Consider the following 72089-nt stretch of genomic DNA (forward strand, 5'->3'; position numbering starts at 1 on the left):
CTTACACCTATTGGAGTGAGGAAGAATTTGTTGAGATTCCGAGTGGAATGATACTTGGGCGCAAGAGATGTCATGGGATTTAGAGTGAAACTAAGAGTATGATCGTTATCGCGGTCTTTTGCTAGATGAGCATTTTGATTCAGAACGAGATAAATAGAAAGGTATGAGTATACTAGTGATTATGAAGTTTGGAAGTACTTAACAGGTGTGTAATGCTAAGTGACTATGAAGCGTTGTGTAAAACGTTTGGACGTTGGTGTCTCACCGACAAGATCCAATGAAAGGGAAGTGTGCAAGTTGTAAAGACTCAAGGTGAATTATCGAGCTATGACAATGTTAATGAGTTTGAGTGCAAACTCGGAAAAGGACACTATTATGTAGTAACGACGGTTTATGCTTAAATATGGTTGTCGGCTATCTATTGACAAATTGAGGACTTGATCACCCTTAATCTCTTGTTGATAGTAGACGGAATCATATAGATAGGATGAGCTTGTTTGTTACCTTAATGGTTTAGGATATGATGGATGCTAAGCCGTGAGAATAATCACTCACCATGTTGTATGAATTTATGAAGAAGTGAATATGAAAAGTGCAACATATTGGACGGTGACTTAAGACGGGTAATCAGAATCGCGCAACGAAAGTGTGATGTGGAGTAATGTTATGAGTATTACTCGTGGACAGTGAGGAATTAATATGTCAGGAGCCTACATAGAGGATGTGTATTAATCTATATGTTGGATTTATAATCTAGTGGATGAAAGGATGTCATTTCGGAGAATTAGTACTCTTTTAAAATAATTGTCGAGATGATGAGTATTTTATTGTGGATGTACTTAGTTAACGAGTATGTATTCAGCGAAGTTAAGGCGATGAGTGTATAGTATATGATGCTATAATAATTTGTACTGTTGTAAGGTATTATTGTAGATTTCCAGATATAATGAGGAATTATACTTTATGAAAGACGAAGTTGATTTAATTCTTGGAGAAGGGCGGACTTCAGTTTGAGCTATTTTATAAGCAATGGTATATTAAGGATGATGAGTGTGATTATAATTACTTGTGTGTACTCATGCTGATGGTTGAAATTCAATGGTATAGGAATGTTATTATCGAGCTCTTGGAGGAAGCAGTTGGTGAAAAGTGTAAGTGTTATTTCATCGCTCCGATGGAAAAGTGTGTCTAAGGTTGGTACGTTCAGTAGATGGAATGCTTTACTGCAGTGCTGATTGGGTGTGGTAATACCATGGTTGTGTAATTATATTACTCAGTTATTTGGACTTATTGTATGAGTTGCACCTTGACACTCCATTGTCGTTAACCTTTGGGAGATATGGCGATTGGTACACCTTGGGATGGTCAAATGCGACGTAAGAGCTGAGATTGAATACATGAGGCATTCTTATGGTGGTTATGACAGATGAATTTTGAGGTTCGACTAGGAAAGTATTAACTGAGAGCGGGAGAGTCAGATGAAGGACTCCTATCCGGGACTTTTCACTTGAAGTATGTTTTCGAGGACGAAAACTCTTTTAGTGGGGGAGAGTTGTAACACCCCATATTTTCTAATTTTAATTTAATTGGAAATTTAAATTATTTATTAGAAATTATTTTGGTATTTGGCTGAATTATTGTAGGATTATGGATTTAAGGGCCATTGGGCCGGATGGTGAGGTTAGTAGTATGGGGGTGCTAAGTGAGTAAGCCCATTACTAACCATTTTATGTTTTCATAAAATAAGGGAAATATGGAAAAAAGAGTCAGTACGTGAAAAATGAAAAGTTGGAGAGAAAGGAAGAACACGTGAAAGAACAAGAGAAGAGAAGAGGAGCAAGGAGGAGGAAAACCCCAAAGCTCAAGGAGAATCAAGAAACTAATTCCAGGTAAGGGGTGATTACTCTAATTATATGGTATTATAATTTTGATGATGATAGGATTGAAATAAGGGATTAGAATCTCTATTTGGGATGTTAGGTTTTGTGAAATTCCAACACTGACATGTATGATTTGATGAATTGACTGCGATTGATGATGTAGTATTGTTACATGGTGTTGTGGTATGTTGTTTGTGCATTAAAATCATGTATTTGGAGTATTTTGATGTTATTGATGATTAATTTCGAAATGGTATGAGTTGGTATGTGTTTGGGATGCATAAAAGTCTTAAAAATCACTTTTTTCAGCTACTGGGTTCGTGGGAACCGGTTCCCATGTGGGAGGAACCGGGTTCCAGTGTTTTTAGACGTTAAAAATGTCATTTTTGGGTCCAGGAACCGGTTCCCATGTGGGACGAACCGGGTTCCAGTACAAAATTCCAGCAGCACGTTTTGAAAACTGTTCTAACTTTAAAAGCCTCTAATTTTCAAACCGTAAGTCCGTTTTAGACGCCGTTTTGGACGTTGTTTCTTAAATTAGATACTCTACGATATAAAGTAAAGAAAACAACAATAACTTGATTTTATTTTGAAAACCTTGATTTATTTTGTTTATGACGTGTTTTGTACATTGTGTGCATGATTTGGTTAATGTGACAATGTGGTGATGTTGTAATGATATAACTAGGATTGATGTTATATGTGGTGTGAATTGTATATGATGAATAGGTGATATGGACGTATGGTCCGAGTTTTGTACCGTGTTTATATTATTTATTGGGTGATGTTTTACATGTATGCGTGTGATATAATTGTATGAATGCTAAAACTATGCATGCTTATCGGTGATGAATTGGTGATGATAATGAGACGATGTGATACATCGGATTGGTGATGTTGTAAGCATGTTATATGTTGCATTCATTCGCATACATTTTTGGTGATGGATCCCGGTGATGAAATGGATCAAATTGGTGGGCATAATTCCCATTGTGTGGAATTTGTGCTGGTTAAAACTGTATCTCGGTGATGAAAAAGATCAGTTGGATGGGTGTATCCCATGTATGGTACCACATGCATAAGAGTCTGCATGGTCTTTGTATAAATTGTGACATGTCAGGATGAAATCCGGTGTTATGATTGTGTGGTGTTATTGGTGCATATTTTTGACTTGTGCTTGTGAATGGTATGAATTGATAAATCTGAATATGCTAAGTAGGGTGGATAATTGCTTATGAAATTCTATATCGGACGAGTTATAATGCTATTTAATTATGATGTAGTCTCACCCTTACTTTAATGATTTCAGATTGAAGTAGCGGCCTAAGCGATCGGTGAGGATGACTCGTAGAGGTTATCCAGTTATGTTGGGTCGTGTCGGTCATGCTCTGATCTTGTAACACTGGGGGACGATAGTCTTAGAGTTTACTAGTGATACACTATTTTGCCATTATTGTATAATGTACCGTTGATTTTATCGGAAATGTTTTATAACATTGTTGAATGAGTTTCCGCTGTGCTGAACATGTATTTTGATATTTTTGGATTATTCTTAATAAAGCATGACAAATGACTTGGGGTTTTCTTTATATTATTAATTGTAACATCCTTGTTGTATGATTACTCTGATTATTTATGTTTTTCGTTGGGGGTTTTTAGAAGGGTGTTACAGTGGGTATCTGTACTTATTGCTTTCGTGTTTGAGCGGCGCGCGAGAGATCGTCGACGCGAGAAAACGGATGTTCTCGCGACTTTGCGTTAGAGATAACCTTAGTTGTGAATTGTCTCGTAGGTTCTTCAGAGATGAACACTTACGTGAGAGATACGTGATAACATAGACGAATATCGTGGGTTGAGTATAACTGGTCGAAAAGTTTAAGTTTGTAAGAAGTAGATCATATGCAAAGCTTGATAAGTCTTATCTTTCCGAAGAATGAATTCTTTTCTGTTCATGTATTTTACTTTTCCGTTCTTATACTTTTGTCATTCAAACCCAAGTTCGAAACCGTAGAAACTGTTGAATGGCATTCTCACCATCTCTGTGGACACGTTAAATCCCGGAGTAATATTTCCAAATCTTTTGTTGCTTGCCGCTATGCCTGCTTCAACAACATCCATGTAGCATTTTGTTAACCACGGGCTATGTCGGAGGAAGGTTTGAGTACTCGAGGATTTACTGTCTGTTAATTTGGAAGGGATTCCTTGTTTCTATGTTTCACGCTTGTTACGTCCTACACCGACATCATCTAAGAATTTTGTTGGCCTAAATAACACTCCCTCTGTTTTAAAATGAGTGTCGTTTTAGAGAAAAAGTTTGTTTCAAAATGAATGTCATTCTCACTTTTCAATGTAGAAATGATTATTATTTTTCTAATTGTGTCCCTCAATTATTACATTATACACTACTTTCAAGATTTTATAAGGTTAATTTTGTAAAAGTACAATGTCTTTTGACAATATTATTACATTTCTTAATCTGTGTGCAAAAACCTTAAACAACACTCATTTTGAAACAGAGGGGGTAGGTAGAGCAAAATATTTTTTTGTGTAACCAAGTAGTTATGATGTTCCTTTACAATGTGATTGGTTTAGGGGAAATAAAGAAGAAGGAAGTTGATTGAAGAGACACATTAAACTTCTTCAGTTTGGTTTAAAGAGAAACATGAAAGAGAGAAGTCCAAAATGTGGACCCACATTTGTTTCATTTCTCGGTAGATGAGTGGAAAAAGAGAGCATTTCTTCAATTTTACTTCTTTGCCCATGTCTTCTTCATTAGCTTGGTTGCTTATATTAAAAATTACAGATAAATTGAAAATGGGATGCTCTCCAATTGCTTACCTTCACTTACAACCATAGTTTTCATGAATTTTCTGGTTTTTTTTGAATTTATTTGAATGGCTTTTCAGGCAATTCTTTGTATGAACATAATACTTGAATTTTGTGTATATGTATGTGGAGAATTGTAATTGGTTGGGATAACATTGTTGAGCTTGGTTTGCTACATGTTAATGGTGATGTGTTGGATTGGTGAATGTTATGAACGTGTTTCATATGTGATTGATGATGTGATATATGTATGTTTGTGCAGAATGGTGAAGTAATTCATATGTGATGAATAATGTGATATATGCTTGTATGATTAAGATTTGGAGATGGTATTAATTGCATATATTTGTTGGTATTTGCACATGTGTTCATTCGGTGTGAAAGAGACAATGTTCGTTAGTTTCATGGAAACTAGTGACTTGTCCCAAACCTTGGAGATGAGTTTGAAGCTTAGGGGACGTGCTTATTTTGGTGGTTATCTGTCTTAGAGATGGACACGATGACACCACTAAGGACATCAATTGGTACCACAAGCATATTGTATTTAGTCACATTGGAGTCACATGTGTTGATGTGAAATCTTATTTTGGTGTGTTTGTGTGATAATTGTGTGAATGATATTTTGGTGGTAATGGTGATTGATTTCTTCGTTATCTTGAATTATTGAGCTATATTGTACATGTAAACATGTGAATTGTATTTAAAAAGTTTTGAATACATGAATGTATGAAGTGTGATGAATTCAATTCATATATGTTGTTATACATTACTTATTATTATATATTTCTATAATGATATGAATTCTCACCCTTCTGTTGGAATGATGTTTTGTATAACATTGCTCAAGTAGCAAGGAGTAGTGGTGCTTCACTTGCAAGGATTAGTCGTGGAGCTAGTTCCTTATTTATCATTATTATAGGTAGTGAGTCATGCTCTAGTCATGTAACACGGAGAAACATTTGAACTCATGTTTACTTTGGGAGATGTTTAATATACTCTCTTTTATATTTTTGGTGTATTTTGAGATTAAGTGATGATTGGCCTTTGGTGCTTATTCTTTAATGCATGATTTCTATTTTGAGATTTCAATTATTGGTATCGTTTTGAGATAATTAATTATTCTATTGTGATTTAGTTAAAGGCATCGGTGGTTTAGCTGGCCTTGGTGTCAACCGATCACACGTGCCCCGCCGAGGAGATGAAGGGGAGAACGCCTTTTATTTTCCCCACTAATTGGGTCAAGTCCTTTTGGCCTTCCTGGACTCAGAAGTGGATTGGACCATGCTTAGCCATTGGGCCAGTCCAGAACAAAACTGATCTTACCGATTAATCAGAACATACTAGAATTTAATATTTAACTATTCTATTGATTTTGTTGTGTTGTTGATGTTATTGTTGTTGTTAGATTTAATGTTTAAAAATTTTATGCAAATTGTTTATATTGTTAAAGTTGTTGTTGATGTGATTTAATATTTAAAGATTTTATTGATATTATTTTTGTTCTTGTTATCAGTCGATGTTGATAATAATGAAGAAGATTTAGAATTTGTTAATAAATTTGATATTTTGCAGATTAAAACGAAAAAATATATTTAAATATTTTGCAGATTTAAAAAAAAAATTAAGTTTTTTTGAAAATAATTTCAAGTTTAAGTACATTTTTTAAATTTTATATCTCAAAAAGTCATTAAAAAAGATGGAATATTTAAAAATAATATTAAGCAAAAAATATTTAAAATAATTTTTTAATTTAATTTATTTAAATATTTTTAACAAAAAATATATTAATATATTTATAGTGAAAGTATAAGCTGGAAGTTTCAAAAATCAATATCCCACAATAATATTTTTTATATTTAAATATAAATAAATTGTTAAAGCTTAGAAATCAATAAATTAATTTTTTTAATATAATAGTTTTAAATGAAACCCCCTCCTCTCCTCCTATATATTAATAAAGAGATTTTTTTCATTATATGTCCTTTGTAAAATAATTGTGTCACTTCCTAATACAATTTTCAAATTCTTAATTTTATTAAAGATTTTCAAGAAAACAAATCCTCATAATTAATAAGATAGATTTCAAAGGTCAACTATTGATATTTCAAATAAAAATTAAACGATACTTATTTTTAGGGATGTATATTAAAAAATACTTTTGAAAACATAATATAAATTATTGATAAATTTAATATAAACATATATTTCTTAATTCCGTTGGTTTTGTGAATGGAGATTTATTGACCAAATTAATAACTATTTAATAATTATACTAGAAATTCCAATTAAAATTTCTACCTGATTAAGGTTAAATGGAAATATAAAATGTTTCCTAGTCAAAATATATTAATTGCTAAAAACTATAAAAAAATATATTGTAACCTTTATAGTCAAAGTATATTTATTTCTCTTTTATAATAAATATAAAATAATATTTTTTTAAAAAAATTGTTAATATTAGACTTTGAAAATAATAAAATGAATACAGACAAATTTCCTTTTCAATGAAAGATTAATTGTATTGAATGTTACATTAAAATAATGTAAATAATTTAATTATTTTATAATAGCACTTTATGTAAAAGCAAAGCATTAGTGTCAGGCGATTTGGCGACTGAACTTAAAATTAAAGAGGGGGCGTCAATTGGATTGGTGCCTGATAGAGTTGTCAAAATAAATTAACCCATATGGACTGACACGGCAAGCCTGGAAAATTCTAGTGCTCGGGACTTAAAATTCTACTGCCCGGCTAGCCCATATAGGTAGTGGGTACCCATTAGACCCGCATAGCTATAAATTTTTTAAAAAACGATATTGATATTTTTATCTTACTAAAAAATAACACATTGGTTTTACTCACTTCCCTAAATTTTAACTCTATTCTATTCAATCTTTCTCTTTTACACATTATACATTAATATAATCAATACTATTTACCGTATTCTATTAGTTTATCTCTTATGTTAAATATTCGAGTAACATGTATTGTATTTAAAAACACATTATAGTATTTATAAAAGATAATATAGTACTTAAAAAAGTATTATGTTTAAAATAATATAATTTTAATTTTATTTATAATAAATATTGTGGGTTTTTATTTTAAATTTTTTTAATAAAAAATTAGTTTAGGGTCGAGTAGCCCGAAGCCCGTCTAGGGCTAGGCTCGGGTAGTAATTCTCGAGCCAATATTACAACAAGGCTTTTTGTCCCAACCCTAAAAAGTCCAAGGCCCACCATGACCGACCTGTTCAGGGTCAGGTATCTCATTTTGACATCTCTAGCACTTGGTGCTGCCAACACAATTGGCGCTAGTGTGTAATTTTTTATAGGTGAAGTGAATTCAATTGACACCAATGTGTGTTGTGATTTTTTTTAATAATGATTGATAGTTTGTATTAAAGTCATAATCGGAATTATTAATATTAAATTCAGGATACATTTATACACGAAATCCAAAAAATCACTAACAATGTTGACCGGGTTGGTCATACCGGCCATCAGTTCCACACACCTAGGTATCTTAACTCATGGCCCTAGCGCACGTTGTTGATTCACCCCAGGTGTTTGAGGATTTGATGTCCCAAGAACATCAACATCAACACATTCTCTAATAATTTCTTGCATTTTTAAGAAGTGTTGTGTATGGAATAACGCGCTGCCGTAAATGAGTTTGTGACCCATGCCCGAGTAGTTGAGGTGTGCTCGCGTTATGGCTGTGCGGTCGGGACGATTGAAGGGTGACATTGGTGTGAACGATTCATTTGAGAAAGGTTGAAATGGTTGTTGTGGTGTTTGATAGTCTTATTGCATGTTTGAGTTTTGTGATGTTTGGGCTTCTTTGCTATGGTGTGAGGAAGGGTTAGTGTTATATGATCACTGTGTGTTTTCGCTAATGACAGCTACAGTATGATGATGTGTTAGGGGCATATAGATGTTGGGTGTCTTGATAATGATCATCTTATTGGCGATGGTATGAGGCATGCTCTTGGTATCGAGTTGTGTGTCTGGCATGTTAGGGTTGTATGTGTGTTTGTTTGTGGGTCGACAACTTTGTTGGATAAGGGGTTGTGAGTAATGGGTCTGGTAATTTTGTGTGGGGGGGTATATGTTGAAGCTTCTTGTGTGTAAGTGACTTGGCGTGGGTCGTATAGATACATATATTGGGAGATAAACCCAAATCCAACTGATTTGTACCAAGCCATATAATTATGAATTGGTCTTTCTTCTGTTGGCACCACCACTTAATACATGGTCATGATGGTGCTTCCGTTTACAATACAAAGAACCAGCAAAGTCCTCCCAATAGACGAAGTTCCACTGGTCGTTAACTCTTCGTAGATACCATTGTTTGAGGTTTGTCGGGGGGGAGGTCTGGGATGTTTTGAAGCATCCCAAATTATAGTTTCACACGATCACTATGGTGCATCTCCACAATGGTGAACTTGATGATCAGTGTGCATGCAGTCCAAACAATTGCATCTTCTTCTCTGATTTTATGTTGATGTTCAAAGTTTAGATATGGACACCAAATAAATTGAAGAGGAAAAATTGATTAAGTTATAATGAACTAGGTAATATTAAAAATAAAAGGTTAGGAATTGATTCATTAGTGGAAATACATCTTCTAATCTAAGATGATCCAAGAGATTGCGATACTGAGTGATACAATATCTAGGACGTCTGTCGTAAGTCATACCGCGAGCTGACCATCTAAACAAAAAATAGAAATAATGATTGCTAAAGTAAGTAAATAGAATTAATGTTGTTAAATTACTTTTGTCATATGGGAATATGAAGCTGTTGCGAATGATGGGTGCTAGGGACGGAAGTGTGGACCAACCTCATGCTTGGAGTAAAACAACGCATCCAGAAAATGTAGACGTGTCTTTCGATGCGTTTTTACACAACGAACTATACAGATAAGTCAAACAGGCGGACCCCCAACTATATGTTCCTATTTTATTTATGTGTCTTAATGAGGGTAAATACATAACATGCATACTAGAACCACTACCTTTGGGAAATAAGAATAAACCAATTTAAAGCATACTATAACACCTAGTTTTTATTATTTGATCTTGTTCGGTAAAATTTTCATGTAAACTTAATCTGCCATAATATTCCTTAAGGCGCAAAAGTAAGATTCAATGGCCTCTTGGGTTATGATCTAACAATTCAGCACCCAATAGTTCATTGCAAATTATATTTGCGAAGTTGGTTTTTTCCATTGATCGCCTTACCATTATTAGACAACCCTAATAACATGTACACATCTTCTATCGTGACGGTACATTCACATGTTAAAAAGAAGAAAATGCTTGTCTGTGGTCGCCATTTTTCTATTAAAGCTAGTATAAATTTAGCATCAACCGACTAAGACTGGATTTTGATAACATGTCCGAAATCGGCAAGCTCAATATAAGGTGTAATCAACTCGTCGAAGGCAACATATTCATGGACACAAGTACGAAACCTAGCAGAATCCTACCAAAAAATATTTTCTTTCATAAAAAAATATGTCTTACAGAAAATATAGCCTATAGTAGCAATTTAGACTCTTACATAAGTCACAATGTTGGCGACGATTCCTCTGTGCATTTCACCTATAATCAGTAGAGCCATTTTGAAAGTAAGATTATATGAGAGAATGGAAGAAGTATTGATTGCTAATGAAAATACACCCAGTTAATGTCTAATTTATAGGGCATGGAAGCCATGCAAACATTAAATGAGGTGCCAAGTTAATTGCCGACCTCATTTGATGAGACATATGTCTTTGATGTATATGGGTTTAATTTTCGTAACATCGAAACTGTCCCATTTGCAATCAATAGAAATGCAAATTTCTTACATTTGAAAAATAGAAACCTATCTAGGATCTTGTCCCATATCATAATTACATACCAAAATCCAGTTTTTATCGAAAACAATCTTGCTAAACTTTTTCCGCTAAAGGTGCGAGACGACGAAGATGTTGAAAATGTGTTTGTTAGTCACGGACATTGTGGATTCAACTATTTTGAGTTACATATTCTGGATTCTGATTTCTACCTTTTCAAGTCAAACATCACGAGAAAAATGGTGAAATGTTTCAAGGATGGGACTACATTTAATGCTCAAGTTCCCCATTTCTCTTTGGAAAAACATATGTGATACACGCCCTCTAACGCACGGACAAACATTCCTGAAGGCGACCATGACTGCTAAAAGACCCCCTTGTATCCAAAGGACCCGACGAGTCTTGGGGACACCTGTTCCATGCTGGCCAAAGGCCCAATAAGTTAAGGCCCACTTATCCTATTCACTTCGTTGATCCTGAGGTATAAATATCTTCACAAGGGGGTTTTTGAACCCTAAATTGACTTGGTATTTATAGTGCTAACCATACAAGAACTCCCCTCTTTGGTCCATCGTACTCAAGCCTAGCAACGCCAGTTAAAGATAAATGTCTCCAATTCATGAGGCATCAAGATTTCAACCTTTAGTATAAGGTGTCGCATCATTAAATCACTTAGGAAGCTTGAATCCACTGAAATTTCCACAATCTTTTTCATTTCTAATTCCACAGCAGAACAATAGTGTTATTTGATATATATATATATATATATATATATATATATATATATATATATATATATATATGAATATTAAAAGTATAATTGCGTATACATTGTTTATATTTCATTATTAAAATAACACATTCAATATTAAATATATAAATAATTATAGTATATGATCTTATCCTCACTAATTAACATTAATAGATTCACTTTTCCCAAGGTAAACAAGTCATGCGTAGAAGCGTTTCATTCGTTTCTCGATTTCATTTCGCAAAATCTTTATGAATTGAGAACCTAAATTATCTTTATCATAAAATTCTCTCAAATTTCACTTTATTGTAAGTTTTATGACATCTATGTAGTTTCTGCATCAATCAAATACAAACTTGTTTTAAGTGTAAATTATTCTCGCTTAATCTCTTTTATTCTTCTTATTTCTTTGTAACTCTCTTATTATTTAGTTTTACCTTTGAATTGTTAATGACTATCTAAACACTTCAATTTCTAGGATCAAACAACTATGAGTAACCGACGAAGAAAGACGAACTTGTTGTTAGATCTGGATAACATTTCATCTGAAGAGTCTTCACCCGGTGAAGGGCTTTCTGAGACTATTCATGTTCCCATAAATTATCTCGAAGAAACTGATGATGATGTTGTTGAATGTTCACCTCGAGCTTTTGCCCAGGTTTATGTCCTTATACTTTTTTCAATTTAAATATTATTATCGTTGACGCGATTTCTTTTAGATTACAACATAAATAATTATCATTAAATTTAGATTATTTATTATTAAATTTATCATTACTTTTTTTAAATTTTAATGGATCTTTAAGATTATATTTCAAGAAATTTATCTTATTTGTTTGCTTTTATATTGCTTCATCATAGGCTGTGGCCAATGCAAGAAGAACTCGTAGGAGGGTTACAATTGACTTGAGTTTGGGTAATATTTTTTACCTTTCATAGTGAAAAATTACATTTGTGGTTCAATTTTATTTTATTAAATTTTTAATATGTCTACTATCATTTTCTTGTTGTAGAAATCATAAGTTGTTATATTTGTGACATTATGAAATTATTATCCCCTTACGAATTTACTAATTTAATTTAGTTATATTTTTTTATCTATTAGTTACCACCATTTACAAACTAATACAAATGATTTTTTCGATGTTATGATATTTTCCTCATCAAAGGGATATATTTTATAATGTGAGAATTTGGTCGAACTCTAGTGGATCGAAGACTTACATATTATAGTCAAAGTGTGTTCTAGTATGTAGGTGTAGAAATGCTAGGGTTGTTAGTATTTCAAATTGGGTATGTTTGTTATGTCCAATTGTTTAAGTTAGCTTGTACCCTAAGTTGGCTTGTAATGGGTATTTGTGGAAAAAAGTCCATTAGTTTAGTATGTTAGGTTTATTATAATTAGCATACTAGTCTTTCATCATTGCATACTATAAAATCCTAATTTAGGGTGAGAGGGTTATTTGTTATTCTTGTAACTTGCAATCTTGATTGAAGAGTAAGAAAAGAATAGCAGTTATAACCAAACCTTATTGTTCTTATTGTTTATCATCTTTTCTACCCTTGTGTGTTTCTTGATCACAAAGAAAGAGTTCATCCTTTGTTCATCGAGGCATCCTTTTCACAACAAATTGGTGCGGTGAGAGTGGAGAAGATGCCTTCAACAAAGTATGATATTGAAAAGTTCATCGGAGTGACCGATTTCGGTCTGTGGCGCTTGAAGATGAAAGCCTTATTGGTTCAATAGGGTTATTTGGAAACGTTGAAGGTATCAAAGGAGACGATGACATCAGGGTTATGGGTGAAACTTGAAAGTTTGTACATGACCAAATCGCTGGTAAATCAACTTTACCTGAAGCAAGCTTTGTATTCATTCAAGATGATTGAAGATGAAGTGTTGGCTGAGCAGTTGGATATGTTCAACAAGCTGATTCTTGATCTTGAAAATATTGATTTGAATATCGATGATGAAGATCAAGCGTTGTTACTATTATGCACTTTGCCTCGAACACATGCTCACTTCAAAGAAACTCTCTTGTATGGAAGGGAGTCCCTGACCTTTGAAGAAGTTCAATCAGCCCTGTATTCTAAGGATTTAAATGAACGAAAGGAGCATAAACCCTTGACGGTTGGTGAAGGTTTGGATGTTAAGGGAAAATTCTTGTGAAAGGATGCTAAGTTCGACAAGAAGAAAGATAAAAGTCAACATAAGTCTTATAGTGGTGAAGCATCTGGTATTTGATGCTATCATTGTAAGAAGGAGGACCACACAAGAAAGGTGTGCCCTGAATGCCTGAAAGATCATGGAGGTAAGGATAATGGAAATGCAGCCATTGTTCAAGATGATTTTGAATCATCTGATGTTCTTCTGGTTACAAGTGGTGACTCTAGTAAGGAGTGGATTATGGATTTAGGTTGCACTTGGCACATGACTCCAAACAAAGACTTGTTTGAGGAATTATGTGATCAAGATGGTGGATCTGTATTGCTGGGAAACAACAAAGCTTCCAAGATTGTAGGTGTTGGATCTATGAGATTCAAGCTTCATGATGAGTCAATAAGGTTGTTGACTGAAGTTAGGTATGTTCATGATTTAAAGAGAAATCTGATTTCTCTTGGTGAATTTGACAAGAAAGGATATGTTTTCCAAGGAGAGAAAAGTATCCTAAGATTCATGAAGGGGTCGAAGGAAGTCTTGAGATGCGTACAAGACATGTATAACCTTGAGGCTGAAGTTGTAAGTGGTTCGACAGATGTTGCATCCACGAAACCTTTGTCGAAGAAGAAAATTTGGCACATGAGATTAGGCCATGTTAGTGAAAGGGGTTTGTTCAAATTAAGGAAACAAAATCTTCTTGGTGGAGACAAAGTCGAAATGCTAAAGTTTTGTAAACCCTATGTACTTGGAAAATCTTGCAGAGTGATGTTCAACAAAGGCAAACAAAGAACACATGGATCCCTTGATTATATCCATGCTGATCTTTGGGGTCTGCAAGGTGTCCATCACATTCAGGAGAGAGTTACTTTCTATCCATACTAGATGATTATTCCAAAAAAATTACGGGTTTTCATCTAGAAAACTAAGGATGAAACTTTTGAGAATTTCAAAAGTTGGAAGACTCTGGTCGAAAATCAGATTGGCAGAAAGGTTAAGAGGTTGAGAACCGATAATGGCCTTGAGTTTTGCAATGAGGCGTTCGAAAGCTTTTGTGCTGCCTCTGGTATTACAAGGCATAGAACTACTGCAGGTACTCCATAACAAAATGGTTTGGATGAAAGGTTTAATCGAACCATTTTGGAAAGAGTTAGATGCATGTTGACTAGTGTTGGATTAAAGAAGGTGTTTTAGGATGAGACTGTTTCGACAGTTAGATATCTGATAAACACATGTCCTTCGACTGCGTTAGATATGAAGACACCTGAAGAAGCTTGGTCAGGACATCCACCTGATCTTGACAGACTTAGATTATTTGGCTGCGTAGCCTATGCTCACATTAGGAAAGACAAGGTCGAACCTAGAGCTCTGAAATGCATGTTCATGGGATACCCTAAAGGAGTCAAATCTTATAGGCTATAGTGCCTAGAGCCAAGTCACAAGAAGAATATCACCAGTCGAGATGTAGTTTTCAATGAAGCTGAAATGACTTTTAAGAAAACTGATGATGTTGGTTGAAGTGCAAGAATATCTAAAGAAGAGCTGAAATAGGTAGAGATTCCTGTTGAGGTGGAGCATGTTGATGCTGAATTGCATATCCTAGATGAAGTCGAAGAAGAAGCAGAAGATGCTGAGGAAGTTGATGAAACCGTCAATGATTATCTATTATTAAGAAATAGGTCAAGAAGAGTCATCAAGTCACCTCAGAGACTTGGGTATGCATATCTTATAGCTTATGCCTTAATATCTGCAAGTGAGGTTCTAGACGAAAAACCTAGAGACTACAAGGAAGTTATGAGGAGTCGAAATAAGACTGAATGACTGAAGGCCATGAATGATGAGATGAAATCTCTTCATGATAATCACACTTGGGAACTGAACAAGAAACCTACTGGGGCAAGGTTAGTCAACTGTAAATGGATTTTCAAAGTTAAGGAAGGAATTGAAGAAGTGCCTTCGAAAAGATACAAGGAAAAGTTAGTCGTAAGGGGTTTCACTCATAAAGAAGGTGTCGACTTCAATGATGTGTTTTCTTCTGTTGTGAAGCATATGTCCATTTGAATGTTGCTTTCCACGGTGGCACAGTTCGATCTTTAATTGGAACAGATGGATGTGAAGATTGCGTTCTTATACGATGATCTAGATGAAATGGTCCTGATGAGGCAACGTGAAGGGTATGTCAAAAAGGGGAAGGAAGATTATGTGTGCAAGCTGAATAGATCCTTATATGGACTAAAACAATCTCCTCGACAATGGAATAGGAGATTCGACAAGTTCATAGCACACATAAGTTTTGTTAGAAGCCAGTTCAACCACCGTGTTTACTTTCAATTTCGACCTGGTAATTCATTTGTTATTTTGTTGCTTTATGTGGATGATATTCTCATAGCAAGAAACAATGTCGAAGATGTAATGAGGATGAAGGCTGAAGTCAATAAGGAGTTCGATATGAAGGATTTGGGAGCCGCTTTCAGGATACTTGGGATTGACATTCGAAGAGGTAGAAAGTAGTCAAAATTAGGCTTAGATCAAGAGGCATACCTACGGAAGATTCTCGAAAAGCTTGGTATGTTGAATTCAAAGCCTGTTGTGACTCTAACAAACCCTCAATTCAAGCTGAGTATTGATCAGTATCCCGTTATTGATGTCGAAAGAGCTTATATGAATAGCATCCCATATGCTAATATAGTAGGTTTTTTGATGTATGCTATGGTTTGTACTAGACCTGACATATCATATGCAATAAGTCTTGTAAGCAGGTACATGACGAATCCTGGAAAGGCTCACTGGCAAGCATTAAAGTAGATTCTAAGATACATAAATGGATCAACAAGGACCTAATTTATGGTGGGGCCTTGGGTGAAGATAGTAAAGCAGTAATCGAAGTATATGTCGACTCTGACTATGCAGGTTATATGGATTCCAAAAAATCTATTTCTGGATATGTTTTCACTATGTTTGGCACTGCAATTAGTTGGAAAGCAACACTTCAGAAGGTTGATTCTTTATCAACCACTAAGGCGGAGTATGTTTCTCTCACTGAAGCTGTGAAAGAAGCATTGTGGCTTGATGGTTTTGCTAAGGAGTTGAAACTTCAAGGTCTAGGTATCACTGTTAAAAGTGATAGTCAAAGTGCTATACACCTGTCAAAGAACTCAGCTTATCATGAGCGAACCAAACACATCAATGTTAGGTTGCATTTCGTCAGAGGAGTAATCGAGCATGGAGAAGTCCAAGTGCTAAAGGTTTCGACAGATCACAATGCTGCTGATATGATCACCAAGTCATTACCGAGTTGCAAGTTTTTCCACTAAATGCAGTTGATAAAGCTGCATGAAGAAAGCTAGTTTGTTCTTTGATGTTATAGAGTTTGATCCAAGGTGTAGATTTGTGAGAATTGGGTCGAACTCTAGTGGGCCGAAGACTTACATACTGTAGTCGAAGTGTGTTCTAGTATGTAGGTGTAGAAATGCTAGGGTTGTTAGTATTTCGAATTGGGCCTGTTTGTTATGTCCTATTGTTTAAGTTAGCTTGTACTCTAAGTTGGCTTGTAATGGGTATTTGTGAAAAAAGCCCATTAGTTTAGTATGTTAGGTTTATTATAAATAGCATACTAGTCGCTTATCATTTCATACTGTAAAATCCTAATTTAGGGTGAGAGAGTTATTTGTTATTCATGTAATCTTGATTGAAGAGTAAGGAAAGAATAGCAGTTATAACCAATCCTTGTTGTTCTTCTTGTTTATCATCTTTTCTACCCTTGTGTGTTTTTTAATCACAAAGAAACAGTTTATCCTTTGTTCATCGAGGCATCTTTTTCACAACATATAAGATTATACTTTAGATGACTAGAAGCTCAACAATCCATGTCCTGGATGCATTGTAAACGAGCCAATCCATTCTCAAAGAGGTTATGCATCAAAAGTGAAGAATTTATTCAGACTGACCGTAATACAAATTACAACCATAATTGTCCTAGACACTCCCATCTTTTATAACGACTTCCCTACAGGAAAACAGAAGAAACTACAGCCCGGCCGTAATTAGAATTAAGAGTGTAATTTACCCATGTGCAAAGACTTATGCATTTCTTATCTCTTCTGTTTCATGCAACATTGACCTTATTCTGACAAATCCAACTCATGCCTCACTTTGAGATTAAGGTTCATACTAGGGAGAAATCAGAATTTAAGGAAAACCCACCTCATGAACAAGATAAACCTACTTCATTCCTTAGTGCATGGAAGACTTCCAACCTAACCTAGTTGTCCTTCCAAACTTCTAATCCTTCCATTAAATATTTAAGCTATGATCTATAATTCCCTTAGATTCTAAGTTTCTAGTTTGTAACAAAGAAATAAGAGAGAGTTATGAAATGATCAAGACTGGAATTTTAGAATAGGGAAGGTGAAGAGACGCCTCGCTTGCATAACTCCAAATCCATGCTCAAAATCATTTTTATGCTTCTTCCCCTTTCGCTCCCTTATATATATATATATATATATATATATATATATATATATATATATATATATATATATATATATATATATATATATATATATATATATATATATACACACACACACACACATATACACAGTTAGGATAAAAGATCAAATTTCCCTTACTAAGCCATGTACATTTCCATCAATGCCATAACCTCATAACTAATATTTCTAAGTTGGTCAATCGATCACAACTAATGGTTCAATGACTTAATGACCTTTCTTAAAACTTTCTAAATCTTACTTTTTCTTCAAGTGTTGCATAATCTTGGTGAAATTCCTAAAATACCTTTCAATAATGTGAAGTTATCAAAACACCCTTACTTCATTATTTAACTCTGAATTCATCCTTTATTGCTAATTAAGGCTTAAGGGGTTAGTTATTTCTACTAAAAATCCAGTTATTCGTAACATGACTTGAAGTGCCATAAAACACTTGTAAAACGACCAAGATACCCTTAAGGATAAAATGTTTATTTTACTTCTCCAATCTTCCAATTCCATGGTCTATAACACATCCTTATTTCTCAACACATTTAACATCCTCAATCACTTGTAAATAAGTTCACGATTAATATCATAACACATCTATTGATTAAAATAGGATAATATATGATGTTAAATTTGAGTTAGGTTGAACACAAATATAATATAATAACCTATCAATTAAACCATGGGCCGATCACCATTAATATCTATGCACCAAGCTCAACAACGCTAGGCATGAGAAGGTGTATTGAAAAAATCTCAAATTTCTACATTGGTAAGAGATACTGCTTAGTATTATAAACAAGTTTGTAAGGAAGAGTTATGTAAAACCGTAATAGTGGTTGCTATCATATTTACTAGGCAGGACCATGTGAGTTTCAAACCCACTTTTTCGACATGTGGACTAAATTCAAGTTCCCGAAGATTATAAAAGATAAATTAATTTAGATATTGATAAATAGATATGTAAATACTTAAGAAGTATATAGATTAAAAAATGTATTTAGTTATTTTTAATATTTAATCATCCTTTTTTTCATTTTAATACTTCATATCAAAATGAAATTAAAAAAAAATGTATAAAATGTCCTTATCTAATCATCATTCATCATTCCTTATTTGTTATCTGTATATTAATAAAAATTGCTCAATATTCCAACTTTGTTTTTACTGGATGGATTTTTTTTCTAAAATCTTCATTAATGATTATTGCAGAATGTCAACCTATGCCAACACCTGTTATGCACTATAGACAGAACATAGAAAATCCAACTATGCCATCAGAGAACATTGTGAATCCAACTATCACAACATCTGTTATGCATTACACAGAGAACATAACTGGACCTATTGGTCAAAATAATATAAATTTGGGAGCCATCATCAATGAAGTTGTAACAAAATTCTTATCTTCTTTCATTTTTTACACTCATTGATTTGTTGGTGTTTATATTGTTTGCTTGAACATTTCTTTACAGGCTGAAAATGACAAACGAACACCAGAAACTAACAAGGAAGTTTCTAAGCCTAAGATTCCAGAAATTGAACCTCCAAAAGAGACTGCACCTCTTAATGAGCCTATCTTAAACTGCCCAATATGTATGGAAGGTTTTGTTGAGGAAATGTCAACAACATGCGGCCATATTTTTTGCAAGACTTGCATCAAAAGAGCAATATCAAGACAGCGAAAATGCCCTACATGCAGAAAAAATCTTGCTTCTAGAGGGCTAAGAAGGGTGTTTCTTCCATCTTCCAATTGAAGGTATGTTCCTAACTTATAACTTGGTATTAAGGAATTTTATTAGGTTGTGACTATGAAAAACTGTTATTCTATTCAAAATTCAAAAATGTCAAGATACATTAAATATTACATGATAGGATTCTAATTCACATATTATTTATAGGGTTAAATACGTTTTTAGTCCCTATAAATATGCGATCCTGCATTTTTAGTCCCTATAAATTTTTCCTTCAATTAATGGTCCTTTTAAAATTTTTGTGCATGCAATTTTAGTTCCTGATATTTTTTAAAATTTTAAAAACTGTTTAGTTACTCTTTAATTTTTAAATTTTTGAATAATTTTTTTAATATATATTTAAAATATTGTAAAATATTTATTTATCAAGTTTTAAAATTTTTAAAAACGAAAAAAATTAAATCTAAATTTTTCAAATTTCAAAAATAATTATAAAAGTAATGAAAATTTCAATTTAGAAATTAAATTTTGAGTTTTTTTTTTCAGGAACTTTTTAAAACATTATGAACATGTATGTAAAATAATCATTCTAAAATACATATTGGTTTGACAGTAGAAACTGAAACTAGGTGCATAATAATTTTATAATGATCATTTATTGAAGAAAAAATTTATAGGGACTAAAAATGCAGGGTCGCATATTTATAGGGACTAAAAACATATTTAACTCTTATTTATAAGGTGAAGGTCCTTATAAATGTAACAAATAATTTTCGTATAATCTTATGTGGTTTCTCTTATGCTATTCAACAGGATCATCCAAGCTATGTTGAATGAAAATTGGAACTTGATTGTGCTACTTTTAGCATTGGTGAAGGATTATGTTATTTAAAATATGTTACTTTGAGCCTATCTGACTATGTTTAATTATTGTCATGTACCATTTCTCATCATTTCTTTGACATGTCATTACTTGTGAATTTTGCTTGGTATAAGTAAATGCTTAATAATCCTGTTGGAAATAAATCATTACTCTTGAAAAATGTTGAGTAACACTCAGCTTTTGAAATGGCATATTACAATTGGTATATTTGAAAATTATTTCTCAGATGGCTATTAAGCACAACTTATAATTTTATTTGACGAAACTAAATTATTTTTACTAGTCATTTAATGATCCAAAAATTATTTTCTTAACAAAGTTAGCTATTATAGGTTTATATTTTGTTTTTGATTTTGTATGAGAAAGACCTATGTTGGGTAAGACGTGAAATTTACATTGTAGGATGTTGGACTTGACATTTTATCAAAATAAACATTCAATCAAACAACTTTTCGAAATTTTATTCTATTTTTGTGTTTTACATTACTATTTATAAGTTTTTTTGTCCAACACACCCAAGAAAGTGTACGTTAACACTCTTTTAGGTCTTAAAAAACCTCATATAGTTGGGTCGGAATTTGTCTCTCAATTTTATCTCTTGAAGAAAAATAAGTAATTGATGAGAATTATAAGCTAATATCTTGATTAAATTTCAACTCCGACAACAAACTTAGCATGATTGGTGCAACACCATGGTCAAAATAACTATATTTTAGAATGGAAAGTCCAGATTATGCTAGGCATATGAATCGTGAGTGATATATTTAACAAAAATAATTTTCAATTTGGATAGGTGAATATGAAAAAGAAGTTTTTCTAGAGTGGCATTGCATTTTGGTATCCTACAAATTTCTTCTTTTTCCAACACTCTATAGGAAAACAACATGTTACGTGGTTATGGATAACTTGATTCATCAACCACCAGGTTACTTCTCACATGTATCTTCTAATCCATTAAGATACCTTCCATGACCTAGTGTATTAGTACTTATCCTATTGGGTTTACCAAGACTTGTTGTCACTTATGTTGGTGAAAAGGAAAAATTACAAATTTACTTTTCAAATATAATGCACCAATATGGTATAAATAACTCGTGTGAGAGACAATGATGATTTAAAATAAGAGATTTAACGAGGTAATACTCTACCTAAATATTTTCAAAGTATTATCTTTTGGATTATCATTTTGAAAAAGGTTTTTGTGTGTGTTAGCTTTGTGTTTTAATGGAAAAGCTCCTTTACTTTTACTTATGTTTACTCACTTACTAAAATAGCATATTACTTCTTTTCTACAAGTTTTTTCAGATACTCTTATTTATGTTAACACTGTTTGAGATCTCTTGATATAAGATTTTAGATTGTTTCCATTTAATTTGCCCTCATTGGTTAGTCAAGTTTATCAAATCATAATACTTAAGTTTGCATCTTTAACCGCTTAATATTTCATTATTGAGTTATCATAGTTGTCACCATTGTGATTTTCATCATCAAAAATAGATGTCACATTATCTGCAGAAAAAAAGGTTCCACAAATCCTTCATTGGTCCACAAGAAGATCAAATAGGAAAAAACCCCTTCTGTCTAGCAAACTAGAGAGTGCTAGCTCTAGTCTCGGCGCTAAAGCATCCAAGGTAAATTTACTTTTGTTACAACCCTTATTTATCTGATATTTCATAATGCTAACATGCCAATTTAAAGGAACACTCCTCTACTAATGTTATGTCTAGCGTTAAATATTAATTGCATGTGTCCATTATTTCTCCTTCAGTCCACCTTGGGGAAGTTACTATCGACAAACCAGCAGTGGTGGTCGAGGAAATAGTTGTTGAACAGGAGAAAGGTACAGTCGAAAGCAATTGTCCGAAGGGATGATCTCTTGACTCAGAAAGTCAAGACTTCAACCATATCCACTTGAACATAGATACTGAGGGAGATACTCTTAAAAATGAAAAACGAGACATTGATGCTTCTGCCCCGAAGGTCTGAAATAGAGTGAAACTTCCCAAGGAGAACACAAGGGCACCCAATTTTCAGAAGATCACACATCAAAAGATATGTTGACTTCTGAAAATGAAGCTCTCAACAACACTATGCCACAGGCTCCTAAACCTCAGCCCTAAATCACAAATGTTGTCACTCCGACTCCTCTAGTCAACTCTTCCTTCAATAATTCTCTTAGTTAAGAGGAATTAAATGAAATGAAGGAGAAAAACCCTGTAGGATATTTGAAGATGATGGTAGGAAGTTGGGTGTTTCAGTTTAGAAATTTCCCAGCTCTTCGACTATCTTTGGCAGTAAACCTTCCAACAAACTTGTCGACGCCTTGATCCCCCGGTTGAAAACTAAGATCCCCAATGTGGAGTTGTTTTGGAAATTGAGGACAACTTTCTCATCATTTATCGGATCATGTCCCTAATGAAAAAACTTAAAACTCTAACCACCCCCAGTGTCGTTGCCGGTTTCGTCTTGGAGTTTGGACCATTGCTTGATTAGATGGCCCAAGATCTTCAGAAAAAGAATGAGGTGGCTAAAAATTTGTAGTCGCAAGCCAACGTTCATTCTAAGGAGTAGGCTTTGGGTATCGAATTCCTATGATTTTGATTTCTAAAGTGGATGCAAGAAATGAAAGAATTGTAGTCCAGGATTAAAGATGATGAAGAGAAAAAAGCTGAAGTCAATAGTGTCAACCTGACAAAATTGGATGAGGAGGCTAAAGTTGGTTTTAGGAATTTCGACAATGCCAGCATCTTAGACATAGAAATTGAAGAACTAACTGGTGTTGCTTCACTAACCGACACCCGAATCACGAAAGTAAATGCCCACTTTGAAAGACTTAAAGCCAATCTTCCATTTAAAACTTGTAACCTTGTTTTCTGCCTTGAGTTTATATTTCAACAAATGTAATTCTTTTGTAAACTTGAATATGCCATTTTTTTGGCACTCCCGACACTTGGAATAACATGTTTTTGGTCTTTTGATTTAAAATAAGACTTCTATTCTCCTTTTATAAGTATTTCTTGCATCATGGGATGATACATTTTCAAGTACTTGCCATTTATTCGTAGGGTTCGATTTTCAGGGGTTAACGCCTCGACTTCGTAAGTTCTAATTACGAATACTTTAATAATTTGAAATGGTCCTCCCAACTTGGTGACCCTTTATCCCACGGTTATATCCTTAATATCCATATGTAAAGTAACTTTCGAAAATAAATCATTGACCAAAAAGGCTTTTACTTTAGCCTTCTTATTAAAAGCCTTGGCAATTTGTTCCTTTTGTCTTACAAGAACATCTAACGCCGCTAGCCTTTCTTCGTCTAAATCAACTAGCTTGTCCAAGATCATGTTTCAATAATGATCATTTGATACTTCCATTTGCCTTTGAATCCTAGGTGATTTAGATAAATCTCGTCAGCAATATAGTGTCATGTCCAAACGTCGGTTAGAATGGAGTTTAGTTGGTTGATTCCTTAGGGAATTTCGACAAGCCGACAAGATTTGGTCTAAGGTATTATGCCAATTCTTAGGATTTTGGCCTACATGATTCTTGATCAGTCCAATTATGGTCTTGTTAGCCGCTTCGACTTGACCATATGCTTGGGCATAATACGGTGTGGATGTTAATAACTTGATCACTGATTCTGGAGTAAATTGCGGCATTTTTCTACCAGTGAAAATTGAACCTTGGTCGTTGGTTATTGTTTGAGGGATTCCAAAACTATAAATGATATGGTTTTTGATAAGTTGATAACCACTTCTTGGTCGATATTATCCAAGCGTAAGACTTCGAACCATTTGGTAAAGTAATTTATTCCGACTAGAATATATCTATGATTCTTAGATGACGGGGGTCGTATCTCACCAATTAAGTCTAGATCTCAACCTCTAAATGGCCAAGTATTGATTATCAAATTCAATTCACTTACTTGCACATGTTGAATGCCCGCGTGCCTTTGACACTATTGGCAACCTTTGGCGAAATTAATACAATCTTTTAACATGGCCGACCAATATAATCCTTGTCGGAATAACATCCCTTTCATTTTGTGGCCTTCTTGAGGAGCACCACATGTTCCACCATGGATACCGAAAATCGCCAAATAGGCTTCATTTCTAGTGTGGCATTTGAGTAGAATGCCTTCAAGAGTCTTCTTGAATAATTCATTTCTAATGATAACATAGCTTAAAGCTTTGTGCTTGACCATTCAATCTGTCATCCCTGTTGGGTTTTCTAAGTAATCCACAATTGGTTTTCACCAATGATTATTGGACATATTGTCAATGGAATTTTTTTGAAGATCCCAGAGTTTGTCATTTCTCCAAACCCTTCTACTCCCACAAGTTTTGACATTGACAATTCTAAATGGGGGAGGCTGGTCCAAATCATTATTTCTCTAACCTCAATTAGCTCTTCTAATCTCTCTTTGGAAACTTTGTAGCCTGATGTAATTAGTGCTAGGTCATTTTCCTCTTGATTCTTTATCTGAGGCACATGCTTGATATTGTCGGAGTCAAATATTTCTAATAGCGAATTTGTCATGACAAAGTACAACAATAATTGTTCACTGATGCACTTGTATTCATTAGTCAACTACTTCATCACTAGTTTTGAGTCGCCTTTCATTACGACTCATTTTTCCCCTAAGTCAAGTAGAATCTTAAGGCCATCTATTAAAGTTTCATATTCATCTTCATTATTAGAGTAATAACCTATTATTTTAAACTTAAATTTCATCGGGATCCCTTTTGGTGAGATGATCCAGATCCCAATCCCAGTTCCGTTTTTATGACTTGAACTGTCAAAGTATAACCTCCATGGTTTCAGGCTTATGTAATTTTGTGTTGTTTCGCTGATCGCATGATCGACAATAAAGTCGACGATAATTTTCCCTTCCGTGGGCTTCAAGGGCACCTAATTTAAAGAATACTCAGTTAGGGTTAGGGCCCACTTTTCAATTCAACTATGCAAAATGGGTTTTGAATGCATATGTTTAATGATGTCAAAATGTGAATAAATATAAACTGGTTTTATATAATGCTTTAACTTTGTACAGGAAAAATATAGACGCATACACAACCTCTCTATTTTACTATATCTAGTCTCTACATCATTTAATATTCGACTAAGATAATAAATGGCTCTTTTGACACCCTTATCATCCTCTTGGGCCAATATGACACCAATTACCAACTCAGATGCTGAAATATACAACTTCATTCATTTTCCTTTTATGGGAGGAAACAGAATCAAAGGATTTGTCAAGTAGGCTTTTATGTCATCTAAAGTTGCTTAGTGCTCAGATTCCCACTTGAATCCCTCTTATTTATTTAAACATAATAGTGGCGAGAGAGCCTTCGTTTTAGATTTGAAATGAACCTCCTAAAGAATTTGATTTTTCCCAGTAACGACTAAAGTTGTTTCTTAGTCAAGAATGTATTCGTCTCTAGTGAATATAAGCTTTCATTATGTTTTGATGAAGACAAGCTCAACATCTACATTATCAAAAAAGTAAAAAAAATGCATGACTCATGTTAAGCTTTACGATCAACTTTCAAGGTATATGTAATTCTTAACATATATAACTTAATGCTCAAAGTCTTTTATCATTCTTTGATAAAGCAATTTCATATTTGAACCATGTTAATTGGTTTTCAAAATTCAAATATTATCTTAGTTGATTAAATAGATGTTGCATGAGATTGCTTCAAATACATAGAATTTTTTTCAAGTTTTTGGTCATTACAATCAGTTGCACTTTGGGAACAATCGATTGCATGCAAATCTGCTTCGCCACTATTGGTTTTGAAAATATTGTTTAAGCTGATTTTGTTAAAATATTGTTTTCATTATAACTTGAGTTTCGTGACTCCGTTGGGGATGCGGTTTAAAGCATGGGAAAGTTAACGTGTAGTAATATCTCATGGTGAGGCCCTAAGAGACTAAAGGTGCAGTTAATGGCGTGGATTAATTATTTTTCTTAAGGTGTAATATTATGTAATGATTAACGATGATGAAAGAACTTTAATTGTTATGATCGACTAGATTGCTGAATTTGGATGTTAATTGATTATTGGTGATGATTTAATTGGTTATTATATGATTAATTGGTGAATTATGTGTGTACGTAAATTAAATGCAAATTGTGAATGGCGATGAATTTAGTGATGTGGCATTGTTGAATATATGCATATTATATTTGTTGTGTTGACTTGGCATTGTTGGCGAAATGCACGGTCAAAAGAGAGGTCGGTTGTGCATATGTACATCTGCACGTTATTGTTGAAAATCATGCATTATGGTTTATGGACTTTGGTTCGGTTTGGTATGCTCTAGACTAGAGGAGTGGATCGGGAGCAAGTAGCTGATTCTAGCGAGGGATTGGTGAAGTGTTGCTAAAAGGAGATTAGTAGCGATTTTTGGTGTGCTCTAGTTTCAAAAGGGGATCAGGAGCGAGTACGGACCTCTAATGTCTATAACGGTACCACATGCATATAGAGTCAAGGTGTTGAGTACATTTGCATACATGTATGCATATATAATTGAATAATCATGTTGTTATTGAGTGGATGAGAATAACTTATGTGTCTGACGATTTTTGTGAATAACGTGTGTATATAATGGTTATGTGATTATGCTACCCTAGCTTTGTCTTACACTGCTAAGATATTTGGAGTGTATTCTCACCCCTTTTGTTTATTATGGTGTTTGTGCTCCTATGGTGTACAAATGAGTAGGTTAAAGTGTAACTGCTTGGGGTAGAGGACGACTTCAACGCCTCCTTAGTTACTTATTCGTTCGGGTCTTTAGTGGAGTCTCTCTGATATGTAACACTGAGGAGGGACTATTCTTTTGTTTCTTATCACGTGTTTATGTTATTTGGAGTTGTTAAAACAATTTTGATTATTCTGCAATTAATGAGACTCTGATATCAAACTTATTTGTTGTTCCATTGCATATTTTCTAAATAATACTTTGTTTCGGTTTTTACGATTGGTGGATCAGGTGTGAAACTCTAATTGGGTGAGTTTATTACTTAATTTTCTTATTTTACATCGAGTTGGGAATTAGGATGTTACACCAACAGAGGCCTGAAATTCAATTGTCTCACGACATCAGGGGTTTTAGACTGAGAAAGGGGCAAGATCAACAAAGGACTAGGTGCAACACCCCAATATTTTATATTATTATTTTTATTTAATTATTGGAGTATTTATGTTTGTATTTGATTTATTTTAATTATTATTTGTATTATCTTAAAGTTTTGGAAGAATTAAGGATAATTTAGTAATTTAATAATTACTAGGAAGACTTTTAGAACGGGGAAATAAAATAGAATTTATATAAATTATTAAAAATAATAAGATAATTTTAATTATTTGGTAATAATTGATATCATTATAAATAATTTATAATATTTTGAATTTTTATTAAATATTTTAAACGCAATTTTTTAAAATAAAATAAAAGTGTTATAATTATTTAAAAAATAGAATATTATAGAATAAATTTAAATTTGAAATATTTAACGTAGTATATATTCTAACGTGAGAGTCCAGAGTTAAGTTACGAGAAAACAAAAATTAGAAAATTGGGAAGGGGCCAATCATGAGAAGAGAGAATTGGAACATGCAATACTTTGGAAGCGATCGTGAAGAATTTGTCAAAAAGCTTTAATTCAAGGTAAGGTGGGAATTCTTCTTCTTCCCTATCTTTTTCTATGTTCTGGTTGATCGTATGCTTGTCGGAAAAAAGGTTTGAGAAAATCCTTTTTAGAGGATGGGTTGATGTATGTGTGTCTGTATTCCATGATCATGATTTAAATATATAGAATTTATATGTTTGAATCCATGTTGATATTGCTGATATTTTTGGGGAGTGGATTAGGTGCCTTTGGTTTTTTGTGCCTTTGATAACTTTAGGCAATAAATGACATACATAAATTGATATAATTAAGGTACCAAAAACAATATGGTGGACAAAGGTAGCCAATCCCAACCCATAATTTTGATGATATAATTTATCTATGAGCAAGTATACCGGTGTTTTATGAATTGATGCTTTTTGGGTGAAGTTGATGTGACAACCCTATTTACCTATCATGTTTGTATCTGACGGGTTATTTGTCAGACATTATTTGATTTTAAACTATACATTGGTATTAGATTTAGTTGATCTATAATTTACAATTTTATATTAAAGGACCTACGGTTTCAAAAGATATTTTCCAAAACTTCACACTAAGGGTCTGTTTGTTTGTGATGATTGTGCAAGGAAAGTTTGATGAAGGAAAGATAGCTCAAGTTTCCATATCCCTCCATCGTTTGGCACTAGTAGGAAAGGGGAATATATGAGGTGCAGGTGCTGGGGCCCACAGCAATAAGCTTTCCGTCCAAAAATGAGAGGAAAGTATAATAACAACAAAACTTCTATTCAAAAGACATTTATAACCTATGGTACTTTTAAGTTATTCTACACAAAATATATTATATAATAAGGCTATGAATGTCATTTAATAATTTTGTTAATTTTTTAATCTCATTTTTTCTTTCTTTCCTTTTAGTTTTCACTTATACCAAACAGCTCAAAAATCATCACACTTTCTATTCATTTTCTCTCCTTTATCTTTCTTTCTTTCCACTTTCTTTCTTTCTACTTTCTTTTCAGATCCAAACAGAGTGTAAGAAAATGATTTGATTAAAAAAAATATGACAAAATAACTACTTAGCAATCATAAAATTTGCCAAAAGAATCCAAAGATATTTTAAGATGACTAGAAAAATACTTTACACTAAGAAAGGTTTGTATATACTATGATTACAAAAGATATTTTGATGTGTAATATATTTCTCGTTCATAAAACACATGGTTATGATTATAAATTCTAAAAGACACTAAAACATTTTTACCCTATCGCAATGCCTAATTTTTAAAAGGTAAAATAACTGTTCTCATAGAGAGTAATATGCAACAAATTTTATATTTTGTTGCAGTAGTGTATAATTTTTTTGAAAATATTAAGCAATGGCTCAAAGCCGTTTGTGCAGATAACAATGTATCTTTTTTCTTTTGCAAAGGTTTTAAACAGTTTTAAAATCAATTTTGATTATTTTAATAACATATTTTTGTATATATGTCACCGTTCTCTTTTCTTTAATTAAATATAAATATTTGGCAAAATTGACGTTGGCTGGAATCGAATAGGGTTGAAATATATGGATTGAAACAAAATCTGTTCCCTTTCATGAATCGACTCCCTAAATTCATACCGCGAAAAATGAAAATTTTACCCCCAAACTCACCAAAATCGTCGCTTCACGATTCTCACAATTCTTCCTCTCATGAACCGGGTAACCTAAACCTTTCTTCTGACATTTCTTCACCCAAATCAATCTGAATCCTAACCCTAACTGTTTTTTCTCACGATTATTCTCCCAAATCATAACCTAAACTCCATCCACACACACGATTCTCTCCTTTAACTAAGAGCTTCGCCGCCCTAGTAAGTGATTCGCTTAAACTAAGAGCTATTCCCCCTATTATACGAGCTTTGTTGAACTCTCCTTCAACTTTTTCCCTCTTTTCCTATGAATCTAACCCTTTCTTATTTGGTTTTAATTTTTGTACAAATAGATTTGATTTACCCTGCTAAAACTACTCAGTAGCTAAGACAACCAAGGCTATTGTATTGTGATACCAATAGTGTGCTAGAGCTTGATTTATCTTGATAATAAGGTAACTAGTTGCAGTAATTAACGTTAGTGTAATGTGTTCATTATAAATGTTCTCTACGAATTCTGATTAATGATAAGATAAGACAAAGTTCTATTAGTTGGTATGCCCAAACTCAAAATCCACACACACCAACTGTTTGATGTTATGTTTAATTATTTATTTCACCTTTCTAATGACTAATTGCTGTTGTTCTGTACCAAATTACCAATATGATCGGCATTTCGGCATACGATAGTGGTTTAATCATGATCGACTGATATTTGGGTTCATACCATGTGATAAGTATATTAGGATTTCTTTGGTAAAACATAGCCAATGGCTAATTGTTGATAAGTTAGCTAATGTCTAATGTGTTTATAGGGGATATCGGATAAGCTAGCAATTTGAATTTGTAGTGTTTAGCTTCAGTTGAACTATTTGATAAATATGAAATAATAAAAATTATATAAATAATGACAGAGTGTTTAGCTATTGGCTAATATGTTCATATGTCTATTGTTTGTGATTGTCATGCAAATTTCTTGCTAACAAAACAAAAAGAGTGTGTTTGAAAGAAAAAAAAAGTGTATGAGACATGAAAGAGAAGATATATAGAAAAAATATATAGAAGCTACTAATGTTGTTGTTTGGTATTAATGTTTAAAGATAGTAATTAGATTGAGCTATCTATTTAATGTTGCACACTGTTTTTTTCTTTTTCTTTTTATGACTAAAATTTTTTTTTTTTTGCTATTTGCACCGGTGTCGACCCACCACAGGTGGGCCACTAATCCGGCTCGTGCGGAGAGGCATGCGCACTGGCCAAACAAGATTGTTCCGCCTGGGAATCGAACTCGGTATTCCCCGAATACGTCCTTGGACGGGGCTCCTTGCCAATGGAGCTCAACCGCTTGGTTTTTTTATGACTAAAATTGTTCCTCTATTGTTTACTCTTTTTTGAAACTAAAATTTTCTCAATTTTGTGTTCTTTATTGTAGATATTGTTGACCAAAGATAAAGTTACACAAGTGATTCTTCAATTAATCAGGTGAGAAATTATAGAGCTTGTTTTTTACTTTTGAATTATGCTTTGGAATCATCAACTTTAGGGTGAACTGAAGTTTGATATTTCTATGATTTTGATTGTTATAATTGCATCCTGATTAGTTAATCCCTTAAGCATGTGTTTATATTTGTGGTGTTATCGCGTGTTTGGTCACTTTAACAAATTGGAGCTTTACAAATATCATGTCCATAAAGCATTGGGATGCGAGATTATGCCCTCTAACTTGAACTGTTTATTCTTTTTATTTGGGCTGAATTTCTTACTTCTCAAGTCAATTGTCAAATTAATGAACTCGGTATTTACTTAATGCGTAGTTTATGAAAAGACTCTACAAATTGAGAAATTTTTTTCATATTTATTTGATTAGCTGCCTGTTATTTCCGAACTGTTAATTTTGTTTGTTTCAATACACTTTAAGCACAACACAGATATATGAATGCAGATTCAATGCTGTCACCGATGCACAAATTCATGCATTTAGTGCAGCAGAGACAGTTCCTTAGAGGTCTGGTTCAAAAAAAGTATGATTTTTAATTTTTGAGTTATAATTTAAAATATAAAATATAAATTTAAATCATTTGATATTGATCAAACAATAACTATTACATCGAATGCGTGCATGATAGGGACCAAATGCATGCATGATAGGAACTGAGTGAAATCTACATACTGAACATATCTATGAAGTCTATGTTTCAAAGGTCGCATTTTACCAAGATTTACAAGTGTTGATGACACCGTAATTCACAATTTAAAACTTTGCTCCTATTACATTAAAAGAGATAAGAACAACTGGGCAAATAATGAAAATTTTCAGTATGTAAGTGACATAATGATAATAGTAATATATAGTATTGCTATGTTAAAGTTTTAATTCCTTTTTTTCTTCATTTTCTCCAAGGGTCAAAGTTTTTTGGTAGATTCTATCTAGTACAAAACAACTAGAGTTCATTTTATATCTCAAAAGACCGAAGATCTGAAGTATCAACAGAAGTTCATACCCTACACACTGAAGCTACAATTCTTTCTGCCCAACTCACATTATACCAGGTTTGTATTGATACCTATCAATGAAACTTATTGGACTGGTTACCTGATCTTGTTGAATATGATGTAAATGCATAGTTTGTGTTACTTGTTGTATGATGGCACATCTACCATGTTGAGTTACAGTCCTGTGCCATCACTTTTTAAAGTTTCTGTTATTTCTTTTTCACAAAGTAAGGTTCATTGGCCCCATTATTTTTCAGATAAGGCAAAGTTCTATTAGTTTCTGCTACTTGTGGTTTTTGTAGATCAACCGAAGCAACCTATACTAGTTTTATCAGGTAAGGTATTTAAATTCTTTGATACCATGAAGTTAATTTGGGTACGGATGAGAATCATGTGTAAAGAAGATGTTCCACATTGGTAAAAAAAAAGAGAAGAATGAACACTTTATAAGTGAGAGAACCCACACACCTATCACTTAAAGGTTTTAGGTGGAGAAGTGGTGAATGTGCCGAAAATAATAATGCTTCTTTCCGCTTACTTGTTTTTGAAAAAAGTCAACGGATATACAAGTGAATGTGGAAGATAGAGCTTTCACATGAAGGGGAATTTGAGGGGGAGTGTTGAGAATCACAAGAATGAACACTTTATAAGTGAGAGAACCCCCACACCTATCATCTTAAGATTTTAGGTGGAGAACAAAGGTGTTAATTTAATTTAAAAATAAAATAAAATAAATATGTGATATGACAATGAATCATAATGTTTGATTGATTGAAGATATCAATATCCAACTAAACTCAAGAATACTGGAGTTTTCACATTTTTTATTATGTATCAATAAGTGGATCATATTACTTTTAATTAATATAATAATTAATCAATATTAATATTGATTCAAATAATTTAATATGTTTAGAGTTGAGTTTAACTTTATTGATGATATGTTTAGAGGATGTTTGAGTTATTTAGAATCATATTTTTATTCATTTCAAATAACTCTGACGTGTTTAGAGTTTTCAGAATTATTTTTGAGTCTCATGTTTAATTTAATAAATTTTTAAGTAATTTTAAACATAATTGAGAATATTGACAAATTGAACAATTTGGATAAAATAAACTATTTTTCTTTAATTTCATAATTGTCAATAGGTTCGAGGAAAATATTATTTAATAATTAAAAATATTAGATTTTGTTAGAGTTGAGTAATATTAAATATTTGAGTTGACATTACTCAACTAAGAGTTGTCAATTGAATACTTTAGAGTATTTTTTATTACTTTAGAATCATTTAGAGTTGTTTTGGAGTTCTAAAGATTGTGTGAGTTATTTAGAGTTCTTTTTGAGAACTCCCTTGAGTTAAAGATAAATATTATCACCCTTTTAACGAATTGCAAGTATAAAATAAATAAATACTACTTTGCTGATATGTTTTGAGTATTTTTAGGAGTTAATGAGTAATATGAGTGTTGTGTTAATTGAGTTGTTGAGTATTAATATAATTGCACTCTGTTATTAATTGTTAATATAATTATTTAGTTTAATTGTATATTGTTGAGTTATGTAATTAAGAGAGAATTACAGTTTAGTCTTACATTGACAAATTTGTGGTTCAGAGAGAACCTTGGTTTGAGATGGTTCAGAGGGAACCTTGTCTTTGAGATGGTTCAAAGAGAATCTTGTTTTGAGTACGAGATACGAGAATTTTTGTTATTGAATATGAGATTGAATAATAACGGTTGTTGATTTTTGAATGTGAATGTTGATATTATATATTCACACATTCATATACATTGGAGTTAGGTAGGACTTCGGTCCAATGAAGTCCAGTGTTTTGAGAGAACCAGAGGCGGTTCTATTGTTCGGAAAGAATATTTTCTAGAGAGGAATTGGGGACGTGGATAAATCTGTAACATAATCCGAACATCCAAAACTTTTGTTACCACACGCATTATTGGAGGAGCATTGCATAACATCTCACATTGCATTATGTTTTGTTTGTGGATGATAATTATTGTGTATGTTTTGAGTTGCACTCATATATGATATCCTTGCTATTTAATACACCAATAACTTCTGTAAAGTTTTCTCACCCCTTTTCTATTGTTGTGTGGCTTGTTATGGCAATATTGTAGATACAGGTAACGAGTATTAGCTGATGTGTTGAAGAATGTCGCTTATGACCTTCTTTATTTATTTTTTGAGTTGTTTAGTTCCATGGCATCACTCTAATATGTAACATTGGGACGAGATTCGTTTTGATTTTCTATTTTTTTTCCTGAAATTGTGGAACTTTTCCCTTATGCCTGAATATTGACCATGTTGAATTGGAATTATTCAATTAAAACAGTTTGAGATTATCTACCGCATATTTTTGAAAATGTTTTTGACAATTGTGTTTGTTTTTTAATAGAAAAAGAGATGTGTGATACCCTTGATATTTAAATTAATATTTTTGCATGATTTAATTAAAGTAAATTCGTGGAGTTTTAAGGTGTTACACAAGGCCTGAATACTTGAGAGGCCCAAAGTCCAAATAGAGGGAGAGAGGATTGTGATGCACAGATGACCATCTGATTGTGATCAAATGACCCTAATCAGGTTTCCTAATTGTCCCATTAGACCACCTCCAGCAGATGTTTTTCATCATGGTTCGTCAGCGTGGCAGTTGATCAATTTTTTATATTAAAATATTAAAACTAGTCGTTCAAACGACTATTTGCGTTTTTTTACATCTTATTTTTTTTATAAATATAATTTTTAGAAAAAATTTTACCAACACAATTTTCTCTCACTTTTATTTTCTCTTCAATTTCAAATTTCTCTCTCACAATTTCATCATTTTATTTATAAATTTTTATTTTTTTACAACAATTCTTCTCATTAGCCTTCTTTTGACAAAATAGTTGAGTTCTTCAGAGTTGCACCATTGAAATGAAAAATCATTTGAATTTTTTTAAACTGACGTGACTTAATAGATCCCACAAAAAGCACAAAAATGAGTTTACGGTTGGAGATGCTCTTAGGACCCAAAGTTCAGATCCAAGGATTAGGATAAAATGGATTATGAAGGATCTCCATGTACAGGGCCCCCTGATGATGTAATCAGATTGATCTAATAGAGCCACGTGACGATTAGAATGATCAAAACAAAATTGATCAAAAGAGAGATTGGTCAGAAGGCCCACATTCAAATTGGGAATCCCATCAAACTCACCAATCTCTCTTTATTCTCTCTCTATCCCTCTCTCTCATCAAACTAGAATAACAACATCATGAATCATCATCTCTCAAGCTTAGATGTAGAAAGCGCAATAATCATCCCACATTCAAGAACAGTGAAGCCTAATCATTCAATTAAACACAAATGGGCAGGAGTTGAATCGAACAGGCATAAGGGGAAAGAATCAGCACCAACACAGCAACAAGATCATGTTAAGAAAATGCAAAAACATGAAGAAATGACCTAATTTGAGTCAAAATCTGATGAAGATCACTACACGTTGATGAAGATTTCAAGAACATAGTGAGTTCGATTTTTCTTCCCTCTTTTCTATCTTTTTGCTCATCTATTCATTCCCTTTCTTCCCCTGATCACTTCTACTTCAAATTCTCCTTAGAATTATGTCTTAAACAGCATTAAATCTGGGCTCTTCTTTTTTTGGTTTTGTGAGATTTGGTTCAACAATGGAGGGAGGCTCAGTTTACACACTCAATGCAAGCTTTGAAAACTATTCATTAACAAGAATAGCTTCCCATGCTGTAGAATTTTCCTAGCTTTCAATTTAGGAAGAGATGGAGGCTCTCACTATGAAGGTTGATGCTTAATTTCCGACTCTCTCTCCATGTATCAATTGTGGCTGCTGAGTGGTCATTCTTGCTTCAGATTTAAAGTGTGTAGCTAGGTCAAATTTGTGTGAGCAAGTGAGGTATTCAAGTGGAAGAAATTAGAGATGAATCGTATGAATTAAAGGATGCAAATTGCGGAAAAAATTTAAATAACTAGTTTTAAAAAAAAAACCAAAAAAAAACATGTTTTGGGGAAGTTTACCAAAGTTTTTAGGTTTGGCAGCACACCCTAGAGTATGCGCCATACCAGATGGCGCCAACAGTAAAAAAAAAGGGTGTATGCGCCATTTCAAATGGCGCCTATGTGCAACCCAAATTAGGTTAGCAATTTGAAATGGCGCCTATGTACAAGTGTTTACACATATGAGCCATTTGAGATCGCTCCTATGTGTTAGGCCTATTTTTTGGAAAAAATACCCCATTCCCTTTCATTTCGCACACAATTTTATGTTTCGTTTATCGATTTTATCTCTGATTTTTTCTGTCTGTCGATTTTTAAGAGGGATGGGCATGGCTGAAGTGAAGACTGACCAAGATGTATGTACCTTATAAAGTAAAGCAAAGTTCATTAAATAAAATAAAGTTCATTGCATCAAAATATTTTACAAAGTTGTTACACAATAATTATCCTAGGGCATACAATTAAACATGCGTTGAGGTTGTTCCACGACTAGGACATTTGTTTTTATTGTGCCCTAGATGACGGCAAATGCTACACTTTCTTTCCATTTTGTCACGAACATCCATTCCGGTTTGAATACGAGTACTGTTGGGACGACCCTTTTTCTTTCATCGCATCATGTCATTATGCCAAACTACTTCCCCATCATAATCAGGCCAGTAATCCTCCTTCGCTACCATTAGAAATGCGAAATTGTATACCTCGAGCAAGATGTCAGTCTTGTAAATTGGAGATAGTAGTGACAATGCATCTCGGTGCGCATATGCACATACTACTAGGACATGTGAGCAAGGCATACAAAATGTTTGAAATTTTCCATAGTCGCACCAATGATCATCTAGTAGAACCCTATATTGTTGTCTCGATAATCCTTCATTATGGTCAATTATTTCTCGAACATTGAATATGTGGTTGAATCGATCGAAAGCAGTAACATGATGACTGTTGGCCTTTGTTGATTGTTCTTTCAAAATTTTCATGCAACTCTCGTTGAACAGTTGTTCCGATTCTCTAACTGCACTCCACCTCTGACCTCTTGTTGAGAATAGTGAAGTCATCCTAAAGTAGGTTGCTTCCACCAGTGCAGTAATAGGAAAATTTTGAATGCCCTTAAAGACATCATTCATGGGTTCCACGAGATTTGTTGTCATGTGGCCCCATCGTACGCTGTTGTCATAAGCCCTAGTCCATTTCTCCCTTGCAAAGGTTATCAATCCAGCTTCCCGCATCCAGATTTGACAATACAATTTCACTCCGATAATGTTGGAATGTGGGTTGAGTTAACACATATCCTGCATTGACTAGTGTCTTCCGGAGGTGCCTATCCTTAATCTCCTACATGAAATTCTGGGCAATATGTCGAATACAGTATACATGTGTTGATGATGGGTGTTGCCATCGGTTAGTCGGATTGTTGAAAGCACTTTCAATGGAAGCATGCCTATCAGAGAATAAACAAAGACCAGGTTGAAGAGCAACATATTTTCGGAGATTCCTTAGAAAGATCAGGCTCGCGGGCGTACACGTCCTCAACGTGATATACGCGCTCCTAGATGCGGAATCGACGGACATTTCGGTGATGAGAGACACTAATCGTATTTTTATTTTCCCTTTATCAGTTGTTGTTTCTATTGTTTTCCAATGTATCTGTCAGTTTAAATTAATAAAATCGTCTGTTTACGACTTTTTTCCACTATCGTTCATTACAAATTACCCTTTAAAAAATTATAAAAAAAAAAGAAAATTGTATATAGGCGCCATCTGAGATGGCAACCCTAATTAGGGTAACACATTGGCGCCATCTCATATGGCGTATACACCTAAAAGTCACATATATGTGCCATTTCAAATGGCTCCTACTCCAGGGAGTGCTGCCAAACCTAGACACTTTGATAAATTTCTCTAAAACATGATTTTTTGGTATTTTTTTAAACCTTGTTATTTAATTTTTTTTTTCCGCAAATTGCGTGATCAATTATGAGTTTGTTGTAAGCACATTATGCTGATTTTGTGGGATTGGAGAGTGCAATCTGTGTGAGTAATGAGAGGAAATAGTGAATTTTTTATTTGTTGGGATATTTTCATGTATGTATGTATCATGGATCATCATGGAATTTGTTCTAGAAATAGCATTGTAAGTTTGGTTATTCGTGTGATTCATGCCGTAAAAACTTCATGTGATGTATGTACATGGTCTTGAACAATGATGTAATGGGGTTTCTCTTTTTTTGGGACCTATTATCATGTATAATTGCATGATGTTATGAAGTGTATTATGCCTGGATGTATGGTCAAATGGATAAAATAAACATTATGAAAGTTTGTCATTTAGTTCAATGTTGTCTAATTATTGATTTTTATTTTTGGTTGTAATGACATGGTATGATGTGTAAAAGAAAAATCAGTGAAGTATGATTATGGAAATTGAATGCGGAAATTTTCTTTTAGGGCTCAAATTTATTGTGTGTTTGTGCGTCCAGATTCCAAAATTAGGATTCCAAGAATATTTCAAATTTTCACCAAGGTGGGTGGTTAATGTATGGGGGTGTATTAAAAATCCATTTTATTTTTATCAAATAAACAAGCTAGCTGCAAGCCCTCTAAGATTTCTAGCCGTAGGCTCTCTCTTTGGTAAGATACAATTTTGAACTTATAATTTATAGCTTATAAGCTCATATAACAATTTAGATCTGTTTGATAATGGTTTTTTTATCTTGAGCCTATAGCATATTTTGCTAGTTTATAGCTTATTTTTCAGACGCCATTTTAAATAGCGTTTTAACATATAACTTATAATTTTTTTTATCAATATTATTTTAGTAAAAACTCACTTTTATCTTTTATAATTTATTTTAGAGAAAATGGGTGATGCACTGACAGTGTAAAATAGTTTTACACTGTCAACCAATCACAACCATGTATCCAATTAAAACACTCTTTTATTTTTTAAAAAATTTAATGACATGGCAAATTAGTGGTTGTTTATTTGATGACAGTGTAAAACTATTTTACACTGTCCGTGCATATCCATTAAACCCTTTATTTTAATTTTAAATTAAAATAATTAAATATTAAATATTTTTTATGTCATTTTACATTTATAAGTTGATTAAACCACTAATTTGATCAAATATTGCAATTAACTCATCAGCTATGCGTCTCAACCATCAGCAATAAGATATATGTCACCAATCATCAATTATAAACTATAAACTATAAACCAACCGTTATTTTTACCAAAATATTTTTAAAGAGAAATGATAATTTTACACTATCTTTGACACTAGTATTTAATTTTTATACGGTTTTGATTTTCTTAAATGTTTAATAATTATATTTTTTTTTCTGACCCACTCCACCCCATGCATATGGTGTACTTTGATACAGTGTAAGTGTAAAATGTCCCATTTCTGGTGTAGGGATAGCACCCCTCATTTTTAAAAGATTGTGCTAATAAGTGTTGGTAACAAAGAGACCTTAATTCTCTTGTCCAAACCCTATATATTTACGATTTTTCCAACCTGGCCTAATACACTAACCTCAAATTTATTGTAGTTATTTTTTTAAATACACTCACACCAATCTCTCTTAAAGAATTAGTTTATATAGATACAATTAATATTCATTTGATTAACTTAAAATATTAACATGTAATGTTAATTCTTTTCTACATTTTATAATTAACAAATTACTATGTACAAATTAATTTTATTGAAGTTTAATTCTTAAATCAAATAGGGTGAGTAGTTCTTTACACTTGAATCTTAATTATTTGATTGAAATGGTATATTTACATGATGGTTTATTTTAGATATTATGTAGAAGTTAAAATATAGATTTAAATGCACTTTTAATCCCCCTATTTTTATGTTTTTTAATTACACTTACACCAATCGTAACATTGGTGTCTAGATTATTTTTTATTTAACTAAGTTTTTTATTATTTAATTATTACATTTATTTATTAATTAATATGTTTTTAAATAAATTTATTTAATAATTCTAACTAAGTTATTTTTAAAATTAATTGATTAAAATACTAATTAAATACTTTTGGGCCCAAGCACATGTTATTCCAATATCAACCCAACACCCATTAAATATACATTTTGCATGTATAAGTTATATAAAGAGTTCTAATACTGCCAAAATTTTCTATGTGGGACAAAACATAGCTCTTATGTTCCACAAAACACAATGATCCTCCATTGTGGCTTCTTTTTCCTTCCATGGCTTCTTTCTTCTCCAGGTTTTATTTCTATTTGGCATACTGCAATATCAAAACAAATTAAACTACATTCTTAACATTTTCACTTAAATATTACCTACCAACAAAATATTCACATGTATTCTTACTGCATTGTTTACTTAAATATTACCTACTAATAAAATTAAACAAAATAATTCTACTGCATTGTTCACTTTCTAGAAGTCTCATAACGGTGCATTTGATGTAAGCTCACATTTCTATTTTATTCTCAAGTCAGGATTTACTTAAACTTTATATATAAATAATGTCCATTGAATTGTTGATCTCTGATATGTTTTAATGTAAAAAGAAATAATATTAAGACAATGGAACATTATTCATATTAATATTAAGACATATAAACAAAGGTAAGAAACACATTATAAAGAACTCAATATATAATATAGGATATTAAGACATTGATATTGATATTGGAATAAAATACAAATGTGAGCCAACAATTAAGACATCTTTGAGATGTCTTAATAACCTCCATTTCAAGCTCGAGAATATTGACGTTGGAACCTTCTGCTTATTTGGTTTGCAGGCAAGAAAATTCATATTAATATTCATGACATTGAGTTTAATTATGAAAAGTTGTTGTGTTTAGTGTTGTTGATCAATAACTGCAATGGGTATTTGGTGAATTTCATTATCAGTTATGAAACTTAACATCAAACAGCTGATGAAAATAGTAAGCGAAAGTCCGACATCGTTTTTCCTTTAAACAATTTTGATATTTATATAGGTCACACATGTTACAATTGTCTTGCACTTGATTGAATGACATGGCAGTGGATTAAACAACTTTAAATAATCTTAATTTTATAGTTGTAATTCATGACATTCATGTGTTGCGAATTTTATATTTGTAATTAATTCTTTAAAAGATAAATATCATAGTCAGCAATGCTATGCCATTCAAAATAATTTTTTTTATCCTAATCATTATGCCACATATGCAAAATTAGAGGGCACCATGAAAATTTCAAATGAGGTACTCCCTCCGTCATATAATGAGTGATCCATTTGGAATAAAATGATGTCTTAAAATGAATTATTTATTTCAATTTTCAATAAATTTTTTTCAATTCTACCCTCTAATTAATAAAAATTTCACCATTCTCGATACATCATAAGGATACTATAGTAAAAACAATATTATTTTCCTTACTTTTATACACTTTTCTTAATCTGTGTTAAATAGTGTGGTGGGTCACTCATTGTGGAACGGAGGGAATAAAGTTTAGGGATCAGAAAACTGACTTTTAAAATGGTGGGACTAAAACTTAAAAAACATAACCATTTTAAAAGTCAGTTTTCTGATCCCTAAACTTTATTCCCTCCGTTCCACAATGAGTGACCCACCACACTATTTAACACAGATTAAGAATCCATACCTGCGGATATCTGCGGATAAAATCCGTTACGGGTACCGGACGGATAGTTAAATAGATATTCATGGATAAAATAAATGGATATTTAAATACCCGTTCATTAATGGATATTGTTATGAATTTAATTACCGTGCTCACGGATATCAATATCCGTTAAAAATTATAAAAATTACTTAAATATTAGGGCCGTCCCTGTGGGTGTGCGACAAGTGGCACCGCATAGAGCCACAAATATTTAGGGGCCCCTTAATTAGAAATTTAGTATTTTATATATATATATATATATATATATATATATATATATATATATATATATATATATATATATATATATATATATATATATATATATATAAAATAAATAAATGATATTTCACACTGTTACCCTAAAGTGTTGAGTGGCCAAGCGGTTGTTGTTTAAAGTTTAAGGATCCGTTTGATGCGCAGGATAAGAGACAGGATAAGATATCTGTATCATATCCTATCTCAATCTAGTGTTTGATGACACAACATGATATGATAAGTTAATCCTGAAATTTATCCTATCATGCCTCACTAGTACAAATTCTTATCCTGAATATGAGCTGGGTTAGAATCCGGCAAGATATGATAAGAAAATAATTTACGCAAATAATATATATTTTAAAATAAAAAATTAAATATAATAAAAAATAAATAAAAATTAATATGATATTAAATTAAAAAATAACTTTTAAAAAATATGTATGATATTGTCATAAGAGTAATTTCATAACGGTAATATAAAAAATTAAAACATAATAAATTGAAATATTTAAAAATAAAATAATTATTAAAATTTTAAAAAATGAATACTAATTATATATATATATATATATATATATATATATATATATATATTTATTACTTTTTTTAAAGAAAAATTAAAATTGTTTACTCAGTGTTAATGCGTTTTTTTTAAATTATATAAAATTTTATTTTTTTTATTAATTTAAAAATTTAAAAGTATTTTACAAAACAATATGGATAAAATGTAGTTGTTTTACAAGATATATATATATATATATATATATATATATATATATATATATATATATATATATATATATATATATATATATATATATATATATATATATATATATATAATAGTATCATATTTGGTATCATGATTGAACCAAACACATGATAGAATAAGTCTTATCCTATCTATATCATATCCTATCCTTATCCAGTTTTATATCCTATCATGTCTCTATCCTATCCTGCGCACCAAACGGGCTGTAAGAGACCACATCTAGAGGATTGGCCTTGGTTTGATTCCTGCTTATCATTATTTTAGCAATTAATACTTTTACTTCTATAACAAAGAAAGGTGGCAAGTTAATTCTTTTTTACTTCTGTAACAAAGAAAGGGCAGACTTCGAGATAATTAAAGTGTAATTTATTTTAATTTTAACTCTTAAATCATTTTATTATTATGTTATAATTTTTTTAAAATTTAAAGTATTACTAAGTTAAATTTTTTTTTAGATAAAGTTTTATAAGAAAGATTACTTTTGAGGTATATTTAAAATATTTAATGATAAAAAATTGGATAATTAGATGTCAAAAATATGTTTTAATTATAAAATGTAATTGAAAATAACTTCTAGTATTTTAAAAAATTCTAATAATTTTTTTTAAAAATATTATTATTTTTGAATATATAACAAACAAAGTCTTAGTTAAACTTCACATATGATTTTTGTCTATTTCTAATAGAGGTTATGACAACAAATATTTGTTATTTTTCGTCCATAAACTTTTAATTTTAGTTTAGTTTTTTTAATTAATTTTTTGAATAATAATTTTTTAACTAATGATATTATTAAATATTTTATGATTCAATTGTTATGATGTTTTTATTATAAAATATAATGTAATGTTGGATATAGCTTAATATAATATTTTTCATGGAAAATATATTATTTTTTAAAATATAAATTATTCATTTATTTAATATATTAAAAATTAAAAATATATATTATTATTTATATGAAAAAATATATTTTTAAAATTCGAACAGGGCCTCTAAAATGTTCGGGCCGGCCCTGTTAAATATTATTAGTTTATTATACAATATCTTTTCATCTTCTGAAAAACTAAAAAACTAGTTTCCTCATATGCATATTTTTTCGAAGTTTTCTTTGAAGAAAACATTTATATTCTTTACAAAACTAGTCTCCTCTTATTTATTGTTAAAATAAGAGAGATTTGTATGAATGTTGTGTGATAATAATGTCTTATGTCTTTAAAAAAAACAAAAAATATTTTTTAAAAAATATAATTTTAGAAAATAGTATTATCCATGGATATCTGTAAATATTCACGTATACCTTAATACCCGCGGATTATCCGTTTAGTGGATATCCACACGGATATGGGGCGAATATGGATATCATATTTATCCAACGAGACGGACACGATATCATACTATCCGTCCTCATGGATATCCATTTACATCCCTACTTGGAATACTTAGACACCATTTTCATTTCTAAAAATACCCCCTGTTTTCAGAGGTGTATCTATGACGCATCTTTTTTTCTCAACGTTGATTTGTTTTGTAGGTGTATCTACATAAGGTTTTCAGTTATGTACCTCCGGAATAATTTGATGTTAAACTCGCGCCAGCCTCTTTTCCTCCCTCATTCTCAAAAGTTTTCAACTTTCCAACACTCTCAAACTCTCTCAACCTCAAAAATCAATCTTCTACCAAACTTATTTTTTTCTCTCGAGTTTGGCAATGAACATCAACTTCAATGATCAGCATACACGAACTTGTTCAAAGCTCAATTTAATCGGTAAGTTTTCGAGTTTCCGATGTATTTTTGAGTATTTCCTGTAATAGAGTTAGAATATACTTTTAGGTGTAGAAATCATTAGATAGTTTTAGAAACATAGTTTAGACACAATGTAGGTATTAGTTGTTGTGTAAAACAGACGATCAGGGTCTCAAAAATGTTTTTTCCAAGGAAGTGAAGAGTTACAGACGCCATTGTTGCATTTTTGAAGTTGCAGAATGTTCCGTCGGCGCATCTAAGGAACAATTAAACTTTATGGTAGTTTCGTAGATGCAACTCCGAATCAAACCCAGTTTTTGGAATGTTGGGTGCTTCCGTAGCTATATCTACGGAAATTTCCCACATTTGCATCTACGAAGTTAAAATTGTTTTTTTTTGTTTTTCCTTTTGTTTTTATAACTTAGTTATATCTAATTCGACTTTATTTGTAATATCTTATAGATATTATGAATGATGAGACATGTCGACTTATATCTGGGAGGGTTGCACAACATGCCTCCATGAGACGTGCACGAAGCCACTAGTCCCACAAGTTTCTGACACCTTTGCTCCAGCAGAGGCGACTGTCATACCCCAAAATTTGCTCACTATATTTCAAGATAGTTTGGCTCAGGTAGTCTCCACTGGCTCACACAATCTCTAATTGCAAGTGTAACATCCGTATTTTTCCTTAAATTAATTTAATTAGAATTTAAATTATTTATTGGAATTAATTGGCATTTCTTTGAAAATTATGGAAAATAGGAGAATTGGGCCAGTGTGACAATTAGTAAAGGGGAGGTGTTAATTAGTGGGCCTTTTACTAAGTTATGCTATTTTTCATAAAATAAAGGAAATTGGGAGAAGAGGAGTTAGAAAGCAAAAGAGGAGAAGACTGAAATACGTAAAAGAGCAGTGAAAGAGGAGAATAGAGAAAGAGGAAGAATCAAGAACTTGGCTAAGGTAAGGGTGGACTCTTCCGGTTAACCTCTATTATTGGGTCGTAGGCGTTAGGATTGAAATCGTATACTATTGATTCGATAGAGAATATGTTCTAGGTTGGGGTTTTGGTATTTAGGTTCAATTTTGCGAGCTTTGTGTGATTACTTGTTGGTAGTGATTGTTGATGTTAAAAGTGTTGTTTGATTGATGATATAACTCATATTGCATGTGAAATCCCTCTGTTTTTCGTGTACAATCGTATTGGTTCGATTGGGGGATGTTTGGGGGGACTTAATATGCTGAAAACTGATTTTTGGGTTGCAGATATGAGGTAATCAATTACCGAAAAGGGTGTAACCGATTAACCATAGTAAAAACAGCAAATTTGGGGTTTTGAACATCAGTAACCGATTACTGGTGTTTGGGTAATCGGTTACCGCTGTACGTTTTTGAAAAATACTTGTTTTTGTAAAACTCATATATTTTGAACCGTAACTCCGTTTGGGTCCCTGTTCGAAGCGTTAGAAAGCTAACGGAATGCTCTTTATGATTAAAATAAATTAATTAGCACTAGATAATTTAATTATTATGTGATTTTGAAAATGACATGTAATTGTATCTGTGTATGTCATGGATTAATATTATTTAAGAATAACATGTATGGAGATTGTGTATTATGTGCTAATTGTGATACATGGAATTAATGAATGATAATTTCTATGTATTGTTGTGATTATGACATGATGAATGTATGTTATACCAATGGTGGATAATTCAATATGTTGAATTGTGATGGATGTGTTAGACATAGTATTATGATGATGTAAATCCCATGTTGTCGTTGTGTGGATTTGATGTACTTGGTACATAATTATGGAATGTATTATTGTTGTATGCATTGTATGATGAGTCGAGATATGATAATGTTTTTCATATGATTGAAGTGGCGATGTTGTGATAAAATGATTATGATGTAGATAATGTGATCATGTGGTGATTGTTTTGATGTCTAATAATGTTATTGTGATTGAATGATGCATATATATAAACATACTTGATGATGATGATGATGATGATGATTATGATGAAATGAGTATTTGAGGATGTTACTCATTAGACTTGACGATGGTATAAGTATGTTCATGTATGTTTGCATTCATTCATATTCATTGATGATGTTGTATCCATGATGATGTGTTGGATCAGCGAAGGGCATGATTCCCATTGTGTGGAATCTGTGCTGGCAGGGCCGTATCTTGATGATGTTGGATCGGTCATGGGTTATTCCCATTTGATGATGTTGGTACCACATGCATAGTTTCAGTTGCATTCATATGCATAATTTTATAACATGATTGGATGTTTTCCAGTGTTATAAATATTGATGATGTGTTGGTTGTCTATGATGATGAAACATGCCTGAATATATGTTGATGTTGGGTGAATAGTATACTGTTGATGTTCTATCGTTTATGAACTGATAACATTGTTTAATTGTGAATGAGACTCACCCTTACTGTTGATCATTTTCAGATTGAGGATAGCGGTTGTTCGACTCGGTGAGGATTAGCTCATGAGTCAGTTGTTTAGTTAGCGTCAGGTGTCATGCTCTGATATTTGTAACACTGGGGACGCGATGTTTAGAGTTTATGTTTTATAACTTTGGTTATGTTTTGATGTTTTGGAGGATAAGTTTTAAAGATGTTAAACTTAATTCGTATGATCTTGAATTTTGCTGTGTTAACAAGAAATGTTTTATTTGATGATGGTTTGCCTCAGTGAATGCATGACATGACTGAACGATGTTAATTAAATTTCGAATTGTGGCACCCTTATTTTCATGTACTCTGAATAAATTTATTTAAATTGCCGCGGGGTTTAGAAGGGTGTTACAGCAAGCATATTAACTCTCATCCTAAGCAAGGAGGACCAAAATTAGGGTTTCGATTTAATCAAGGAAAATGGGATCTCTAATACCTCAAGTGAAATTCACGACCTCTCATATGCATCAAAGTATCCTCATGCCAAGTTTCAAGCTCTGACTCATAAGACTGCTCAGTCAAATGCTCAGATAGCCAACAGTCGACTAATTTGACCTAAAAGTCAACTATGGTCAACTTACAGTCAAAACCCCTGATTTTTTGGTCAACATCATGTATATGAGGTCAAATTCATCATTTGATCAAGGGTTGATCATGATTCATCAAGAAAAGTTCTGAAATCAACAAAACTCGTAGTCTCTAAATTAGGGTTTTGTAGAAGGAAGTCAACTGAACTTTGACTGAGCATATCTCCCACATGGTTCATTAGAAATTGTCCAACCAAAGCCTATTCTCAAGGAAATTTCATCCTCTACAACTTTGATGTTGGGCCCAAGGTCAAGAAATGCTTCCGCCTAAGAGATATAAGTCAAAATATTACAGGTCCTTCTAGAAGCTCGCAAAAAGCTGTTTTTTGTCAGAAGCCATATCTTCAAGATAAAATCCTCAAATGCGAAAAAGCTTATAAAGTGGCTTGTAGAGGACATATTAAGCTTTCCAAAACGTCCTAGAACACATTCATATGATAAAAATTGAGGGAGATATGAGGCTCAGAAGTTGGTCAAAATTCAAGAAAAGCACAAAACCCTAATTGCATAATTTTGTGTTTTTGGATTAATGGGCCTAGGTTTTGGATCATAAACATGTTAGTGACCTAAAAAGGACTTATAATTTTTTCTTCATATTTTTATGACCTTTAGTTAATTTATTTAGATTTTATTCATTAAAATTCAAAATAAATTAAGTAAAAATACAAAAAATATGAAATAAATTGTATGGATCCGTTTTTAATCATTTAAGGGTCCAAATAACATCACATGGAAGTCCAAATTCGTGAGAACTTGCTTATGAAAGAGAAAATCCAATTTTAGAAAGAATTACACATAAGATTATCTAATTTCCATGTCACTTCATAACTCACGATCCAAGCCCATTACTTGACCTAATTCAATCACTGATATATACACAACAAGGTCAGAAAGAGGGGAAGGAAATTAGGGGAAGGAAGCCAAGGGTTTCACGTTGCCATACTCTTCAAGAAAGTGAAGAACTTGTATTGGGAGATCCAGCCACTCTCAAAGAAAAAGAACGATCTCAAACCATCCCTTAGGTAAAAGAGAGTAATAATGCATTGCTTTTAAACTCTTAAAGCATCCAAAACGTATATAACAATTGCACATATGCATACATATTTTTGCTTTTCGTATCTCTATTTCCATCGGGTTTCAACATGATTTAATGGTGTGTTTAAGTTCTTGATGAAGTTTAAGGGGGGTTTGAATCATTAAACGAAAGAATGGACGCAAGCATGAAGGAATGCCATGGTTAGGGCATGGAAACATGAAGCTTTCGTGTTGGTACCTCTAGGCCGTTTTGATCCAAATTAATACCACCATCGTGTTCGTAGCACCACAATTAGTAGATCTGGGCACCTATCTTGTTTGTATAACGTGAATTTGTTTGAGTTTGATTGTTGCAGAAAATCTGCAGGTAAACCGGAAGCAAAAAGGGCAAGAAAATCCGCAGCAAACTATGAGTAATATTTGGAGAAGAAGAGGAATAGTGAAGCGCCACACGCGGCGCTGTGTGGTTGGCCGGTCAAAATTCCAAGGTCTCACCGCACGTGTGTTTGATTCTCATTGGCCAGTCAACGATTCAAATTTCTCTTTTCTTTCTCATTGGTCTCTGTGTGAATACGTGGGCCCCAATTTCTGATTTGTTTGACTTGTTTTCATTTAATTGTTTATTTTGTATTTATTTTTATTGAAGCAATATATTAACAAGATGGCAGTCGCGTATTGTTGGCTAGAGACAGAGTGATGCAGCTTGAAGGACGTGGGTTCGAGACCTGTCCATGGCTTTTTATTTTAACCATTGTTTGATTGCAGATCCCATGCTCACGCCTTCATATCTACATGGTGCTCCTTCACATATATGCCATTGGATCTCCCATGAATACAGATCTGACGACCTTGGAATGCTGTCCACAATGGACACTCAAATAACCTGCCATACAGGATCCACGCCCAGCTCCTTTTTATTTCTTGTTTTTGCTTGTTTTTGTTTATTTATTTAAATTAACCATTTAACTTATTAATTAACCACTAACCATTAATTTGGATTAATATTAGGATTTAATTAGTAAACTTCTTTTCACTTAATTTTAATTTAGGGTAATTAGGCTAATTTAATTAGTTTAGTATATTTAATTATTTAATTGAAAATGATTAGTTTCTAGGTTCTAATTAAAACAATTTTTTGACATAGTTTTTAATTTAGTTTAATTAACTTAGAATTAGTAGGTTTCTAACTTTTAAACATAATTTCTCTTCGCGATTCTCTTCTCACCTCAAGCTCAATGAATGGCGCGTGTTCGTTTAAATTCGACCCTTTATTTAATTATTCATTTACTTTTAAATTCTAGAAATCGATGTATAGGTTGCAAGGTTATTTTTGTAATAGCGTAGGAAACTTTTCTTTTCCGCATTTACTTTCGGCACCATATAAACTGCTATATAACTGCTTAGATGAATGTTTAATAGGATTGTATGCCAAGACTAATAACTGAATCGTTAGCTCACTATCTTCAAAGATTAAATATCTGAACATAACACACTCCTTTTTTACTGTTCACACACTCACCTTTAGGGTTTCCCCTCTTACGTTGCCTTTCGGAAAATAATAGTCAAGTCCCTTCGAGCATAGGGATGCCTTAGTCTATGCTGCCTTCAATTCAAAATCACCATGGCCCTCCGACTTAAAGATCATAGTCCATTCGATGTCGCCTTCGGTATAAATGATCTTGTCCCTCGATTAAATGGTGATAGTCCCTTCGATGGCTAAGGTATCCCTACATGTTGCCTTTATGACTATTCACATCTCATAGGACTTCCTACCCTCTTTATGGTATGGATAGCCTCTATGACGATTCGATGACCCGCACATCCAATGTATAGGACTACCTACCCTTATATGGTATGGATAGTACTATCGCTCAAGGAAAGTCTTTAGAATAGGAAAGACCTTACAAACTTAGGGTAGGAACTCTTAAGTGCTTGCTCACCACAAATCAACAAATACTTTTCACACCATGTTTTCTAACATTTTCTTTTTAGACATTCTCAAAATAAAAATTGTTTTTTCTAAACACACACGACTCCTTTCAAACATTTCAAACAAACAAAGTGAGCTAAGCAGTTAAGAGCCTATGGATAACCACGGATGCAAAGGGTGCTTACACCTTCCCTTTGCATAACCTACCCCCCGAACTCAATCTCTTTTCAAATAAGGTCTTTCCTGTTATTTTATACTTTTCCTAATTGGATAAAATAAAAGTTGGTGGCGACTCATGCTATCCGCACATTTCAAAAAGTCAGTTCTCCCACCGTATTACAGCAACAATGGAGGCCACGCAACAGACTACTCCGCAGCATATTGGACACATGCCTCCCACTTCTACTTCTTCATCCTGGAGGCATCATGATGATGGTGAGGATACTTCACAGGAGCCCTCTACCTCCAGACGTCGTCGGGATATTTCTATGCTACCTCCAGCCGATACTGCTTCTCCTGTGCCACCTCCAGCCCATACTGGTTCTCCTGTGCCGCCTCTTGATGGTGTTGACCCACTACATGAGGATGCTGATGCGTGTGAGGGTTACCTAGGGGGTCCTCCGATTTGTCCCTGTTAACAAGGTACGCTAATCATACCGTAAAACATGTCTGAGATAGAGAGCTAACATTACTTAGACTTATTATTTTTTGTCCTTATTGGGAATTTATTATTTCGAACATTGCTTGTTATTAACTGTATTTTCATTGGAAATTTTCAGGATAGGGCTCCCCAGAAGTTCTATAACCACAGGCGGAAGATATTATCTCTTAGGAGCCGTGGTTCCAGGATGTCCTCACAGCATCTGGTCTGAAGGACCTATGTTAGATTAGGTACACTACTATCCACAACAGGATGCTCATGGAATCTGCAGAGAGATGGCACCCAGAGAGGTTCTCCTTTCATCTATCTCATGGTGAGATTACTATTACCTTGGACGACATCTCATGTTTATTGGAGATACCTATCAAGGGTGCTCTCCTCCGTCACGGTAGGATGACAGAGGAGGAAGCGAGAGAGCTTCTAGTTGAGGAGCTTAGGGCTGATCCACTTGATGAGCTAGAGGAGGTGGGTAAGACCCGTGGCGCGCTAGTGAGGTTTTCTTTATTGACGCGGAGATATGATGAGGAGTTAGTTGTGGAAGGACAGGCTGTTGGTGACCCAGTTGAGGTGAAATACACAGACAGCGTGTGCTTAGGTGTTACTTTCTATTTTTTATCAACACTCAGCTATTTGTGGACACGAGCTCCACGTATACGGATGTTGTTTACCTCAGGTACTTTTTGGATCCCGCACGGATCCATGAGTATAACTGGGGGCGGCAACACTAGCTACACCTATTTGAGACTACGATAGGGATGCCTGTGGAACACCAGGACTCTCGCAAGCAGTTGTTTACTATTAGTGGTAACAATCTTGTATTCGTCTACTTGTTTTCATTACTTTTTATGCTATATTCGTGATTATGTTTGATCCCTGTATTTTTTTTTTATTTTCATTTCAGGGGTGGATATTATAGCACTTCTGATGATCATTGGCTAGGGGATGTGCAGGAGTACACTGAGGCCTATCCACATGCTTGTGGCTTCGTCCCCATGAGAGGGTAACAGGCGGTGAACCCTTACAGAGTCTACCTGGATGCATGGTTTCTGAGGACATCCACTATGACGTCTGTTGAAAGAGTATTGTGGTACTTTTTGTTTATCGTTTCCACAGGGATTGAAGCGATATTATCGCCGTTCTATAGTTTATTTTGTCGTGAGTTAAAGTTAACATAGGGTTTGGTTTTGATTTTGGTAACGTAGGTCTTCGATCTCATGCAAAAAGTGTTAAACTTAGTATGTGGTTTTAAAAGATGGTAAAAGAATGTCAAGATTAGATTTTTGATAATTTACTTCTAATGTATTTTCTTGATCAAATATGTGAACTCATGAATGATACATATAATCACAATCCTCTCAATATGTTTCATGTCTAAACCATATTGTGAGATTTGCCAATTTTGATCCTTAAATGATCTCTCAACCTAACTATCAAAATGACAACATTCAAAGCTTAATGTAGGTGAATATCAACTCACAAAGCTATTTCTAAACTTTACTTGTTGATAGATAAAATACCTAGGTCAAGACTTGAAAACATTTTCTCAAATAGAATACAAATCTCATAAATAAATAAACACAAGGTTTTTCACCATATATATATCATCACTTGTTCACATACAAAAGATCAAAAGAAACACAAACTAAAAGCAAATCATCTACCTCTAATCTTGACACCAAGAAGGTTTAGCCACCTATTTCCATGGTGACTTGAGCAACAAGCAAACTATCAAGCTTTATGAACATCAAAATGGAAGTCTCCAAGATTGATGGGTAAAAACTTGAATTTAATTAACAATGGAAGTTTTAGGGTTTTCTCACTCAAAAATGATAGATTTTGGTTCAAGAGAGAGAAATTAAAGATGGATTGAGTCTAAAAATATCTAACAAGCACTATATAGCATGGCACATCTGCACACATTCGCCCGGCGGAAGAACAGCTTCGCCGGGCGAAACCCACTAAACAGGCCACGTGACCTTAAAAGTACAACAAAAGAAGCCAAAATAATATCTTCTTCTGCCCGGCGAACCAGATGCTCTGCCGGGCGCTCCAGAACAGAAAGATGGCCAAAAAATGAGCTGTTTCGCCCCTGGCTCGCCTACCACTCGCCGGGCGGAGCTTCGCCTCCAAGCCTTGTCTCGCCGAGCGAAAACAAGCAAACTCTGACACCTTTGAGAGTTGCCAAAATCCTCGATTCTTCGACTTTTTCCCCGATTTTTCTGAACTTTTGCTATCACCAATAACTGAAACACTAGAAAATAGATCAAAATACCAAATATTTACATATGACAAAAATCACTTATTTACATAAGCTATTCTTCTAAAAACATAAAAAAAGGGGTAAAAAATGTCTTAAAAAACATATGAATAGAAACAACAAAAGACACTCAACAACGTCTACGCTCCTCACCGTGAGATGTGCCCGTTTGATGACGATCACACTATTTTCTAGATGGTTGGCTTGTAGTTCGACCATCATTGTTCCCTATCTTCTGGAGCGCGTCATGTGACAGTTTGGCTACTGTTAGACAATATCTCACCACCCTTCTGTCTCTGCTCCTCTCGGGTTGACCTGTAGGCAGATAGATGAGATATTTGCTGATTATCAACAGCACATGGTTTCGGCCGAGGCTCAAGCGACCATAGTAGAGTCAGACTAAAGTTGCGCCAATGGGTACATCACTTGGTTCTTCACTGTGTATCACCCCTTCATGGTCCCCACTGCAGAGGGATCACCTCCCAGACCAGCTCATTAGGAGATATTGCAGGAGTAGGAGTCTCAGTTGGACCATACACAGGATGTGCTTCCTCGTTGTCGTCAGATAATTGATATAGCACGGGCTAGCATTAAGGGTAGTTTCTTCCTTGAGGAGTCTAGTTCCAGGTGTATACTAGATGATATCATGGAGGTGGCATAGGGGGGCATTGGTGTATCGTAGACATCGTGCCAGAACATGTGGGATAGTGGACGGTAGAGGCACAGGAGCCGACATAGGAGGTGGTGGACGCAGAGGAGACGCTAGAGACAGAGGAGAGGATGCAGATGTTGACCGCCACACACAATAGTGATCGTGCTGATTATTTTGATGTATGTATTTTTATTACATTTATATACTTTATATTAATTATGTTTATGACATATCACCCGTTAGATGATGTATAGGATGTATTATTTGATGTACTATATAACATTGAGTTGACAATACACTAGTTTATGTAGTTTTTTTTTTGCTGTATTGTTTTGTCATTGAACAAAAAAATTGGAGTTTTGGAGTGAAACATAGTTGGTTTAAAATATAACAGAATGTTCCGTAGGCACATCTACGAAACATTCTGTTTTTAATTCTTTCCAGAGCTATATCTATAAAAGATTCCCTGAACTTAATTAATTTGAATTTTTCCAATGTTTCCCATTTTAAAGTACTTCCGTAGATGTAGCTCCGGAAAAAACCAAATTTTGTTAAACAAAAAGATGCTTCCTAATGTGTATCTCCGGAAACAGAGGGCGTTAATATAATTGCGCCGCGTGCCTAATAGTATCAAGTGGGGGGTTTGAGATATTCCCTATATTTTTTATCTTCAAGTTTTTATAAAATAAGTGGCCCATCAGCAACATGTTTGGGCTATAATACAATTAGACATCAAGCTTCAATTGATCAGTATAGAGAGATCGGGCAATATACGTGTCGTAACTTTCTTCTCCACGCATTATGTTTTGGAGCTAGCTTTTTATACCCTATATGTTTCTCCCAAACAATGTGAATTTTTAAAATTACTCTTTTGTCCACGAATAGATGGTAAAAAATCCAAATGCACCTTATATGTTTGTTTGACTAATACTACTCGGATAAATTTAATTTAGAGAATGGGTAGCTAATACCGCCTATGTAATACCATAATCTCCTACTTATGTATCATCACATTATTAGTGATGAGTTAATAAGGTTTACTAAGGATGATTATGAGTTGAGAACCTAATGGCATCAATAGGTTATTTGGGAGAAAGATTCATTGCACACAACCATAATATAAGCTCAAAGTGAAGCTTTTCTCCTCATTTGTGTATTATATTCCCTCTCATTGAATTCACAAAATTTTAAGTGGGGGTTTGGAGAAAGAGAAGGCTAGGCGATTTCTTGGAGGAGGAAGAATTTGTAGTCAACTCTTGCCATTGTTCAGGTGCATGTTTGTGATCTGTTGTTTTCTTGAAGAGCAAAATCTAAAGTTAAAGCTTGATCATCAATTCGGCCCTTCATCTACCTCAAATTCATAAATCATCAGGTTCTAAGGTGAGGTTTCACTAGGTTTTGCTCTTGGGTAGAAACAAAATTAGGGAAATTCATGAGGGCAAGGTTATATAGCTTGATCAATGTGTGTTTTACTTAATATCTTTCCATACATGTTGCTTAATTATGGTTGATTTTCATGAAACTTGCATGCTATGCGTTCTCGAATATCTCAATGGTATGTTTGAACGCATGGTTTCCTTAATTAGGATCGAGATTATGAACACATGAAAATCTTAGTAGATGAACATGAATTTATCTAAGATGATGCAAGTACATTGTTGTAATCATGTTAAAGTTTAATCAAATGGTAAATTCCAAGGATTTCTTTGTGCATTGTGATTGTAACAGGGTTATGTCATACCCTAAATTCCGCCCACCTTTTTTATTTGGTCATTATAGGTCGTGTGTTTGAGTCAGTTAAAGTCTATTGTTTTGTCTGAGACATTTGTTCTTATTTAAGACGTGTGCCTTTAACTAGGTACATTGCATTTGGTTGAGTCTTTGCTTTCATCTGAGTCATTTGCATTTGTTTAAGCCAAAGGTCCACCAAGTTGACAAAAAGTTAATTTTTGACTTTTTTTTTTTTTATTTACCTAAGTCATTTAAATTATTTTTCATTAATCATCCATTTTAAGATTTATTTTTAAATATCATTTTCATTATTATTATTCAATATTTTATAGGTCTAATTTTTTAATTATTTCCATTTTGTTTTTGTTCGAGTCTGTGCAAACACAAAAAAAAAAATCATTCCTAAGATGCAAAATCAATCATAGTATTAGGAATTAGGTTTAGGAGTACTATGTTTGTACAGCTTGTGCCCTAAGATACAAAATCAATCATACAAATCACGAAATTCTTCCTAATTTAATCAATGAAACATAATCCTAAGAGTGTGTTTGGATGAGGTAATTGGAAATTTTAAAGGAATTTAAAATTCAAAGCAATTCAAATGATTCAATTGAAATCCATTCATTTTAAATTATTTTGTTTGGATAGAGTATTAAGGTAATTCATTGTTAGATTTTTGGGGTTATTTTTTATAAAATATAATTTTTTTGGACCAAATTAAAAAATTGAAAAAGAGGGGTCAAATTGCAATTTTTAAAAATTTGAAGGACCAAATTGTAAATTTTAAAAATTATTAAGGACCAATTTGCAATTTTTTTAAAAAATTAAGGGTCAATTTTGTAATTTTGGAAAATATGAGGACCAATTTGCAAGATTTGAAGAAATAATAGTAACAAATACATTTTATGGAGTATGAAGGAATTTCAAATTCTTTGGTTTTTGGTGTCATTTCAATGAAGCATTTTAATGAGGTAATGTAATGTTTTGAGGGAATTTAAAATGGTGTGCACAAAATTCATTGTTTGGATACAAAAATGAAGAATTGTTAAAATGATGAAAATTTATGGAGTATTTAATCTTAAGTTAAATTTAATCATTTTGAAATGACACCAAAAACCAAAGAATTTGAAATTCCTCTCATCCTCCATGTTACTATTATTTCTTCAAATTTTGCAAATTGGTCCTCATATTTTTCAAAATTACATAATTGACCCTAAAAATTTTCAAAAAATTGCAAATTGGTCCTTAATAATTTTAAAAATTTACAATTTGGTCCTTAAAATTTTCAAAAATTGCAAATTACTCCCTACTTTTCAATTTTTTAATTTGGTCCAAAAAATTTAAATTTTATAAAAAATAACCCTAAAAATCTAACAATGAATTATCTTAATATTCCATCCAAACAAAATAATTTAAAAATGAATGGATTTCAATTGAATCATTTGAATTGCTTTGAATTTTAAATTTCTTTAAAATTTCCAATTACTTCATCCAAACACACTCTAAATCTAATTCCTAATACTATATAAACCCTAAGCTATTATATAGAAAGGGACCACGATTTCAGAAGAGAAACAAAACATACAAACCCTAAAGAATTTGTCTTCACAATGAAAACAAATTATGCCTAAGCCCTAAGCCTCCAGTCCATAATAACACCTCACACAAAAAGAAAAAGAACAAGTTAGAGACGAATGAGAAGAAATGTGCAATAAGAATTAAAAAAAGCAAGAAGAAAAAGAAAAAACTTACACTAGGAAATTCCCTGCACCGTGAGTCGGTATCTTTGTACCTTTTTTTTAATCTCTCAGCATGTATTTGTATGCTATTCTTGGTACAGGTTAGGTGTATTCTAGTTCGACTTTGTGTTTGAATTCGGATTACATGCCTAGGTTTTCTAGGGATTCAAATTTGGTTTGTGTTTGTGTGTTGGGTTATGTAGAGGTGGATTTTCGTGGATCGTGTCTAAACCATGTAAGAGGTAGCCATCAGGGAGAGATGTTCCAATTGTATTGAAGTGAGTTTGTGACCCAAACCCATACTTGAATGATAAATTATGGTCAGGGAAATACATCATTTTTTTCAGGAAAATATGTGACTTGAACCCAGACTTGAGTGATAGGTTATGGCCAGGGGAAGATGTCCCACATTTAGTGGATAGTCCTTGAACCAAACCCAGACTCGTATGGTGAGTTATGACAGAGTTATGTTATGAGCTCCTGAGGTAGCAAATGGGTTAGATGAACTTGGAGCATGATATTCATACATGAAGTAGGATCATTTAAATCTCGCATGCCCGAGACCTGCATGATCACATGTCATGTGAGGTAAATAAGTTTTGACACGAATATAATAGTGTATAAGAACCCGTAGAGTTGAATGGAAGTTGAGGTAAATCCATAGAGATGTAGCATCTCACCACATTCATGTTGTTATTTTAGGTGCATGAGTAGAGATACAAGTAAATAAAGATGGCTTGAAGATTTGTTGCCTTAGATGTCTCATATTTTATTGTTATCTGTTGTGCTTATGTTTTAGTTTTTTTATGCCGACATTCGTAATATATGTATAAGTACTATATTGTACTCTATCAATTTATATTTTGTGATGTCATTTAGACAGTTGTGTATGAACTCATGTAATAAAATTAACGCTTGAATGATATTATTCCTAACAAATATGTTGGAGTGTTAGTGCCTATATTATCTCCATACAATTTTTTTATTTACTTTTAAATTTTTTTAAATAAACAAATATTAAAAATAAAAATGTATACAAAACTTAATTTACAAGAATTAATATAGAATGTTTATATTGAATGATTTTAAAAAAATTTAAGGAAATTTTTTAACTTTTGACTGAAATTATGGTATTTGTATAAAATTCCAAAATTAAATATGGAATGTTTATATTGAATGTTTGTATTCAATGGATTCTATAGATAAATAATGATAATATCAAAATTAAAAAAAGAAAATTTTGACTATAGAAGGAATGAAGAACTTTAAAACAAAATTATTAATATTTTCTTAATAAATTATTATTACTGTTAATATTATCATTATATTTTGTTATTATTATTAGTATAATATTTTTCTATATACTTTGAGGTAGACATGACACATAGACACTTGTTCTCACAATCAGTATAAGTTGAGAATCCAGCTTATTTTATTTTCTTCTCAAGTTCTATCTTCAATTTTATTATAGCGTATGTTTCTTCAACTTTTTGTTCGCAACCTCAATTAAATTGAAGCGTAAATTTTTTTATCAATTTTCTCATGCAATCTTAATTCTCATTAATATAATTGCTTTAATTGAGTATTACTTAACCTTTTTAATGTTCTTTATTGTTTGGCAGTGAAGTACTTAAAGATGAATTCTTTGAATTTGGAGAATCTTATCGGAGAATCTTCACATGGGGAGAGACCCTCTGAAACAATTCATGTTCCTCAAAATAATTTTGAGGATAATGATGATGATGTCATAGAAACTTCACCAAGAGCTTTTGCTGAGGTTTAATTCTTCAATTTTTTTTATTGCATATTCTAAAATATAATTGCCAAATGATTATATTTTGTAGACAAAGATATGAAATGTTAGCAATTAATAAAAAAGATTTATCATCACTACTTTTGCAATAGTTGTTAGGGGATGTTTACAAATTATTTAATGAAACACTTTTTTTTTTCTTTCCTTTATGCATCTTAGGCAGTGGCGAATGCGAGAAGCAGTGGTAGGTTGAATGAGGTTGATTTGAATAGAGGTAACATTTTTTTCCCTCAAAACTTTTATTTAAACAAAAAATTTATGTATTTGGATCAAAATACATGTATCCTTCTGGTTATATAAATATATAGTTTAGCATTAGGGAACCTGCATGAGTCTATTTGAGAACCTTTAGTTAGTTTAATTTCTATATGGTTAAACCCATGGACACATCAATAAGTTAGCATGGGTGTCGAGTAATTTTACTCTATTTGGTCCTTAATATTATCCATATCTTCTTCATGTCTTTCTTGAAAATGTTTATCAAGGTTTGGAACATGATTGTTAGATTGCAAATAAAGTTCTTATGTGAGGGGTCAAAGGTGATTCTAAGATTGTTTGGGGTCAAGTAGACCAATGTTTAAAGCCTAAGCATAAGGTTTCATGGAATTCAAGATCTCCGCAAAGTTAATATGTCCTTTTTCATTGTGGAGATTGAGGCTTATTTCAAATGCATATAGTCTCTTGTATGATATCTTATCTGCCAGATATGGCGCTCCAGTTTATCCTCATCTTTCACTGATAGGAGTATTGGGTTTCTATATGCATTATCCAAGTGGAAATGAGTGTTCTATTAGGTTTCAAATTTGAGAGTGTTTAGGATTAGTCTATACCTCATCTTGATAAGTATGCGGTACACTCTTAGGGTCTGTTTGGTTCAACGGAGGGGAGGGGAGGGGAGGAAATTTAATAAAGGGGAGGGGAAGGGAGGGGAGGGGAGGGGAGGTATTTTAATTAAAAGTATGTTTGGTTCAAACGAGGGGGAGGGAAGGGGATGGAGAATTTTTAATTAAAAATATGTTTGGTTCAGGAGGGGAGGGGAGGGATTTTAAAACTAATTTACCTTTTAACCCTTAAAATAGTATAACACTCATGCTAAATCAAATAAAAATAATGTGATGTTCTTAATTTTTTTGTCAATTCATAAACAATATAGATAATCAACACACAAAATATTTAATATTTCAAATACTTTAAAATATATTCAAGCGTAAATAAAATATTGATAAATTCCATACAATAATCATATGATCCATGATCAGATGAATTATTTTATCATCATGATGATCCATCTAATTCCATAAAATATTTATAAAATTAAATTTTAGATAATATATATATAGCTCATATACTACAATTATATTATATATAAATATGTAATACAACATAATAACTTATAAAACAATTAAGTTCTTACAAAATAATAAATCAAAATGAATATAATAAAACATGAAGAAAGTTGAGTCACTATATTATATATTAAAAACAATTTAAGATTTTAATTAAAAAGTGAGGGTAATTTTGTCAATATAGAAAAAATAGATTTTATCATAACTCCTCTCCCTCCCCTCCCCTCCAAATCCCTCCGATTTGGGGGGAACGAAATGTTGCTTCAGGAGGGAATTTGATTACTGTTAGAACAAGGTTTGTTCTTATCAATTATCTTAGTTTTGATGATAACAATAATATGAATTTTGCTTAAGATAACATGGTACTCTAATCCAATGCAATTTCCCTTTCAGGAAATATATATAAAGAGTACGCATAATTCAGCGCTCAGAAGTTGTATCTCAAATGGTTCAGCATGCAACATCAGAACATGGTCTGGCAAGACATCAGAAGATGGTCGAAGCAGAATCAGAACATGGGTCTATGGAAGCATCAGAAGAACATGAGATCAGAAGCACTGAAGATCAGAAGATGGTATCACGCTCAGAAGCACTTCAAGGTCAGAAGATCAGAAGATGCTATGCACCAAGCTGTTTTGACTCTGATGATATTCAAACGTCGTATTCACAAACATCAGATCAGAAGGAAGTACAGGTGGCAGACTACGCTGACTGACAAAAGGAACGTTAAAAGCTACTAAAGGCTACGTCAGTAGACACAGCGTGAACAAGGCTCGAGGTAGTTGACAAAAGCGTATAACATTAAGTGCAATGCTGTACGGAACACGCAAAGCATTAAATGCATTCAACGGTCATCTTCTCAACGCCTATAAATATGAAGTTCTGATGAGAAGCAAGGTTAACCAATTCTCAACAACTCTGAACGAAAATAAACTTGCTGAAACGCTGTTCAATCAAAGCTCAGAATCTTCATCAACTCACTACATTGTTGTTGTAATATTTTAGTGAGATTAAGCTTAAACGTTAAGAGAAATATCACAGTTGTGATTATCGCTTTTAAGAAGCATTTGTAAACTCTTGAATAGATTACATTAAGTTGTAAGGAACTAGAGTGATCAGTGTGATCAGTATACTCTAGGAAGTCTTAGCAGTTGGCTGAGCAGTTTGTAACTAGAGTGATCGTGTTGATCAGAATACTCTAGGGAAGTCTTAGGAGTGAACTAAGCCTAGAGTGATCGTGTTGATCAGTAGACTCTAGAAAAGTCTTAGAGGGTATCTAAGCAGTTGTTCCTGGAGTGATCAGTGTGTGATCAGAAGACTCTGGAAGACTTAGTTGCGGACTAAGTGGAAAACCATTGTAATCCGTGCGATTAGTGGATTAAATCCTCAGTTGAGGTAAATCATCTCTGCGGGGGTGGACTGGAGTAGCTTCGTTAACAGCGAACCAGGATAAAAATAATTGTGCAATTTATTTTTATCGTCCAAGATTTAAAGTCACACTTATTCAATCCCCCCCTTTCTAAGTGTTTTTCTATCCTTCAATTGGCATCAGAGCGCCGGTTCTAAGGTGCGAGCACTTAACCGTGTTTAGAAAAGATTCAGGAAGAGAAAAACGCTTCATCTAAAAGATGGCTGGTGAAACTCCGACAAATCCACCTGCATCTACATCTGGCTCTGCTGAGCAATACAACGGAAACAATGGTTATACTAGACCGCCGGTATTTGATGGTGAAAACTTTGAATACTGGAAAGATAAACTGGAAAGTTATTTTCTGGGTCTAGATGGTGATCTATGGGATCTTCTAATGGATGGTTACAAACATCCAGTAAATGCCAGTGGCGTGAAGCTGTCAAGGCAAGAAATGAATGATGATCAAAAGAAGTTTTTTAGGAATCATCATAAATGTAGAACTGTTTTGCTGAATGCTATCTCTCATGCTGAGTATGAGAAGATATCTAACAGGGAAACGGCCTATGACATATATGAGTCCTTGAAAATGACTCATGAAGGAAATGCTCAAGTCAAGGAGACAAAAGCTCTTGCCTTAATCCAGAAGTATGAAGCCTTCAAGATGGAGGATGATGAAGACATTGAAAAGATGTTTTCGAGATTTCAAACTCTGACTGCTGGATTGAGAGTTCTTGACAAGGGATACACCAAGGCTGATCACGTAAAGAAGATCATCAGAAGCTTACCCAGAAGATGGGGTCCTATGGTGACTGCATTCAAGATTGCAAAGAATCTGAATGAAGTTTCTCTGGAAGAGCTTATCAGCGCCTTGAGAAGTCATGAAATAGAGCTGGACGCAAATGAGCCTCAAAAGAAAGGTAAGTCTATTGCATTAAAATCTAATATCAAGAAATGCATTAACGCTTTTCAGGCCAAAGAAGAAGATCCTGAAGAATCAGAATCTGAAGAAGAAGATGAACTGTCCCTGATCTCCAGAAGGCTAAATCAACTCTGGAAGACCAAGCAAAGGAAGTTCAGAGGCTTCAGAAGTTCAAGGAAATTTGAACGTGGAGAATCTTCTGATGAAAGAAGATTTGACAAGAAGAAGGTCATGTGCTATGAATGCAATGAGCCTGGACACTACAAGAATGAATGTCCAAATCTTCAGAAGGAAAGTCTCAAGAAAAAGTTTCATAAGAAGAAAGGTCTTATGGCAACCTGGGATGAGTCAGAAGATGATTCAGAAGATGAGCAGGCCAACTGTGCGCTGATGGCGACAGAAGATGACGGATCAGAATCTACATCAGAATCAGATTCTGAAGAGGTATTTTCTGAACTTACTAGAGATGAGTTAGTTTCCGGTCTAACTGAACTTCTGGAACTCAAGTCTCAGATTAGTCTCAAATACAAAAAGCTGAAGAAGCAATTTGAATTTGAAACAAAGAAGCTTGAGTTGGAAAATTCTGAATTAAAAGAAAAACTTTTAAAATTATCCAATAATGTTGGATCTCCTTCTGATTCAGAAAAATCCACTCCTAGTCTAAACCATATTCTGAAAGAATATGATTTAAGTTTCAGGAAGTTCTTATCTAGAAGTATTGGCAGAAGTCAGCTAGCTTCTATGATATATGCCGTATCTGGAAACACAAGATTTGGCATTGGTTTTGAGGGTGAAACCCCATACAAACTTGAACCTGTTGATGAAATGAAAATTACATACAAGCCATTGTATGATCAGTTCAAGTATGGCCACTCTCATGATATTAGGCACACTTCACATGCTCAAAGTTTTCACATAACACACACCAAGAAGCATGTGACACAACCTAGGAAATATCATGAAACTCATATTAAAAATTATCATGCTGTTCCTCCTATTGCTTATAATGTTAAACCCAAGTTCAATCAGAACTTGAGAAAATCTAACAAGAAAGGACCCAAGAAAATGTGGGTACCTAAGGATAAGATTATTCCTATTGCAGATATCCTTGGCTGCAAGAAGGACAAAGCACAACATGTCATGGTACCTGGACTCTGGATGCTCACGACACATGACAGGAAGAAGGTCTATGTTCCAAGACCTGGTGCTTAAGTCTGGAGGAGAAGTCAAGTTTGGAGGAGATCAGAAGGGCAAGATAATTGGCTCTGGAACTATAAAGTCTGGTAACTCTCCTTCCATTTCTAATGTACTTCTTGTTGAAGGATTAACTCATAACCTCTTATCTATCAGTCAATTGAGTGACAATGGTTATGATATAATCTTTAATCAAAAGTCTTGCAAGGCTGTAAATCAGAAGGATGGCTCAATCCTATTTACAGGCAAGAGGAAGAACAACATTTATAAGACAGATCTGCAAGATCTTATGAGTCAGAAGGTGACCTGTCTTATGTCTGTTTCTGAAGAGCAGTGGGTCTGGCACAGAATATTAGGTCATGCTAGTTTGAGAAAGATTTCTCAGATTAACAAACTGAATCTGGTCAGAGGACTCCCTAATCTGAAATTCAAATCAGATTCTCTTTGTGAAGCATGTCAGAAGGGCAAGTTCTCCAAACCTGCATTCAAATCTAAGAATGTTGTTTCTACCTCAAGGCCATTAGAACTCTTGCACATTGATCTGTTTGGTCCAGTCAAAACAGCATCTGTCAGAGGAAAGAAATATGGATTAGTCATTGTAGATGATTATAGCCGCTGGACTTGGGTAAAATTCTTAAAACACAAGGATGAGACTCATTCAGTGTTCTTTGATTTCTGCATTCAGATTCAATCTGAAAAAGAGTGTAAAATCATAAAGGTCAGAAGTGATCATGGTGGTGAATTTGAGAACAGATCCTTTGAAGAATTCTTCAAAGAAAATGGTATTGCCCATGATTTCTCTTGTCCTAGAACTCCACAGCAAAATGGGGTTGTAGAGCGAAAGAATAGGACTCTGCAAGAAATGGCCAGAACCATGATCAATGAAACCAATATGGCTAAGCATTTCTGGGCAGAAGCAATAAACACTGCATGCTATATTCAGAATAGAATCTCTATCAGACCTATTCTAAATAAGACTCCTTATGAATTGTGGAAGAATAGAAAGCCCAACATTTCATATTTCCATCCTTTTGGATGTGTATGCTTTATTCTGAACACTAAAGATCATCTTGGTAAGTTTGATTCCAAAGCTCAAAAGTGTTTCCTTCTTGGATATTCTGAACGCTCAAAAGGCTACAGAGTATACAATACTGAAACATTGGTTGTAGAAGAATCAATCAATATCAGGTTTGATGATAAGCTTGGTTCTGAAAAACCAAAGCAGTTTGATAATTTTGCAGATTGTGATATTGATATATCAGAAGTTGTTGAGCCAAGAAGCAACGCATCAGAAGCAGAGCTCCTCAGAAGCAAAGAACCAGAAGATCAAGTATCAGCTTCTCTGGAGGATCTAAGCATTTCTGAAGAACCATCTGTCAGAAGATCATCCAGACTTATCTCTGGTCATTCAGAAGATGTCATTCTTGGAAAGAAGGATGATCCAATCAGAACAAGAGCATTCCTTAAGAACAATGCAGATTGTCAATTAGGTCTTGTATCTTTGATCGAGCCAACTTCTGTTGATCATGCTCTAGAAGATCCAGACTGGATAATTGCTATGCAAGAAGAACTGAATCAGTTTACAAGGAATGATGTTTGGGATCTTGTTCCAAGACCAGATGGATTCAATATAATTGGTACAAAATGGGTCTTCAGAAACAAGCTCAGTGAGAAAGGTGAAGTGGTAAGAAACAAAGCCAGACTGGTGGCTCAGGGTTATAGTCAACAAGAAGGGATTGATTATACAGAAACCTTTGCACCAGTGGCCAGGTTAGAATCTATTCGTCTATTAATTTCTTTTGCCACTCAACATAACATCACTCTCTATCAAATGGATGTTAAGAGTGCCTTCTTAAATGGTTATATAGATGAAGAAGTTTATGTCCATCAACCTCCTGGTTTTGAAGACTCTATGTCTCCGAATCATGTGTTTAAACTAAAGAAATCATTATATGGATTGAAGCAAGCTCCCAGAGCTTGGTATGAACGCTTAAGTTCTTTCCTTCTAGATAATGGTTTCACTAGAGGAAAAGTGGACACTACTCTCTTTTGTAAAACCTTTGAAAAGGATATTTTAATTTGTCAAATATATGTAGATGATATTATTTTTGGAACATCTAATGCTACACTTGGAAAGGAGTTTGCTAAGTCTATGCAGGCTGAGTTTGAAATGAGCATGATGGGAGAACTCAAGTATTTCCTTGGAATACAAATAAATCAAACATCAGAAGGAACATATGTTCACCAAACCAAGTATGTGAAGGAACTTCTGAAGAAGTTTAATCTTCTGGACTGCAAAGAAGCCAAAACTCCTATGCATCCAACATGCATCCTAGGTAAGGATGAGGTAAGTAAGAAGGTAGATCAGAAGTTATACAGAGGTATGATTGGATCTCTTCTATATCTGACTGCTTCTAGACCTGACATTTTTTTTCAGTGTTTGTTTGTGTGCTAGATTCCAATCAGATCCTAGAGAATCTCATTTAACTGCTGTTAAGAGAATTCTAAGGTATCTGAAAGGTACTACTAATGTTGGCTTAGTTTACAGAAAATCTAAAGAATACAACTTAGTAGGATTCTGCGATGCTGATTATGCTGGAGATAGAATTGAAAGAAAAAGTACTTCAGGAAGTTGCCAATTTCTTGGAAGTCATTTGATCTCCTGGTACAGCAAGAAGCAAGCAACTATTGCTCTATCAACGACAGAAGCAGAATATGTAGCTGCTGCTGGTTGTAGTACACAGATGCTCTGGATGAAGAGTCAGTTAGAAGATTATCAGATATTTGAGAGTAACATTCCTATATTCTGTGATAATACTTCTGCTATATGTTTATCTAAGAATCCTATTCTTCATTCAAAAGCTAAACATATTGAGATTAAACATCATTTCATAAGGGACTATGTTCAGAAGGGTGTCATATCTTTAAACTTTGTTGATACAGACCATCAATGGGCTGATATCTTTACAAAACCCCTGGCTGAAGATAGGTTTAAGTTCATTCTGAAGAACATCAGTATGGATTTATGCCCAGAATGAGAAGATGAGAAGTTCTCATGTATGAGTATCTTCTGAAATGAATGTGGAACATTTTTTTGTCAGAAGTTCTGATTGAAATCTTTTAGAAATTATGATTCGGTTATTACTAACGTTTCATTGTCTAAGTTGATTCAGAACCTCTTTTAAAGCAAAACAGCTGTTACGTTTTATCTCGGGATGGTAATCCTGTCGTTACTATTCGTGGATAAACGTGCGTGCAGTTGAAGGTCCTTCTGCTCCCAGGAATTTAGCTGCCATCCTTCAGGCACTAGAGAATGGAGACTCTGAAATTCCTGCTGCAGAGTATGGAGATGCTTCTATGCAAGAAGCAGATGCTGAAGATCATGTTGCTGAATCAGACCCTGTTGAGGAAATCCCAGCAAATGATACTTCTATGGAAGCTGCAGATCAACTTGCCATTCCTGTAGTTGAAAGCGGTGAAGCTTCTTCTGATGAACCTTCTCGTCTTGCAAGGACTCTAGAAGCGATTCAGAGGAGACAGGATGAGCAAAGCTCACTCAATGACAAGTATGATGCTTTCATTGAAAGGCAAGAAGGACACAACAACGATGTTAAAGCGATGCTGGCCAAGATCTTATCAAGACTAGGGCCATCTTAGATTGAGTCTGTGTTGTTTCTTTCTTTTCTTTGCATCTGTTCTGTTTCTGTGCATCTGATCTTATCATTTTGTACTTCTGTACCCAATGGTTGAACCTTAATGAAATCATCTTCTTCCTCCATGTGTTCTGTTTTATTCATCTGAATCTTTTCTACTTTTTGATGATATGACAAAAAGGGGGAGAAATACTGTGATAAATGATTTGATTTAATCAGTTGCATTCACTAACAAGAACTGCAAGTTCTATATGGTTTAAGTGTTTTGCAGGTACACAGAAGTGAAGTGAATCTTCAGAAGCAAACACAAGAAGCAAAACCATAAGAAGCGTTATTCTGTAAAAGGAATAAGCTCTTGGAAACTGAAGCAAGCTGAGTGCTGTCAAGCTTCAGAGATCAGAAGCAAGAAAGAAGAATGAATCAGAAGCACTGATAATAGAATTTGAATATCATTGTCTATCCTGTCCTGACAAAATTCTATTTGCTATGATACATATAATGTTATGGCTCTGATACATTATTTGCTCTGATACATTATTTCAGCCTATATGGCTCTGATATATATAATGTGTTCAATCATACATTTTTATGTTCTAACTCGTTCATGCTGACTTTTGTCGTTTAGTTTTTGTTCTGTAACATTTCAGGATGTAGAGATGCTCTGATGATGCTCTGGTACATTCAACAATGTTCTGATACAAATCTAGCATGAAGTGATGTTAGTAGACATTCAAAGTTCTGAAGCTATCCGAGGGAAGCAGAAATCAGAAGATGTGAATGTTCTAAAAGATCCAGAAAATTCATGTTCTGAAGCTGTCCTGAATGGAAGCAGAAGTCAGAAGCTGTGAATGTTCTGAAGATCAAAGAAAGTCAAGTTCTGAAGCTGTCCACGATGGAAGCAGAAATCAGAAGCTGTGAGTGTTCTAAGGATCTAAAGAAATTCAAGTTCTGAAGCTGTCCAATGGAAGCAGAAGTCAGAAGCTATGAATTCTCTAAAGGCAGAAAGCTTATATGATCGTCTCTACCGAAATAATCAGGGAAGTCTTTTATCAAAGTTCTTCGAGTATTTATTTCAGGGGGAGATTATTTATCTCAGGGGGAGATTGTTAATCTCAGGGGGAGACATATTCATATGCTTATGCTATAGCTGTGTAATTTGTCTTTTGCCGTCTACTCTTTCTGATCGCAAATTCATATCATTTATATATGTTTTTGTCATCATCAAAAAGGGGGAGATTGTTAGAACAAGATTTGTTCTTATCAATTATCTTAGTTTTGATGATAACAATAATATGAATTTTGCTTAAGATAACATGGTACTCTAATCCAATGCAATTTCCCTTTCAGGAAATATATATAAAGAGTACGCATAATTCAGCGCTCAGAAGTTGTATCTCAAATGGTTCAGCATGCAACATCAGAACATGGTCTGGCAAGACATCAGAAGATGGTCGAAGCAGAATCAGAACATGGGTCTATGGAAGCATCAGAAGAACATGAGATCAGAAGCACTGAAGATCAGAAGATGGTATCACGCTCAGAAGCACTTCAAGGTCAGAAGATCAGAAGATGCTATGCACCAAGCTGTTTTGACTCTGATGATATTCAAACGTCGTATTCACAAACATCAGATCAGAAGGAAGTACAGGTGGCAGACTACGCTGACTGACAAAAGGAACGTTAAAAGCTACTAAAGGCTACGTCAGTAGACACAGCGTGAACAAGGCTCGAGGTAGTTGACAAAAGCGTATAACATTAAGTGCAATGCTGTACGGAACACGCAAAGCATTAAATGCATTCAACGGTCATCTTCTCAACGCCTATAAATATGAAGTTCTGATGAGAAGCAAGGTTAACCAATTCTCAACAACTCTGAACGAAAATAAACTTGCTGAAACGCTGTTCAATCAAAGCTCAGAATCTTCATCAACTCACTACATTGCTGTTGTAATATTTTAGTGAGATTAAGCTTAAACGTTAAGAGAAATATCACAGTTGTGATTATCGCTTTTAAGAAGCATTTGTAAACTCTTGAATAGATTACATTAAGTTGTAAGGAACTAGAGTGATCAGTGTGATCAGTATACTCTAGGAAGTCTTAGCAGTTGGCTGAGCAGTTTGTAACTAGAGTGATCGTGTTGATCAGAATACTCTAGGGAAGTCTTAGGAGTGAACTAAGCCTAGAGTGATCGTGTTGATCAGTAGACTCTAGAAAAGTCTTAGAGGGTATCTAAGCAGTTGTTCCTGGAGTGATCAGTGTGTGATCAGAAGACTCTGGAAGACTTAGTTGCGGACTAAGTGGAAAACCATTGTAATCCGTGCGATTAGTGGATTAAATCCTCAGTTGAGGTAAATCATCTCTGCGGGGGTGGACTGGAGTAGCTTCGTTAACAGCGAACCAGGATAAAAATAATTGTGCAATTTATTTTTATCGTCCAAGATTTAAAGTCACACTTATTCAATCCCCCCCTTTCTAAGTGTTTTTCTATTTACCTCCAATCCCCTCCCCTCCCCTCATAAAAAATTGAACCAAACATACTTAACTTAAAATATTCCCTCCCCTCCCCTCCCCTCTCCTCCGAAACCCCCCAACCAAACGGACCCTTATGCTTTCTCGGTTTGACTTGAGAAGTCTACTCTTTGTCAACATCAATAAAGAGGTACGTGTTTTTGACCTAGCATTGTAGTGTTTTTGGAAGAACCCCTAAAAGATGTCTTTTCTATAAATTGTGGTTTATTTCGACTGTGATCTAAGCTTGTCCTATCATAGGTTGGTTCTTTATCTTAGTTCCCTCCTTTTCGTTCAATTGTTTTGTTTTGTGGGCTGGAGGTTGGTTTGGTGCCTCTTTTGTTTCTTTCTAGTTTATACTCCTTTCAATTATTGCGCTATCATTCATATTTTTTTAAATGGATTCTCAATCTTATACTACTTAAGACCTTTTGTTGCCTCATATATATATTCTTTCAACATTTAAGAGGAATATAATAAATGAAAGTTGAATTATATTTTTATGCTGATTGATGTTGTTGCTTTTTAGAAATTTATCTTTCATGATTATTGCAGAAAATCACAGGATTTCGAACTTTTTATTTCCTGACGGTAGCATTCTTCAACCAAATGGTGACATTGTTTATATAAATTTTGATCCCATTGCACATGAGGTATTAATAAACTTCCTAGCTTTATGACTAGTTTTTTTTTATGTTTGTAACAGTATGACGTGGTCTTATTTAGTTGGTCATTTTCTAAATTAAAAAATCATTTAAGTTCTCTTTTCCATTATATGCTTGACCATTTAATAAACTGAATAGTAGTAGTTATTTTTATAAAAAAATAAATGATACAAAATCTTACTAATATGAAATTATATGATTTTTTTTTTGGTGTTGTTACATGATATATTTAGAAATTACATAACTTTTTACAACATCTAAAATATTCATGCAATCCATAACTCTTATTAAAATTTAATAAATAACTTGCAAGATTTATTTGAGTTATATTTCTAACTAGTTTTTTTTTTTTGGCATATTGATATTGTCATTAAAGTTAGCTGAGAAAGAGAAGGAAATCGCAGAAGCTAAGAAAAAAGTACTCGAAACTCCAAAAAAATCTCCCTATAAATGTCCAATATGTATGGATCCTATTGAGGAGGCGGTGGCCACAAAGTGTGGCCATATCTTTTGCAAGTTCTGCATTAAAACAGCAATAAGAGCACAAGGTAAATGCCCTGCATGTAGGGAAACAGTTAATTCGAGACAACTAAGAAGTGTCTTTCTTCCATCTCCCAATTAAAGGTATGCATATATGCTAACACAAAAAATAGTAATAATATTCAAATACTATTACTATAATTTATTTGAATGTGAATTATTTTGGAATAGGAAGTTGAAGTGTCT

General features: G+C 33.5%; 1 protein-coding gene and 1 long non-coding RNA gene across 2 annotated transcripts; both read left to right on the forward strand.

Moving 5' to 3' along the window:
* The first annotated feature begins 1780 nt into the window (after positions 1 to 1780).
* On the forward strand, positions 1781 to 3450 carry LOC131634207 (uncharacterized). The gene is made up of 2 exons (XR_009293506.1): positions 1781 to 1889; positions 3190 to 3450. It is a non-coding gene; the product is annotated as an uncharacterized LOC131634207 (long non-coding RNA).
* An 8338-nt stretch (positions 3451 to 11788) lies between these two features.
* On the forward strand, positions 11789 to 20604 carry LOC131634211 (uncharacterized). The gene is made up of 5 exons (XM_058904864.1): positions 11789 to 11957; positions 12161 to 12215; positions 19166 to 19341; positions 19429 to 19712; positions 20461 to 20604. The coding sequence occupies exons 1-4, from the start codon at positions 11790 to 11792 to the stop codon at positions 19708 to 19710; spliced, it is 681 nt and encodes a 226-aa protein (XP_058760847.1). The 5' UTR covers position 11789; the 3' UTR covers positions 19711 to 19712; positions 20461 to 20604.
* The last annotated feature ends 51485 nt before the right edge of the window (positions 20605 to 72089 follow it).

Source organism: Vicia villosa, unplaced genomic scaffold, assembly GCF_029867415.1.
Source record: "Vicia villosa cultivar HV-30 ecotype Madison, WI unplaced genomic scaffold, Vvil1.0 ctg.001256F_1_1, whole genome shotgun sequence".
In the NCBI taxonomy this organism is placed as follows: Eukaryota; Viridiplantae; Streptophyta; class Magnoliopsida; order Fabales; family Fabaceae; genus Vicia; species Vicia villosa.

What these genes read in the sequence shown, in the direction of transcription:
- LOC131634211 (XM_058904864.1), top strand. Translation starts at nt 11,790, where the DNA reads ATGAGTAACCGACGAAGAAAGACGAACTTGTTGTTAGATCTGGATAAC. An exon ending in TACAATTGACTTGAGTTTGG is followed by an intron (nt 12,216 to 19,165) that starts GTAATATTTTTT and finishes TGATTATTGCAG; the next exon opens with AATGTCAACCTATGCCAACA. An exon ending in TGGGAGCCATCATCAATGAA is followed by an intron (nt 19,342 to 19,428) that starts GTTGTAACAAAA and finishes ATTTCTTTACAG; the next exon opens with GCTGAAAATGACAAACGAAC.